This window comes from Marmota flaviventris, chromosome 16 (genome assembly GCF_047511675.1).
Source record: "Marmota flaviventris isolate mMarFla1 chromosome 16, mMarFla1.hap1, whole genome shotgun sequence".
NCBI classification, from domain to species: Eukaryota; Metazoa; Chordata; class Mammalia; order Rodentia; family Sciuridae; genus Marmota; species Marmota flaviventris.
Genome location: NC_092513.1, coordinates 59,787,132 through 59,859,220, shown reverse-complemented (window position 1 = coordinate 59,859,220; position 72,089 = coordinate 59,787,132). Strand labels below are relative to the sequence as shown.

Sequence of the window (72,089 nt, the reverse complement as noted above, 5' to 3'; positions counted from 1 at the left end):
CATACACAGAAATTGAAAGCTCATGTGTGTCCCTTCCCTGGTGCTACCCTGCCTAGTGCCCTGTGTCAATGTTTCTCTGCAGTGCTCAGGGGTTGTCTACTCATACCTTTCAAAGCTGTGTCCTGGCAACATGTCTGTTATTGCTGTTACACCTGAAGCCACATTAGAAGCAGCAGAAGGACCCTTTGTGCTCTCCTCTGGGGTTCATGAATCCCACCTTCCCTAACCATTGCCATGGGTATTTCCCAGGGCAAGATTTGTTCCTTACTGCTGCTCCAGGCTCTAGGTGTCAGGAACCTGCCAAAAGGGTCCAGCATGAAGACCTCTCACAGTGCCACCAACTTCCCTACACTGTTTGGCCACTCTGGGCTGCTTGGGCCCACAGGATGATTTGCAGGTCATGCTGCTGCTATCCTGCAACTGTACATTGTCAGTTGTGAAAAGTGCCTCCCAGATGCTTGCCCCAGGTCCTATGGACTCTTAAATTATTTCTGTGAGACCTGGACATTACCTCCATCTTCCACATGCCTGTTCTCCTGAAGAAGATGCTGTGGTCCACTGTACCTATCACTTATTCCTGCAGCTTAGACCACAAACTCAACAAACAGATGCATTTTATGGCACAATAGCAAGAAGTTGCTCCTTTCCAGCTTGAAACACCATGGTTTCAAGCCTACCCCAGAACCCTACCCAGAGAGGACTGTGCTCAGAGCCAAGGAGTAGCTGAGCAAGCAGAAGACCCTACAGATAAAGAACATCAGAGGGGGAGCCCCTGTGTCACTGGAAGAACACAATCAGCCTTTAAGCCCTTGGTGGCCCACAGTCACCTGCCTTTTTTTGTGCCCAGTCCGGGGGCTCTGCAGGGAAAACTCTGCACCCAAAGCTCCCAAGACAGACCCAAGAGTGAGCATTTCCCTCCCCAGGCCTACTGTATGAGCTCCTGTTCCAAGAGAAATGCCATCAGCAGCTCCTCCAGCTCCACTTGAGATCTCCCAGCCATGAAGAGGAGGGCTTCAGGCCCATCCAACTTGGAGCTGCCTCTGGGATGCTGATGCTCATCATTCCCAGGGATTCTCCTGAAGAAGGCCCAGTGTGAGGAAGTGGCAGAAGGCAGAATGAGGTAGCCATTATAGAGAAAGAAGTGCTCATCCATTGGGGACAGTGGTAGGCCACAGATATTGTTTCCTCTGCTGCCACATCACCAGGGGGAACCTCTGATGCTGCCATAATCTCCACTACTCACCTGTCCAGTCACCTCTGAGGACTTAGTCCAGAGAAAGGAAAAAGCTCTACATCAAATCAACAGCCTTCTGATGGTTGAGACTCAGGCCACCTGGGATAGCTGTAATATGACCTGTGAAGCCCCTATCTGGGCCCCGTGTGCATGAGGAGGGGCCAGGCCTCTGGCATTACTGGGCCTCAGCTAGACCTTTCCCCAACACCCCAGCACCTCCACTATGGCAGCCCCAACCCATATGTGGGTAGGCACTGCTCTTTACTCCCAGAGATACCCTTCCATCTCCAAACTCAGCATCCCCTTCTTCCCCAGCCTGCCAATTGCTGCTTTGGACCTTCCTCCCAGACTCTCTCTCTACACATTGGCAGGCTTGACTCCATGGCCAGCAGCTCCCTTTGGGCCCACACTCATGAGCACCATGTGCCTTCATGCCCCCCAATCTGGGGCCTCCATCTAGCTCACATTGGATCTTACTCTCCTCTCACCATGTCCCAGAGCCCAACAGTACTCACAGGGCCTTACCATTAGAGGGCTCCAGCCAGGTAGTTTGAAGGGTGTGGCAACAAACTCCACATAGGAAGCAGCCTCTCATCTCTGGAGGCATAATCCCACCAATCCCTGGGGTTCATTATGGGAAAATCTCAGAGCCTCCACCTTTGTCAGCTGTCAGTAGTTTGGGGAACTGGGAGCTCCAGGTCCTGGGCAGTTCAATTCCCCCCCATGACAGGAGGTCCCATAACCTTGGGCAGCCCAAACCACTCAGACCTTGAAATGACAAACACGAAAATCCCACTGTGGGTGCACATGCCAACATAAAGATGCATTCTGCTGACAGCCAGGCTGCCAGGCTCACCAGTGTATCTATAGCATCAGCCTCTACCTCTGTAGCTGCCACCCAGAGTCTAGAGCCTGTAGCCAGTATTTGTCCCAAGAACAGGCAACCCCAGTCAACATGGGACAACCAAAGTCCATCCTCCTCAAGGCTTCCAGTGGCAGTGACCTCAATGGCAACTGGGAAGACAGACTTATCCCCAGATCTGACATCTCCTGTGGCAGTATTGTGCATTTGCTCACAAAGTAAATGGACCCCCCAAAAGCAGAGAGCACCTTGGGTTAAGCTAGGTACAGAACAATGCCCCTAGCCAGAGCATCACCATGGCACCCAATGAACACATGACAAAGAGCAAAGAGGGGCAAGGAAACATGGGTGTTTCTACTCTGAGTGCCATCCCCCAAACCTGAACACCCAGAAACCCCTAAGCTTAACTCAGGGGAAAAGCACTACCCCCAGAAAAGCTGCTTCTAGTTGATCATCTGTCCCTGTGATATCAATAGGTTTTGGTAGTCCAGACTTGTTCCCAAACCACACATCTCACATTAGGGCCATGTGCATCTTCTCCCAAAAAAGGAGAGACCCCAAGCAGCAGACAGTCACACAGGACAAGCTTGGGACAGAACACCTCCATTGCCCCTTAGGCAAAGCACAACAATGAGGACCAAGGGACAAAAGGCAAAATGCAAACCAGGGTAAACAACCACTGGCTTCTCTACAATTGCTGCCTTCCCCAAAAGCCTGCCCATGCAGGACCCCTTAAGCTTTTTTGGAGGAACCAGCACCAGCTATAGAAAGGACACATGTACTTGTAAGTCTGCCATCAATGGAAACTGGGAGCCCTGACTTCTCCCCAGATTTGACATCTCCCATGGCAGAAATGAACATCTGCTCAAAAAGTAAAGGGACCCTTGAAAACAGAGAGAACCACAGGCACAGAATACATACAGTGCCTGTAGGCAGAGTACCACAATAGAGACCAAGGAACAAAAGTCAAAGTGTAAACCAGGGCAAGTAATGATGAGTGTTCCTACCCTGAGTGCCATCCCCCAGAGCCTGATCACAAAGAAACCCCTAAGCTCACCTCAGGGACCAGAAACCACCTCCAGAAATGCTACCTCTAGTTGTTTATGTGTCCCTGTGACATCAATGGGATCTGGAATCCCAGACTTGCTCCCAGATCTCATATCTGCTTTTGAGGTCATGTATATCTCCTCCCAAAAAGGAGGGACCCCAAGCAACAGACAGCCACATGAGGCAAACTTGGGGAAAAAAAAAACACCTCCAATGCCCTAGGCAGAGCACCCCAATGGGATCAAGGGACATGAGGAAAAGCACAAATCAGGGAAAGCAATCACTGTTTTTTCTACAGTTGCTAGCATCACCCAAAGCAGGCCCACATAGAAACTCTTAAGCTCTCCTGAGAGAATTAGCAACACAGAGAAAGACCACAATCTAGTTGTCTGTGCCTGTGCTATCAATGGGATCTGGAAGCCCAGACAAACGCCCAGATTTCATATCTGCTGCCTTTGGGCCATGTAAACCTCCTCCAAAAGAGGAGGAATGCAAAACACCAGACAGCACTAAGGGACTACCTAGGACCTCAATGCCTGCAGCCTCACTAAATAGATCACCCCCATGGTGACAACCTTACACAGGACATGGAAAAACTCTGTTGGAGCCACGGAGCCCATTTTTTAGTGCCAAAAGTCTCTCCCTTGCAGAAACCCCCAAGCTCACCTCGCGTACCATTACCACCACGAGCAAGACTGCATATAGCTACATGTGGTCCTGGCATCTTACTCCATCAGCTCTGCCTCTCATGGGTGCACAGTGAAGAGGAACTTGGCCTTCAGGGGCCCATTCTTATCTGGCCAGGACTTTCCTGGAAACAGAGCATTGGAGGCATTCCCCAGATCCTCCTCTTCCAGGTGAGGACTAACTCTTGTGGGGTCTAGGAAGAAAATGTTGCCCTAAGCAAACATTAACTTTCTCCCTTGCAGGACCTTGTGTGAGCCCTGTTTAGATGAATTCCACAGATCTTGCCCTGACCTGTGAAATTGGAGGCTCAGAGAGATGGCATCTCATTCCTACCCAATTTCTAGGCAGCTTTCCCTTCAAAGCTGGTTAAAAGAAGGCTGGTGTCACTGGTTAAGGTCTTCACAATTACAAACATTGGTCCTCAGCCTGCTCTCTCTGATTTCCTTGTGGGTTGGAGCTCTTTGGAGTTCTTTAGGCTTTAGGCCAAATGGAATTGCAGCTGGACCAAATTCTCATGACAGAGAAAAGCTCAGTTTCCAATGTAGTCAATGCCGAGTTTGACCAAATTCTAGAATAAACAATAACACCAGTGCTACCTGAACTATTCCATAATGTAGAAGTGCAAGGTACTTTACTACACTCCATCTCCAAGTGCAGTGGGACCCTGATTCAAACGCTGACCAAGATAGAATAAAAACAACTATGAGCAGAACAACATGTGTTGAATGCCATTTGCTTGATCAGAGAAAGTGAATGTTGGCAGATTTGGAGCACCAGACAGTGAGAACAAATTGAAGGTACAGAAAGGAAGTGAGATTTTGGGGAGATCTCTGTTGTCCTTATTAACTGTGGTCAATGCTGAGCCCATCAGGAAGCTCTGTGGGAAAAATGCTCAATGACTGCTCTGCCTATAGCTCTGAAGCTATGAGCAAGCAAAAGATGACCGTCTGCTAGAATATGTCATGTAGTAGGTAACTGCTAGAACATCAGACATGGCTAACTGAATGACTACCATGTAGCTCAAATTTTGTTTCAAAGTTCAGGAAAGTTAGTTGAAATGAAATGTTTCAACCTTTCCCACTTTTATAAAATCAGGACATTTCTTGTGGTCCAAAGGCATTGGGCACCAAAGGAGAGCCTCTGATAGATTACACCAAAGATGCCCAATAGGAAGATAAAATATTGGTAACTGCTTTAAACCCTGATACTCCCCAGATCCCAACAGAATTCCACTACCCTCAGCTGGGCCTCAGCTGGCCCTCAGCTGGCCCTGCCTCAACTCCATGGGGCAGCTGGGCATCCTATTGCCTCCAACAGAATGGTGTTTCTGGCATGCTCTGGCCCTTGAAGGCTTCTCATGACACTCAATTTGGACACGGTACCCACCCCAGTGTGACCGGACAGCCCCCCTAAGACAACAGCCCATGCGAGCAATCCTAAAATCAGCCACTTTTTGTCTCACAACCTGTATCCTCTCTCTTACTCTGGTCTCCAAATACAAAGCATCTGAACTTTCTTAACCATGACAAACCTGAGACATTATGGAACCCTTTTGGAGCATCTCTGCCTCCTTCTGTGCTATGTATATCTCACAAACTACTGACCAGAGCCATCTCTGCTTTAATAAGCATAATGGAGGCTCTCATCCTTCACCAGGTTGACAACCCAAATACTGCCCAATCCAGCAGGAGCTTCCCACAAGACTCAAGCCTAACCAGACTGTGCCTGCTACAGGAGCAACAGGAAAGTCCCAGGAGGAGGCTCTCCTGATGTCCTTGAATGCCACATAGGAGACCTGTACTGCACTCAACACTGTCTCCATCCTCCACAACTCCTGGTTCCACTCCTGGGCAGGGACGTTCAATGCATATTGTTCTGCTCATAGTTGTTTTTGTTCTAGCCTGGTCAGTGTTTGAATTAGGGTCACACTGCACTTGGAGATGCTGTGTAGTCAAGTACCTTGCACTTCTACATTATGGAATAGTTCGGGGAGCACTGGTGTTATTGTTTCTTCAAGAATTTGGTCAAATTCAGCATTGACTACATTGGTGACTGAACCTTTCTCTGTCATAAGTATTTGGTTCTGCTGCAATGTCCATACTTGTTACTTATAGTATTTGAAAGTTTATATCTTCTTGATTCAATTTGGGTCCCTAAATTTGCCTGTTTCTCCTAAATTTTCTGACATATTGGAATATTATTGTTCAAAATATTCTCTAATTACCCTTTGAATTTCCTTGGCATTTGTTGAATAACTCCATTTTCAAGTCTCATTTTATTGATATGGGTCTAATATCTCTATTGTTAACTCATTTAAAGTTTACCAACTTTGTTTTATGCTTGCAAAAAAGTACTCTTTTGGCCCTTGAAATTTGGTGGTGCTCCTGTGTGTTCTATTTCATTTATTTCTGCCCTGAACTTTATTATTTTGTTCCTTCTACTGATTTAGTGCTTGTTTTTTTTTTTGTTTGTTTGTTTGTTTTTTTGTTTTTCTCAGACATCATCAGGCCAGTTACTGGAAATCACTTTCTTTTACCTCCAAGGTACAAGTTCCTGCAAATTTTCCTCTTTGTAGTGCTATTTCCAGATCTCACAGGTCCTGATAAAATGCAATTTTATATCCTTCTGATTTCAGTAATTTTTAACTTGTTTGAAAGTGTGTTGCAAAACCTTCAATCATTTGTAAGGTTTCATTTCTCCCTCCCTCCCTCCCTTCCTTCCTTCCTTCCTTTCTTTCTTTCTTTCTTTCAGTGCTGGGGTCTTTTGAGGTTTTTGTAAGTTCTCCTGGTCTTGAATTCATTTTCACTATCCTGGAAAAGAAGTTAACCTTTCAATTCCAACTCCCTTCTGTAGTTAGTACTCTGCAGAAAATTCCTTAGCTTTCCCATTTTTAATGTTCAGTTTTGCAACTTGGTAAAATTCCTCTCTTTAAGCACCAATGAACCTGTACAGATGACATTGTGAGCATGAATAGTGTGCCCACTATCAGACATTTGTTTCATCCACCACATTAACTTTTTTGGAGCATGGTTGTGGCCAGGGCTGTGAAACTTGCCTGAAATCTATATTTTCCAGGGGCTGTTGAAGGACCAGTGGCATTTTCACAGAGGGCTTCCGAGTCTGAGAGGCACAAAGTCAGGCCCAGGGAATTAACCATTATGTTAAGCCAGATTGGCCAGCTATTTCTGCATCTAAAAGTGAGTTGAAGGAATCGTTGGAAACTGAGGCAAAGGGAGAATCTGGGCTGAACCTCAGTGCAGGGCAGCAGCAATGGTGGTGGGGCTTGGCAGGTGCAGGGATACTTGCTTGTTAGTTTGCTCCTACCCCCTCCCCACACACACACTTTCAGTGACTCACTTCTTCTTGCCCTCATTAAGGAGCACAGCTGCCACCCACCTCTTGTTCGAGTTCATACTTCACAGGTTCCAGCTGTCACCGGTATTAGCTTGCTATGAATGAAGGGCCACCCCGCCAGATTTTGTGCAATGTTTCTAAAATCAATCATCATATAACCCACCCAGCTGCATTAGATGCTCCACTGCCATCAGATGTCAATAGCCGCCACTCCATGTGGCTGGTAAGACCCGAGGCCATTTCTTTGGGCAATATCTCAAGTGGTAATTTATTTGAGGTGTCCCTGGAGGATCGAGGCTGGAGGGCAATGCCGCAGGCACCGAACTATGCAGAGTGATCATCTTGTCTTCACCCTCTGTCGCTCCCGGGACCACCCACCTTGGGGATGGGGGGTGAGAAGGGAGCACGATTGCCTGCAGCAGGAGGCGGGTATCCAGTTGGGCAACCTGCCCAGTGCGGCCAAACTTGGACTGCGCCACATAGAAGCCCTGGAGTGTGGTGCAGGCAGGCAGGCTTTGAGGGGAGTGCTGAGCAGGTGGTGTGTGTGTGGGTGGGGGAGGGGTCCTGGGCCCGGGAAGGGGTCTGATTGCCCATAGGCGAGATGGGCATGCCCACAACAGACTCTCACTCCACTTCTAGTGGGTGAAGATGTTGAGATCACCTTTTTTTGACAATAACATGCCCCTGGGGCTTGGTCCATTCATCTTCCTTCATACCATCACAGGTGAGCTGGTGCTTGCCCTGAATACTTGTCTGAAGAGGCCAGGATCAGAAGAGTGTCTGGTTGCTTGGGGGAACGGTAATGTCACAGTGCTGTCAGTCCTCCTGTTGGTGACATCAGGAGAGTGTCAAGGATGTCACAGAAGTCACTAATTGGGACCCATGGTGCCCAAGGCCTAGAAACACCCACTGGGGAGAGAAAGGAAGTACAATCTCCTACCAGAGCCTGGAATTTCCATGCCTAGAATCGCAGGTTGCTGGATGCCAGGCTGTTCTACTTTGAAATTTGAAGATGTAACTTGCTTTGTGGTCATTTCACAGGAGCATTATTAACCAAGTTAGGTATTTCATTGAAAAGTATCTAAACAAGAGTTGCACGATTTTGATCGGAAGATAATAAGGAGAAGTTCAATAGAAGTAACTTTCTGGTATCTAATGATACCAGATTCCTAAAAGGAATTGCAATAAAAAGGACCATCAGGATGGCTAAAAATTTCTTGAGTCTCCCCCTTCCCCCAGGACATATTGAACCTAGCAGCACATATCCACTGAGCCATATCCTCTGCCCTTTGTATATTTATATTTACAGACAGGATCAAGCTAATTTGCTTAAGGCCTCCCTAATGTGTTTAGGCTGGCTTTGAACTTGAGAGCCACCTTCCTCAGCCTCCCCACTCCTGAGATGACAGGCATGAGCCAGCACCCTTCCACCCCTGGGCCTTTCATTTTGGCCAGATATCTGCTGGTTAGTATTTTTGTTAGGGAACATTCAGGAGGAGGGAGAGTGGGTCAAAAATAAATTGCTTGTTGTTGTAAAAGCTGGGGATTCAGGTTTGAATTAACCCAACAGTGTTATTAAATAATAATGACCTGAGAATTTAATGTATTTGACGTGTCCCTGCCTCTCCTTGCACCCTAGGCCACAGTAGATCACTGAGAATTTTTTATGGTAAGAGTTCAGCCACAACCCTTTTCTTGCTTACAAAACTGGGATCAATCGCTCTCATGACACACCGGAACACTGCAGTTCTGGACAGGCAACTCAAGCTTCTGGCAGTATTGCTTTCAAATATGAAAGTAAAAATCTTTAGAAAGTGATTTGTTTTGTCTTGGGATGGTTGTACTGCAAAGCTCTCCACAGAGGTCAGAATGGAAGGGAATCCATTAAGCATTTAAAACATTCACAGAAGTATGCCAACACTACCTCTGTGCAGTTGGAAAACATTTCCTTAACTCCACGTTAACCCTGTGGCCACAATTAGTCCTTCCTTATGTGCTCACTCCTGTCAATCTCTCACTTATGTCTGTTTTTCTTGATTTCCAATTTTTTTTTATATTTTGCATAAATATATATTTATGTAAAATATATATTTTATATATTCATGCAATATTTGACCTTTTGTTACTGTTTATTTCACTTACGGAATGTTTTTAAGGTTTATCTTGTCATAGAGTGCATTAGTACTTCCTTCATATTCAGGTGTGTTATTGTTTGGATATATCACACTGGTATATTTTTTTTTTTTTTGGACTTTTGAGTTATTTCTCTCTTTTGCAGTAAACATATGTGAAAAATAATTTTTGGGGGGATAGTTCCTATTTTTGATTATTTGGGACATAACGAATGGAATATCTGGGTCATTTAATAATTTTATACTTAAGTTTTGATGGACTTCTAGGCTTTCTTACTGATTGTGCAGAAATTGATAATGTGTTTAAATGGCATATGTTGCATCCTGAAGTCTTCTGGCTGGTGTTGGTCAGGTCTTATCTGAGTGAAAGCACTTCTAGCCTTGAAATGTGCCCTAACTGTTCAGCAATGAAACCATGGATGGATTGTAGAGGAGAGTTTTGTGCAGAGTAGGATAGGGATAGAAACCAAGAATCATCCACCTATCCATTCACTAATTCATTCATTCACTAACTCATTCAGAAAATATCTACCATTCACATACCCTATGCCAGTCTGTGTGCTGGAAATAGGAAGAGGTGCATAAGATACACATGATTCCTCAAGAGGCTTATGATCTTCTGGGTGGCAAAAACAGACCTATAAAAAAAAAAAAAAAAACAATCATGGGCTATCAATATAGCTCAGTTGTTAGAGTACTTGTCTTGCATGGACAAGGCCCTGGGTTCCATTCCCAGCACCACACACACACACACACACACAAATCAGGCCCTCAGCCTGGAATCCCAGCTCATCAGGTGGCTGAGGCAGAAGGAACACACAAATAATTTCTCAAAAGGAAATAAAGGAACAGTCGGGCTGGGATTGTGGTTCAGTGGTAGAGCACTCACCTAGCGTGTGCAGGACCCTGGGTTCAAGCCTCAGCACCATGTAACAATAAATAAATAAAATAATAGTATTTTGTCCAACTACACCTGAAAAATAAATATTTAAAAAAGAGAAGTTAACATGAATCACTTGTGGAAATAGGGCTGGGTCAGGGATTCATTTCTGCTCACTTCTGTAACTCAAGCATAGAACAAAGCAGTTGTTCAACTTAGCATATTTACTCAGCAAATAATTGTCAGTTGCATGGATTAATATTTCCAGGGAGAGAACTGACCTTTTAGTTTTATGCCCTTCTATGCAGTTATAATTTGTTTAAATTATGGATGAATATGAAACAAAAAAAATGATTATGTTTTTTAAAATGTGATTGTTCCATCTTCTGATCTTCCTCACCCATCACTATGCTGAGAAGAGAAAGATTTGGGATCACATTTATATGAAGATGCAATAAGTAAGTGTTGCTTTGAAAAATCAGAGGAAAAATGCCACATCATATATATTCATATATATATATATATATATATATATACACACAACTGTATGTAGATAGATAGATAGATATGGATGTATACCTAGGGTATCCTGGCAAGTGAAATGGGAACTCCCTGCTTCCTGCTCCAGGTTCTGCTGAGGTATTCATCTTGCCCAAGGCTCTTCCAGGCCTCCCTTTCTCTCCTCATAGAAAGAGCCTTGAAGGAGAGATGAATTACTCCTGAGTCTCCTTAGCCCACACTGCACCAAGGCATCAATGGATGGACAGTGTTTCCATGATCTGCAACAGTATAGCACCCAGCCTAGGCAGGACCTCTGCCATGATGGGCAGGAGAAAAAAAAAAACATATTTATCTAAATCTTATTTGTTTTAATTTTTATGTGCTGGTTTCTTTTCTGTTCCCCATCTACCAACCAACTTCCCAATGCCTGAACCTTCACTTCAATTGGAGAAACCTCATTTCAATTCTTGCTGGGAAAATAGCTCCACTTCACTGAATCAAAGGGAAAGATGTACTGTGGGGGAATGGGGACCTTAATGGGAACTCCAGGGATGGGTGTGACAAGAGTTGGAGACTGATGGCTGGAGGCAGAGGAAACAGCCCCGTGTTGGGTCCTGGAGGCCTGAGTTCCTTTACTGCTCTATTGGGACCAGCAGAGGGAACACTGGACAACAGACTCCCCTCCTTGACCTTGTTTTTCTCTTCTGAATAATGGATAGAATAGTTGCAGCTACCTCCTAGGGTGTTGTGAGCATTTAATGAGGAAAAAATTTATAAATAAGCCTGGAAATGTGTTCAATTCTCTTGTAATGTCATTTTTTGATAGACTGGCCACAGATGGAGAACCTATTTGGGAGATGAAAGCAAAGTCCCCATGCCAGGAGACTTGGCGGCAGTTTCAAAAAATAAACTTTGTTCCTGCTTAAGTGGCTCGTGATTTTGTGTCCAGCCAGACTGTTAAGTAAATTGTTAGAGGTCCAGACTATGGTAAAAACATGTTAGGTCAAGCAAAAAAAAGGTCTCTCAAGCTAGTCAGACAGAGGAAGATTTGAAGAAAGAAAGCTTAGAGGAAAAACAACCATCAGGCGGAAAATTACAACAGGAGGCTGCTACTATCCCCGTTCTATCACCAGAGGGCGTAATTCAACCAACAGCTCCATCTACAGCTGAGCGGCCCTCAACTCCCGTAGTTGATGGACGAAATCCTGAGGCAGGACCCCAAAGATTAGCATGCCCTGTACTTGAGCAGGCAGGAGGGCAACGAATTCACGGTGCTTTAGATTTCAAAACAGTGAAGCAATTAAAAGAGGCTGTAACAACCTACGGGCCGCAAGCACCCTTCACTGTGAGCATGGTCGAATCCATTACCAACTTAGACATGACGCCAGCAGATTGGGCTAACATGTGTCGATCTGTGCTAAATGGAGGACAATATTTGTTATGGAAGGTTGCCAATGAGATATTTTGCATGGAGACAGCTAGGCAAAATGCAACAGCCGGTTACCCTCAAAGAAATCTAGAGATGTTATTAGGAAAAGGACCTTATGAGGGTCAACGGCAACAAATTGAATATGATCCTGGCGTATACGCACAAATTGCTGCAGACACAGTTAGGGCATGGAAAACTTTACAGGGGCATGGAGATTTACAAGGACAATTATCTAAGGTAATACAAGGAGCTAATGAACCTTACGCTAAATTTGTAGATAGGCTTATTCAGACAGCATCTAGAGTATTTGGAGATACAAAACAGACAATGCCATTTATAAAACAACTGGCTTATGACCAAGCAAATCGTTGCTACAGAGAGGTCATCAGACCATGGAAACATGAAGATTTAAACACATATATTAAATTATGTAGAGACATTAATGAACAAGGACAAGTCTTAACAACAGTACAACAGGCTTTAGATGCCAGGCCAAAAACATGCTATAACTGTGATCAAACAGGACATTTTAAAAGGAGTTGCCCCATAGGAGGAGGGTTTAACAAGGCTAGGTATCAAAAAAATAGAATACCGGGTATTTGCCCACGATGCCGTAGAAAAAAACATTGGGCTAATGAATGCCGTTCTCAAACCACCATAGAAGGTATTCCGTTATCAAAAAACAGACAAGGACCAAGTGTTTACCCACGATATCGTGGAGAAAGACATCAGGCTCCATTGCCAAAAAACAGACTGGAGGGCCCAATGCTCCGGGGCCCAAAACCACAAATATACGGGACAGTGGAGGAACCCAACAACACCATCAAGGTAGTGCCCAGGACGCATTATCCATTAAATCCCTCATCAGACAAACTAGAGGGAGCGCAGGGTTGGACATCTGCGCCTCTGCCAGAACAGTACTAACTCCAGAGATGGAAGTTCAGATCATTCCCACAGGAGTAAAAGGACCTCTTCCCCAAGGAACAGTAGGCTTATTATTGGGACACAATTCTTCAACACTAAAAGGGCTTATGATAAGTCCTGGGGTAATTGATCCCGATTATGAAGGTGAAATAAAAATTATAGCTAGTTCTCCAAGAGGTATATCAGTAATTTCACCAGGAGATAAAATAACACAGTTATTAATAATACCCAGCCTACATGATAAATTTTCCAGTCGTACTGTAAAAAGAGGTTCCAGGGGATTAGGCTCCACAGGTGTAGATTGGACTATGCTGTCTTTAAATCTAGATTCTCGCCCAATGCTAAAACTAAATATTCAAGGACATGACTTTAATGGGCTACTTGATACAGGTGCAGACCTTAGCATAATATCTCGTCAAGAATGGCCAAAACACTGGCCATTACAACAAGCCACTCAAACGCTTCGAGGCCTAGGAGTGGCAACTAATCCCCATAAAAGTACAATGGTATTAGATTGAAAGGATCCTGAAGGATGTGAAGGAACTATACAGCCCTATGTATTGGATCATCTTCCTATAAATTTATGGGGACGAGATGTCCTAGATCAATTAGGTTTGACATTAACAAATAACATCAATCCTAATGTGCCCACTACTAGGGCTAGACAAGGCTTTAGGAAAAAAAAAAAGATTAAGAAAACAAGAACAAGGTATGACAGCACCAATTCAAATAAATCAAAAAACAAATAGACATAGATTGGGTTTTCAGAAAGGGCCACTGAGACAATCAAAATTACTTAAAAATCAAAAAGACCAGTGTGGGTTCCTCAGTGGCCCCTGACTAAAAAAAAGATACAAATAGCCCATGACCTGGTCAAACAACAATTAGCGGAGGGACATATACAACCTTCCGTATCTCCCCATAATACTCCCATTTTTGTCATTAGAAAAAAATCTGGTAAATGGAGATTATTGCAAGATTTAAGAGCCATTAATAATGAGATGGTTATTATGGGACCTGCTCAATCAGGGATTCCCCAATTGTCTGCTTTACCAAAAACCTGGTATGTTTTAGCTATAGATATTAAAGATTGTTTTTTTTCAATTCCAATTCATCCCGAGGATAGTCCACATTTTGCATTTACTATCCCTGCACTAAATCATAAAGGTCCTGATCAGAGATATAAATGGAAAGTACTCCCTCAAGGGATGGCTAATAGTCCAACTATGTGTCAAATTTATGTTAACAAAGCAATCCAGCCACTTAGAAATCAAAATCCTGAACTACAAATATTTCACTATATAGATGATGTGTTATTGACACATAAAGATAAAAACACATTGCTAAAATGTTATGCCACACTTACAAATTTATTAAAAAATTATAATCTAGAGATAACAATAGATAAAGTACAATTAAATCTTCCAATTAATTATTTAGGGGTTTTATTATCCTCAACCATGGTCCGTCCACCCAAAATTCAAATACGAGTAGATCAACTCAAATCACTTAACGACTTTCAAAAGTTATTAGGAGACATAAATTGGATAAGGCCTTATCTAGACATACCAACAGGAGAGTTGGGACCTTTATTTGATATTCTAAAAGGTCCATCAGATCCAAATTCACCCCACATGTTGACGCCTAAAACAAGAAAGACATTAAAAATCATTAAAACATATATGGAAAATATACATTTGGATAAAATTGATATAAGTTTGCCTTTATTATTTATTGTACTGCCAACAAAAAATATTCCTACAGAAGTATTCTGACAAGAAGGTCCATTATTGTGGATACATTTATCTTATTCTCCTAATACTATTCTTACTAGGTATCCTGAGGCTGTAGGACAATTAATACTCAAAAAAATAAAAGCAGCCAAGGGAGTGTTTGGGATTTCTCCCAATAAAATTATTACTCCATATACTATAGATCAAATTGATAAGTTAGCTAATGAGTTAAATACTTGGACAATAATCATGTGTAAATCTAATGTTTCATTTGATAATCACTTACCGTCTAATCCTTTGTTGTCTTTTTGGTCTAAACATCCTGTAGTTTTTCCAAAGATGACAAAAAAAACCCCTATCATAAATACTCCAAATATATTCACTGATGGGTCAAATAATGGTACAACAACAATAGTTACCCCTGATCAAACTTTTACATTTTTAGTACCCAAACAGTCAGCTCAAAAGGTAGAGCTTAATGCAGTATTACAAGCTTTTATGATGTTTAAAAATTCTATATTTAATTTATTTTCTGATAGTCAATATGTAGTTAATGCTATAGTATCCCTTAAAGATGCTGGTAGGATTTCCCCTTCTTCTACTGTTTTCTCTTTGTTTTCTACTATACAAAGTCTATCTGGGACAAAAAAGATCCATTCTTTATAGGACATATCAGGACACATACAAGATTGCCTGGAGCCCTTAGTTTGGGCAATGAGTTAGCAGATAAAACTACACATGACATACATATTTTCTCCACAATAAAAAAAGCTATAAATTTTCATAAAAGGTTCCATGTCAATGCTAATACTTTACAAAAGCGTTTTAAAATAACTAAAAAACAAGCCCGACATATAATAAAACAATGTCAAAATTGTGTGACATTTTTACCACAAGTTAATCTTGGAGTCAATCCTAGAGGACTGATACCTAACCATATTTGACAAATAAACGTCACACACTTGCCAAAATTTAAAAAATTAAAATATTTACATGTTACAGTTGATACTTCTTCCGGATTTCTGATGGGCTCCCTTCATGCTGGAAAAAAAACTAAAGATGTTATAGCTCATTGCTTACAAAATTTTGCCACTGTGGGCGTTCCAAAACAGTTAAAAACCGATAATGGTCCTGGTTATACGTCCACCTCTTTTAAACAATTTTGCTCATCATTTGACATTACTCACATAACAAAAATTCCATACAATCCACAAGGACAAGACATAGTTGAAAGAGCTCATCAAACTATTAAAATGTACTTATTAAAACAAAAGGAGGGAATTGGAAAGGGGTATATATCCCCCAAAGATAAACTTAAAATAACCCTTTTTACTCTAAACTTTTTAAATTTGGATTCATCAGGGCTTAGTGCTGCGGAAAGACATTTGTATCCAAAAAATGTACATAAGCCTAAGGTACTTTGGAAAGATATTCTAACAGGACAATGGAAAGGTCCTGACCCAGTGATAGTCTGGAGTCGGGGCTCTGTTTGTGTTTTTCCACAGGAAGAACAGCAGCCGATTTGGATTCCAGAAAGACTAACTAAAACAGCTCCTACAGAACAAAAGGAAGATGATTCCACTCAAATCCATAACAGCTGATATCCAGATCTCCAGCTTGGCTATTCTTACATCTGTGACAGTGATTAACCAGGATGTTTTTTTCAATATCTATTTTATTATTGCTTTTTCCCACATCATAAAGTTCTATTTTATTTTTGAGCTCATACAGACCTAGGTTAATGTTTTTTCTGATCAGTTTTTTTGACTGTGGAGTTTTTGAACATTGCAATGGAGATTTCACCTAGGTAAAGCTACAAGGCCTTTACTATTGTCTCATGTGTTATATGTTACGTGTGCACACTTCTGTTTTGTGTTGTATGTCTGTATGTGCGTATGTCCATATTTCACATATGAGGGGCGCTCATGCACATGGATCCAAAAAAATTTTTTTTTTATTATTCACGTGATTTTAATAGTTTAATTTAATTTGGGTAAACAGCTGTTGAAGATTGTTCTAATATATGAACAAATAAAAGGTTAACAAATCTGTTTGTTTACTTTCACCTTTCCTTTTCATTATATTTAATAATTCTGTTCAGGATAATGTAAATTGTTCTAAATATTGTTTTCTTAGTACCTGTTAAAATGTTACATATTTTTTTTTTAGCATCATTGTCAAAATTCCTATTTTCATCCCAGTGCCGGTAAAAACAAAGATAAAACCAAACTACAACTTCTTCAAGAGTTATCACAACAAACCGTGTAAGCTGATACATCAATGATTTATAACTCAACAAGTAATGCTCAATCAATGAGTCGATTTATTTTGGAAGGATATGGACATATTGATAGATTCCTCTGCTTTGAACTACTTACAAAACTTGCCTAGACTATGTATCACTTGTATGCTTTATTTTGGGAGGATATGGACATATTGATAGATTCCTCTACTTTAAACTGCTTACAAAACTTGCCTGGACTATGTATCACTTGTATGCTTTGTGATCTATTTGTTGATGCAACGAATTATGGTAGTGCTAGCGTATCTTTGCTGATGTGTCACCAGTAATGTAATTTTTCCTAGGAGCCGTTAATTGACTTGGTGTCATGACATTTCTGTATCCTCCTCCCTTCTACTAGTGATGGTCTAATTTTGGGGGCCAACAGAGGTGAGGTAAAAAACCTCACCCCCCCACCAACACCAAGGCCAATTTTGGGGGCCAACAGAGGTGAGGCAAAGAACCTCACCCCCCCACTGGTACATAGGCCTATCCACAAGTATGGCTATATGCTGGACCGGTAGTCAGTAACGGGTATGATCCAATTACAGTGGTATCAACCTAAGACAGGAGGCTGACGCCTAAAAGTCAGTTTTCCGATGACGGGTAAAAACCATATGTTAAATTGGACAAACCTAACAGACACGGTCCCTAGCCAGATTGCTTGTTACTTAAACAGAAAGGGGGAGATGCTAAGAGCCAAGTATATGATGCATGGCATTTTTGGTCGAAAGGTGACGCCAGCTAGCCATTGAGATGATATGATTATGTTAAGATTTGCATTCATATGGATATTGGACTCCTGCTGTTCACCTAGGCCGGCTACGGGACTCCTGGAGAGTTCCCATTGGTTGGGGAAGTACAGTAGGAGGGAGTTCCGGGGGAGGAGCTCTCTCGGCGGGTCCGGGAGGAGGCCGCCTGGGTGGAAAAAATCTTCCCGGGCGGTACCGGACATTGGCGGCAGTTTCAAAAAATAAACTTTGTTCCTGCTTAAGTGGCTCGTGATTTTGTGCCCAGCCAGACTGCGGCAAGAATAGTTGCAGCTACCTCCTAGGGTGTTGTGAGCATTTAATGAGGAAAAAATTTATAAATAAGCCTGGAAATGTGTTCAATTCTCTTGTAATGTCATTTTTTGATAGACTGGCCACAGATGGAGAACCTATTTGGGAGATGAAAGCAAAGTCCCCATGCCAGGAGACTTAGGTTCCAGTAATCAACAGCCAGCTCTGTGGGGTCCAATCCATGAACTTTTGAAAGCAGAAATAATTTTGGACAAATGACCTCAAAAGTTTACATTCAAATGGAAATAGAGAAAATGAACATTGACTGGGGGTCTGGGGGTCAGGTAACATGAACATTGACCTGTGGGGGTCAGAGGTCTACAAACCAAATCTGCCAACTGTTTTCATAGGAACTCTGAGCTGAAAATAAGTCACGTACTTCTAAAGTATTGAAAAAAATAAAAGTAATATTCAGTGGATGTGAATATTATATGAAACTTAAATTTAAGTATCCTAATTAATTATTATTATTATTATTATTATTATTATTATTATTATTATTGTTGTTGTTGTTGTTGTTGTTGTTGTTGTTTTATTATCATCATCATCATTATTATTTTGCAGAGCTGGGGATGGAACACAGAGCATGCTAGGCAAGTGTTCTTCCACTGAACTATGCCCCCAACCCAATCAGAAATACATTTGCATTGGAACACTGCCACTCCCATTCTTTTACATTTTAGGTAATGCTACTTTGGCCACACTCTAGTGACAGATTTGAGTAACCATAACAGAGACCACCCGGCCTGCAAAAAGGAATATATTTACCAAAAATTTTGCTGATCTCACCTTTCTAGACTGAATTGAAAGCTCAAAGTAACTTAATAAGTTATGTTGTCATTGTGAACCCATTTAGCAAGCAAATAAGCTGAGGCTTTGCACAGCTGAGGTAGGCAACTGGTCCCAGAATCACAGGAAGATTATTCTTTTTTAAATTCTCATTAGTTGTAAATGGACACAATACCTTTATTTATTTTTGTGTGGTGCTGGGGATCGAACCCAGTTCCCCACATGGACTAGGCAAACATTCTACCACTGAGCCACAACCCCAGCCCAGAAATTATTCTTATTACTTTCATTTTCCAAATAATGAGACTGAGGCCTGCAGAGATGAAGTGAATTTTCCAGTGTTATCCAGTGAATGAAATACCACCCTGGGTACAAGAATCCCACTGTTAGGGGCTGGGCTATTTTCTTTGCTCCTGCTCCTCCTTTTGTGGAGCTTCAGGGTGAGGATTCTAGAATACCTGGAAAGAGCTGCCTCTGCTGGTTGGCTGATCCTCATCCCAAAGTCTGAATGCCCCTGCTGACTGAGAACTGGAGCAGATGCTAATGCATTAGGGGGTTGGGGTTCTGAGCCAGGCACTTGTTTCCAGGAAGGAGAGTGGAGGGGAGAAGAGGAGGAAGAGCAGGAGACTCAGGTCTGTCTCACCTCCCACACTGAATACACCCACTGTGCTGCCCATTGTTCAAAGAAGGAAGAAATGGGGTGCACACTGTGTGTTTGTTTTTGGCACCACTTATGCTGTGCCATAGTAACAATCCCCAAAGGACAATGCTAAAAAGACCCCTGCTCCATGCCCTGCCCAAGCCCTGTGAAGCATTAAACAATATTTTCCCTTAAAATAATTCTCATTAAGACCCAATCTCCATGCCCAAGGAGAGAGTATGGATGTGGGGTGGCCTCACATTGGAGCTGTGACACTGCTGACTCATAGGAAAAGCTCAGGAGATTCCAAAGAGGTATTAGGAACTGTGGAAGTGGGGTTCATAATCACTATCTGCAGTAATTAACTAGTGGCCACCAACTTACAAGGACTCACGCAGCACAGGGAAATGCTTAGGGATGCAGTCTGTGGGAACAGGAGGAAAAGCTCTGAGTGTGAACTCTGCAAAGGATCCACTGACCTTCAATTCATCAGCTTCCTCTGTTTTGTTACCTATAAATTGAGATATAGATTGGTACCTCTTAGGATTGGTGTTGCTTATTTGTAATGGTCTATAGAAATGCTTACAAATTGTTTTTTTTTAAAGAGAAATAAATTAAAGAGTAATCCTTACATATAAAGGTGAAGAACAACTGGCCTAAGCCAACATAGGCATTTGCAGGTTGGGAATTATGGCACAGAGAGTTTGAAGAACTGATACATGGCCACACAGGAAGGGGTAAGGTGGTCTAAGACAAAGGGTTGCTCTGGTGCCATTTCTACAAGATCTTGTTTTTGTTTTTTTTTTTTTTTTCCTAAAAACAAAGGTTTTCAGGGAGATTTACTCATGAGAGCTGAGCTGGTCCATGAGCAGCCTGGCTCAGGCTGGGGCATTCTTACCCCTGTTGCAAGGTGAAGACTGTAGGGACTCTTATGACACATTTAAGTGTCAGCCCTGTGTGGGGAACTGGACCATCACTGTCTTATCTCATTTCATCTTCACAGCACCCTCTGCTATATTCCTGCTCTGTGTTTTTTTTTCCTGGTCCCTTGTGCCCAGCACACAGTAGGTCCTCAGCAAATATCTGTTTGCAGAACATTCTAGAGTCCAGGAGCCCAGAGTCCAGGACAGACACTGAGGCCCAAGGGGAAAGTGTAGTCCAGAGTTGTGCAGCTGCTCTCTGGTCTGTTCAACTCTAGAGAAGATTTCAGTGAAACCCCTCAGATCAGCAGTTCAGATCCCAGGCCTAGGATACCCGGGGATTCTCCTCCCATTGGGCAAGATCTCAAGCAGACAGGGAAAGGACCTCAGAATATACAGGTTTTGACACAAAGCAGAGAAAATAAAATAAAATTTCCTCCTCTTTAGTTTGTCTGGGGAAAGAACATTCTAGAATGCACAGTTTGTGAGTCCCCTGTCTCTGGGGCCTGCTTGGATGTGTTTAAAGAGAAGCCCAAGAGACTACCTTTGGATCTTTGGGCTCCAGAACCTTGAGTACCTTCCTCTGTGTTATTCTCTTTCTTTTTCTCTGTAGAGGGGTGTGCACATGGCAGGTCCAGCAGGAATCCTGAGAACTTGTCTGCAAAGGAAATGTCTGCAGGGGAGTAAAGAATGGTAGGCGACCACTGCTAGTCAGAGGAAGAAATGGCCTTTGGAGGGAAAAACAATGTTTATGACATTCAGAGAGTAAACTCATCTGCCCTCTTTCCTCAACCCATCCCTCAGTTCACCAATTCAGACACTCACAACTCTCCTATCCTTATCCATCCATCTATCTACATACCCAAACACGATCCCCTCACCTGTCTTCCTATCCATCCCTATATCCACCCTTTCACCTCCATCCACCCATCTTCCAAGCCATATACCCACTCCTCATTCACTAATCTACCCATCCATCCATTTGTCTGTCCATGCACCCACCCATCCATTTATAAGTCTGTCTATCCATCTGTTCATCAGTTCATCCATCCATCAGTCCATCTTCCCATCCATCCTTCCATCTACCCATCCATCCACCCATCTACTCATTCACCCATTCTTCCTTCCATCCATCAGCTTATACATCCATGAAACTATCCATCCATCCTTCCATTCATCCATCTATCCTTCTATTCATCAGTCCATCCATCTGTCTGTCCATCAATTCATCCATCCATCCACTCATCCATCCATCCATCATCCTTCCTTCCATCAATCTGTCCATCATCCATCCATCTATCCACCCCATCATCAATCTAACATCCTTCCTTCCATCAATCTGTCCATCATCCATCCATCTATCCACCAAATCATCAATCTAACATCCTTCTTTCCATCAATCTGTCCATCCATGTATCATGCATCCATCCATTTATAGATAAATCTATCCTTTCATCCATCAGTTCATCTACCCATCCTTCAATCCATTCATCCACTGATCCATTCTTCCTTCCATCCATCACTCTATTCATCCATTCAACCATCCTCCCATCCATAAATCCATGCATCCAACCATCAGTCAATCTGTCCATTTACCCATTCCATTGTCCAGTCATCCTCCCCATTCAGTCATAGACCTTCTCTCCTCCCATTCATCCACCCACCATGCCATCCCCAGCCATTCTCCCAGTACAACCCAAGGATTTGCAAGATGACCACCGGCCTGGCTTTTCCATTTTACAGATGAGGGATCCTCCATCACAGGAGAAAGGTCAGAGAACTCAGCTTCTGAAGTCAGAATAGCCAGGTTCACATTCAGGGTCTCCCAATGGCTGTCTAGCCTCAGGTGGTGACAAATGCCTCTGATCTTGTCATACTCTTCATAAGAATTATTTCTATCAGTACCTATTGTGAGGAGGAAATACAGGGCTCATTACTGGGTCTGGCATAAAGTATCATTTGCTGAGCACCTACTGTATGCCAAGGGTGCTTTGCATGTGCTCCCCTAGGTCTGATTGGACTTTCCTCATTATACAGAGGAGTATATTGAGTCTATGAGAGGTCAAGTGAAGGGACAAAGTCCAGGCCCCAACCCAGAGTATTGGGACTCCAAATTCCAATTTTCTACCACATTGCCACTTTGATTCTGGTTTTTGCCCTGCTGCAAGCACACAGTGGAGCTCCAGTGCACTCCAAACCTTAGTCTCCCCATACGTACTAAGAGTGGACTGCATGGTTTCTACAGCTTCAGGCAGAAAAAGAGAAGAGAACAAAAGCCAGGGGTCACCACTGCCCTTCGTGACTCCCAATCATTTACTCATTCAACAAATATAATATGCCCTGAGCACCTACTACATGCTTGCCTGGAGCACAGCATTGTGAACACAGAGGTGACTGAGAGGAAAAAAGATTTCCATTCTCTGGGGAGGAAATTCAATAGCCAAGTCCACAAATTGATGAACAACTTATTTTCAGAGATAGGTTTGTGAGGAAACTTCTATGAAGAAGTCCTTAGCAGGTGAGAATGGTGTGCCTGGACAGGAGGTGGAAGGGGCAGCACTCCAGGTGGACATACTGCTTGGTCCCAGCACTAACCCAATCATGAGATGAGCTTCCTGCCAAGGCCTGCAGGGAACAGAGTGCCAGGCAGAGGGAACAACAAGCTCCAAGGCCTAGTGATTGAATCAGACAGCTAGGGACATGGAATTGGGGTCAGGAACCTTGCCATCCTTTGCTGGGGACATCTTCACATGGCTTCTGTCAAATTACATTGAATCCATTAATTAATTACAATGACATTTTTTCTGCTATCCAGGAGAGCCAGAGCCCACTGACTCTTTCTTATAATTCTCTTTCATTTTAACAATTTGCTTTCAAAATTATTCCCACATCCCAAGGCCTCTGTGAAACAGGTATATGTCTCCAAATTCCAATAAATAAATACGTGCTTTCAGGGATATTTATGGACCAGTCTGTGAGGGAAATGGGCTGGTTGCCTTGGAGGCCAAGCTGACGCAGCTTGTGATGTAATTAGCTGCTGAGTTATGAGGGCACTTGAAGCCTAATTACTGAGAGAACTGAGGCGCTTGCCTCATTATGGCCTAGATTTCCATGGCACTGCAAAGGCCCATTGGGTGAGCATCCCCCGTGAGGTGTGGACTGGAGGGAGGCTGCTGGGTCTCTGAGGGGACTTGGAGGTAATGACCAGAGGGTCAGTGAGCATGGGGAATGGTTGGGGTGGAGGCTGCACAGGGTGGCACTGCCTCCTCTAGGAGCATCCAATTCCTCCTTCCCTCCCTCCCTCTCTTCCTTTCTTCCTTCTTTCCTTCCTCCCTCCCTTCCTTCTTCCCTCCCTTCCTCCTTCCCTCCCTTCCTTTCTCCCTCTCTTCCTTCCTTTCTCCCTTCCTTCCTCCCTTTCTTTCTTCCATTCTTCCTTCCTTCCCCCTCTCTCCCTCTCTCTCTTTTATTTTGGTTCTGGGGATTGAACCCAGGGGTGCTTTGCCACGTCCTCACCTCCCTAGTCCTCTTTAATTTTTATCTAGAGACAGGGTCTCGGTAAGTTGCTTAGGGCCTCACTAAATTTCTGCGGCTGGCCATGAACTTGCCATCTTTCTGCCTTAGCTGCTCAAGCAGTTGTGACCCCAGGCATGCATCATGATGCCTGGTGGCTCATTTAGTATTTCTTTGGTGGACCCTGCAGCACTTTCTGAGGATCTGCGTCTGTCTTGTTCTTCTGGCTGGGGATTGTCTAATTTATAGATGTTCCTTAGCATATGATGGGGTCATGTCCCCATCAACCCATCATAAGTCAAAAATCACACATTTGGAAAATGCATGAAGTTCCAGCAGCACAGGTGCTCTATGGAGTTGCCTTCCTCCAGTCATGATCCTGGGGCTTTCTGGAAGCTGAAGCCCACCATGGCTGCCCTGCCTCATGGCATGGCATGGTACTGCATGTCACCAGCCAAGAAAAAGATCACAACTCAAAGTTATCAGTGCAGTTCCTACCCAATGCCTGTCACTTTCACACCATTATAAAGTCAAAAGATCTAATTTGGACCCTTGAAATTTAGGACCATCTGTTTACATATTTGTTCATAAGTTTCCCTTCCTATTTGTTTCACTCATCCATTCATCCATCTGTTAATTCCACAAGTAGACCTGGAACACTGAGCTGTATCAGGGTTTGACATAAAGGTTCAGGAGATGAGGCTCTCTTCATAGAGAGAGTACATGACAAATAGTTGGTACACAATATGTTTGTTGCAATAACTCAAGATTTCAATAAGACTACGTCCTGCTAATCACTCACATTTCAGGCTGTATAGGTGTAGACTGTGCACATGGATGTGAGTGGGTACATGTATATGTGCATATGCACGTGTGCTTGTGTGTGTGTGTGTGTGTTTGTGTGTGTGCATGCTATTGCATGCACCCAAAATGAAGATCTCCCATGCACCAATAAGGGAGATGCTCAGGGAAGACAATGTCCCATGCAGGCCACCACATCTGTGGCCAGAACAGCTTTCACAGCATGGAACAGTGACTGGAATTTAATAGGTGCTCAATAAATAATTTGGGGGGATGACACATGAATGTGCTTTTAAATCTACAGTGCAGGAACTTGCACATGGCTAGGACTAAATAGATGCTCAGCTAAATGTGGGGAAAAGAAGACCACAACATGTCCTGCAACAGGAAAAGCCTTACTAGGCTGGTGGGGTCAAAGTGCAGCAGCAGGGTGAAGTTGCCCATGAGGGTTCTAGTGGGTAAGGAATCTGCCTGGGGCATGTTCTAAGAGGTCCTGACTCTTGAACTTCCTGAGGGAGCATGAATAGAATTCTGACAGCTGGTTCTCATGGGGAAGGGTCCAGCAGAGAGAAACATCCCATCATTTAGGAAGAATTAATGGTGCTCAAGGTCAAGGTAGCTAGAAGGCTGAAGGGGCCCAGGACTGAGACAGGGACCCAATCCCAAGATTTCATAACCTTGAATGTCAGACTAGGAATTAAGCTTTATACCAGGGGCCCTGGAGAGATGCTGCAAGACTTCCCTATGCAAGATAAGGAAACAGTTGTATGGGAATTCCAGAGCAATCTCTTCCTAATTTTTGGAGATGCTATGGAATAGGATCAGCTGGCAGTCCAGGAAAGAGATAGCAAGGGCTGATCACAGTTAGGGATCCTGGGGACCCAGGAGCTGAGCTACCAACGAGACACATGTATGGCAAGATTATATTTAGGAAGATTAAAACTTTCCTAACTCTAAAACCACAGGACTCAAGGACAGCCCCATCCACCTGCTTACAAACTGAACTAGCCATATTTTTTTTAAAATGGCAATAGCAATGTCTGTCCTTCTCTCTTCAAGGTGGTTAGTTATCTTAATTATTTTAATTATCTTTTAAGATCCTAAATTGCTTATTTCTGCTTCTCCTGACAAAGGTGACCACAATCTGTTTTCTTGTTGTTTTTTGGTATAGGGAATTGGACCCATGAGTGCTCAAACACTGAGTCACACTCCCAGTCCTATTTTGTATTTTATTTAGAGACAGAGTCTCACTGAGTTGCTTAGTGAATCGCTGTTGCTGAGGCTGACTTTGAATTTGTGATCCTCCTCCTCAGTCTTCCTAGCCACTGGGATTAAAGGTGTGCACCACCTCATCCAGAGGGCAACCACATTCTTTTATTCATTATTGTGAAGTGAAGATCACCAGATGTATATTTTTCTGGTAAAATTTAAAGGAACTTAGATTTATACCCAAATTCTTGTGATTTTAATTGTGACAACAAGTGGAAACTAAGTCAAGTGAGAAGTTGATTGGCTATGGAGGACACATAGACAAATGCTCCAAATCTGACAAATTCTTTTCTTTTTTATTGCTTCCTTTTCTCTTCTCTGCACTCTTTTTTATTTTGGTCTAGAGATTGATCCCAGGGGTTAGTAACCACAGATACACAACCCCAGCTCTTTATAAAAATATTTTATTTAGAGACAGGGTTAGTTAGGACCTTAGTAAGTTGTAGAAGCCGGCTTTGAACTGGTGATCTTCCTGCCTCAGCCTCCTGAACCTCTGTGATTGCAGGTATGAGCCACTGTGCCTAGCTTATCTACATTCTTTGTGTGATGTAGGAAAGAACTTTTTATTCCAGGCAATCTTCACTTCACCTTGAGAGAGAATTACAGGCCTGGAAAACTGTCCCACTTACCCCAACAAGTAGAAAGGTGATTTGGTTTGATATAAATCCATTCATGGGGAACATTTTCAGGTAAAGGGGGAAAAATCAGCAGGAACATGAATCTTGGGATATTTCAAGTCAGGGGTTTTGGAATAGTTCAGGCAGTGAAACATGTTCACAGGCTGAGCTGGAGGACATGGTGTGTGGAAGGCCTGGGTACCAGGGAGTGATTTCTTGAGGAAAGTGGGCAGCCTGTGGGTAAGAGCTCAGCTTTGGCAGAGATGGCTCAAGGTTGGTGGAGGCTGAAACAAGGCCACAGTCCCATCCTGGAGCTTCTTGGGCCAAATGTGTAGTGGTGTTTGAAGACAATGTAGCTTTTAGAAAGGGCATTGTTGCCAGAGCAGCCATCTAGGGAGCTTACCTGGAAGCTGAGGCACAAGATCCAAGTCAACTTGGTTTCAAATGCTGGCTCTGCCAAGTTTTAGTTTTGTGACTCAGGCACACACCCTAAGGTTCAGTGCCTTATGGGAAGCCATTCATGAAATACATGAAGATCTTCTCTCAGCATGGAAGCCAGGGAGAGAAAGGCCTGGCATTGGGAATTTTCCATGGATCTTCCACAGCAATAGATTGACCAATCCACATGATCTTTCCTTCTGCTCTGCTAGGAAGGTTCCTCATAGTAGCTCCAGTCATGTGCGTAACTCACTAGAAACTAAACAACCCACCTTTAACCTTTTTTGGAGAATATTCTATAGAATCTATTTGATATATCCTGATATAAAGGAAGCAGGCACAGGCTCAATTTTATCCAGAAACTCTATCCACCTGATCGTTTGCCCTTCCATCCTCCACCTTTGAAATTTTCTGTGCTCTGTGTTTTTATTGCTGTTTTATTTTCCTTAGATTTTATTTATCAGCCAGCCCATCCCACCAAGGAAAACCCCATTTCCACTGCCTGAGTGGGACATGGGTGGTAATGCCTCATTTTTCTACACTCTACAATTGACATGGTAATCATAGTACTCCTCTCTTGGAGCCATTGTGAGGGACAAATAAAATGATGGCATGTATGTGATGCAATGAGATCCCTAATGTGCTGGGAAAATAAAGTAGTTTTCTACTAAAAGTCACACAGCTTCCTGAAGGGAGACAATGTCTTCATCCCAGTGCCCCTTCTGACTCTGTTTGGGGTCTAGGAATCTGCACACTCAGCCTGGGTTGCTCAAGATTTCCTGGGAAGAAGTGTGAGGGAGATGCAGATGAACAGGAAAGGTGTGTGTGTGTGTGTGTGTGTGTGTGTGTGTGTGTGTGTGTGTGTGTGTTGGTGTGGGAAGGCCCTCATGCTTACTGAAAGGCAGAGAAATTGTCTGCAATTTTCTTTGCTGAAAAGCACCTGGGGAGTTGAAAGAAGGTGGCATTAGGGCAGGACAGGTAATCTATTTTCACCTGGGTGCAGAGAGAGAAAGTACAAGCACAGCAGTGTTTGGGGATGGCTCCTTGAGTTTCCATAGGTAAGTGAGACTTTAGCCCATGTTCCCACAGCAACATTCACCCAGCCTAGGACTTCTCTGTTTCTCTATCTGTCTTTCTGCCTGTTCCCTTTCTTTCACCCCTCCCTGACCCCCTCCCCCCGAGCTATCCTTGGCTCCCTAAACCTTCCTCTCCTTGCAAACTCCTCACTGCCTCTCTTACCTTGGATCAGAAAAGACACTGCATTTGTATCTCCAGGGGAGTGGGAGGCTCCTCAGTCTGGAGATGGGAGGGAGCAGGGAGAGGGGAGTCCAGGCTGCCAGGCTGTCTGAGAAAAGGATTGGCAGGGGGCACCCTCCAGCCCATATACCCTTCCACTAAGAGCCCTGGAGGTTCCACTTGAAGACATGCTTTCTGCACCCCGACTCTGAGTGACTGGGGTGTAGGCATGTGTGTATGTGTGCATATGTATATCATTAAATGATCTTATTAAAAATAATTTTAGTGGCTTTTAGAAAAGTTAAGAAGTCACCATGTTTGGCTTGTATTCTTTCCTCCTGGACAGGGCAGCTCTTGAATTTGAAAATGTCCATCCTGGTCACCAAGAAAATATTTCTCCAGCCTTAGCCTTTTGATTTGTGGTTGTTATTATCCTCTGGTCTGTTTTCTTACTGTAGAAAGGAAAGAACATTCTACTCCACTGAAATGAATGATGCTAAAGTGGCAAGATTAATAAATTTTTGCTACTAATTTCAGTTTCAAGGTGCCCCATCCTGGAACACATTCCACCAGTGTACATATTGGGGGCCAGGCAATGACAGTAATATTTAGCTGGATTGGAAGTCATTTTTAGATTTTGAGGTAGGTCTTGAGATTCTTCCTCTTGCTGCTGGCTGGAAGTTCACTTTCAGAGAGTGGACTGGTTAAGAGACTCAATGGAGCAAAGCATGCCTATTGGCACCCAATGCTGCAGAGTCTTTGCTAGGACTGCTCTAGTAGCCCCAGAAATCAGAAGGGGTAGGTCCGGGGCTTTAATGACACTTGACAAGGCAGGAAGCTGATATGGGAGTCTACAAATATGCTAGGCATGTCCTACATGTGCCAGACTGGACAGACACACACTGACTCTGTCCTCAGGAGACAGTGGCTGAAAAATCACATGCTCTAAGTCACCCTGGGCTGGTTGGTTACAGGCATTGTCTCATTTGATTGTCACCCCTTTTCATAGAAGAAGAGCCTGAAGTCAGAGTGGGGCAAATCCTTGCCCAGGGCATGTACACATTAGCTGAGGCTCCAGTCGTTATTTACATGGCTCCAGTCATGTAAGCCTTCCCTGAGGCTGCCTCTGGAATATTCTCTGTGAGGTGGCGCCTCTGAATGGTCCTGTTGCCCTTGTTGACCTTGAATTTCTTCAGATCCTCACAATGTTTCCCTTAGTGATGCTGTCTGAGTCCATCGTCCTTGTTCTTAATAGAAACCTTGGAAGACCAGTGCATATTTTTAGCCTTTGACACCCTTGGGATAATGAGACTTATAAGTTTAGTTTCCACTAAGTAAAGTACTAGAGCAATTTATTCCCCCCCAAAAAAAATGCTTTTGAGTTTCCCAGGATATGTAGGTGAGAGGAGAGAGGTTTATCTGGCTTCTTACTCACCTGCCTCCCCAGCAAATCCTCAGCCTCCCTGGGGAGTCACAGGGTTGCCCACTGCACATGGTCAGCCCCGTGTTGGAGACATGGACCTGAATGCACCTTCTTCCTGCATCCTGGGCATGAGGCCTTTCATAAGAGACTTTAGTTGGCCAGGCCTCAATTGCCCCTCTATATATGGGGAACAAGGACCCCAGTTCTGTAGGACATGGAGCTCTCTATTGAGGGACCATGTGAAGGTTTGGAGGAGAGGGGACTTCCTTGCCGATCTGGGCTTTGGTATGACTGCACTTCACTGTTATGTGTAGGGGTCAAAGATAGCTAGGGGACATTATTAATAGACTCTGAGTTATAAATCCCATAGGACATCAACTTAACCCCTGGATGAGGCCCTGAGTCTCTCACATTCTAAAGTGGAAAATCTCCCTGAGAACACTCTACCAAACTCTCTGCTTCCTTGTCTGAAAAATGGGGACAATGCTCCAACCCATGCATCACTGGTTCCAGTCACTGGGAACTTCTGGATTGTCCTCAGATGCAGATTGTCCTGTGGCTGAGTCAGTCAAGTTGGGGTGAGTATTGCAAACTCATTTCCTGGACTTGGCATCTCTGATGTGCCAGGGAAGGTGAGGGGCTGTGTGGAGGATTGTGGCTTCTACCTTTTATGGACCCTCCCTCGGTGACTGTAAAGTCCATACTGTGTGGCACTTGGCCTACCTCCACGGTCTCAGCCATGCTGCCCTTTGGCTCCCCTGTGGAACTTTCTCAGCCTACTGGGGCCTCTACCTCTCTGAAAAGCTGATTTAATCAGTCTGGGGCAGGGAACAGCCAGCAGTATGTTTCAAAACTTTCCAGGTTGAGGTGCTCTCCACAGCCATCTGAGTTGAGAATCAATAACAGGCAGAAGAGCCAAGCACATTCCAAAGCAGCTCAGTGGCATGAATTGAAGAAATAGGGTCCCTGGAGGAAGAATCTGGGGAACAATCAGGACTGGCTTCCAGAGGCAGTGATGTTCTGCTATGCCTATATGGGAAAAACATTCCAAGCATAAGGAACAGCACGTGCAAAGTATGCGAGTAGCTGTGACTGGATCAAGTTAGGAGAGGCAGGAGGTAGGGGGAACAGGCTGGAGAACAAGTGCACTAGCCCAGGAAAAGGGAGACTACAAGGCTACAGTGTATGTAGCCATGACATTGGATGTACTCTGGTTGGATGTTAGAGGTGCTGTTATGGAGACTTCCGTGGCATCTTAGAAAGCCATGGTGTGGCCAGTGTGCTTTCACCAGAGGCTGCACCTAACCTGAACTCTAGCCCCCAGAGAAAGCTCCATCCTAGCTGAGAGCACAGGGGGGCATAAGATCTAGAAAGAAGAGGGATGTGTACCCTGCCATCTGTGTGAAGACCACTATCCACATTTGAGACTCAAATCCTACCCCACCCAAGTGTATCCAGATATTTTGTGTCTGAAGAGCAGGACAGGATCAACCCCAGGTATTCAGGGTCCATTGCCTGGTTTCTAGTTTCCCTCTTAATTTCTTCTAAATTTTTTTTCAGGTTATATTTTTCACTTCAAGACTAGTCCTCTTATCAACAGACTCTTTGCAAAAGTGGAAATATATATGGTTAACAAACATGTTGGGAGAAAGGTCAGCCTTGTGGAAATCTTAGAGAAAGAAACTAAAGCACTGTTTTTAGGTCTTTTGGGTATTGTCCAAGAAGAGGAATAGCTGGGTCAAATGGTGGTTCCATTCCCAGATTTCCAAGGAATCTCCATACTGCTTTCCAAATTGGCTGCAACAATTTGCAGTCCCACCAGCAATGTATGTGTGTACCTTTCCCCCCACATCCTCGCCAGCACTTGTTGTTGTTTTACTTCATAATGGCTGCCAGTCTTACTGGAGTGAGATGTTATCCTAGACTAGGGACACAGGCACATCAATGTTTATAGCAGAACAATTCACAATAGATAGACTGTGGAGCCAACCTAGATGCCCTTCAATCGATGAATGGATAAAAATATGTGGCATTTATACACAATGGAATATTACTCAGCACTAAAAAAATAATAAGATCATTGCATTTGCAGGGAAATGGATGGCATTAGAGCAGATTATGCTAAGTGAAGTTAGCCAATCCCCCAGCCCCCCAAAAAAAAAACAAATGCCGAATGTCTTCTCTGATATAAGGGGGCAGTGACTCATAATGGGGTAGAGCGGAAGAGCATGAGAAGAAGATTACCTGTAGATAGAGAAGAGAGGTGGGAGAGAAAGGGAGCAGAAGGGGAATTGCATGGAAGATGGAAGGAGACCCTCATCATTATACAAAATACATGTATGGTGATGTGAGGAAAAAAAACAAATTGCATCACCTTAGATTGGGTAGAGAGAAGTTATGGGAGGGGAAGGGAGGGGAAGGGGGAATGGAAGGACATTAGAATAAAATAGACATTACTATTGCTGTGTGTAAATACATGGCTGCGTGACCAATGTGATTCTGCAACCTGTAGACTCAGAAAAATGAGAAATTATACCCCATCTGATTCAAATGTATGATATGTCAAGGTCATTGTACTGTCAATTGTAACTAATTAAAATAAATTTAAAAAAAAATTTAAAAAGAAAATATTTCCAAGAATAGAGGCTGCTAGACTGGGAATTAGAAAGCCAAGGTTCCTCCAACTTACCCCAAGTTTTGGAGTAAATGGATTACTATCTGTGGGCTTTAGTTTTCACATCTATCTAGGGACTAGATTAAAAAAATCTTCAAAAACAAAAATAAATAAATAAATGAATAAACAAATAAATAAATAAACAAACTACCAGTTTAAAACTATATGAACTTTAAAAAAAGATATTAAACACTGAGCCACATCACTAGCTGTGACTCCATTGACAGCAGGACCTGTCTGTCTGGTTCATCATGGGATGCTCAGAGACTATCTCAGTGCCTGGTACAACATAGATGTTCAACTAATGTATATAGTTTTCTCTGTATCTCCCAAGGACTTTATCCCAGCCACCACCCCTCATTAAAAAAAGACTGAGAAAATTCCTTAAATAAAATGGATTAACATTTGCATATAGCCACACAATCCTCCCATAGGCCTGAAATCATCTCTAGAGGACTTTTACAATATAAAAGCTATGTAAATAGTTGTTTTCCTGTGTTGTTCAGGGAACAAGGGCAAGAAAAGAAGAATTCTGCATGTGTTCATTACACACACAGCCATTGAAGGTCTCACAACCTGGCACCCAGAGGAGAGGCCAGCCCAAGCACAGATGCTCCCAAAGAGAGTGATGGAGGCTGAGGTTTGTGAGCTTGCAGGAGCCCAGGCAGGTGGGCATGATGCACCCACATGACACTGAATTGATGTGCATTAAAGTTTTGCTATTTGGAAACTTTTGAAAAAAAAAAAAAATATATATATATATATATATATATATATATATATATATATATATATATATATATATATATTAGCTGACTCTGCAGATGTATAATCCTGGGATCCACATGACCAGTTGTCCATGAATTTTAAAGCATTGGCACTTGGGCCAGGATGTGTTGGAATTAAGTGTCCCTTGGCACCTGCGAAAGAGCTGGCCACTTGTAAAGTGCCCCAGGCTTGGCAAGCAACCAGAACAGGTTTCACAGCCTCTCCACACAGGTTGTGTCTTCTGCCATTTATGCCTAAATAAAGGAAACAAAACCTCAGTAGTAAAATTTGCCATTGAGACCCATTGAGAAAATACCTGGCACACTGTCAAAATGCAGGGTGGTAAAGAGGTAAGACAATATAACTGATAACCAAGAGAAAAAGCAGCATTAGTAATGGACACAGAGGAGCCAGACTGTGATAGAAGAAAGACTTTAACAAAACTAATCAATAGGTTCAAGACTCATAGAAGAAACAGAAGATTTTTATGAATACTAGAATTTATAAAAATCAAATAGATACTCTAGAAATGAAAAAGAATCCATTATCTGAAATTATAAAAGGTGACTTTAATAATAGATTTTACTGGATATTGAAAACAAAGGCAGATTTATGGAAAATATCTACAATGGAACATAGAGAATAGAATAGAAGTAAAAAAAAAAAATCATAAGAGACATGCAGGAAATGCCCAACATATCTAAGAGATATGTGTCTGGACTAAGAATAGGAAAGAAGAAAGATACTAAGGCAGAAACAATACTTAAGAATTTAAAGAAATACTAGCCAAGAGTGTTCAAGAACAGATGAGCAGCTTCATCCAGAAACTTCTAACAAAACTTAAGTGGGGTTCAAAAATTATTAATACTTTAAAACTTAATAGTTCTTAGAAGTATTATTTGTCAAAAAATACTTAATGTCTTAATATTCTTAGAAGTAGACCTTGTCAAAAATCAATGACAAAGAATTCTTAAAAGCAGGATGATAATTATTCAATACATTGATATTTCTCTTTGTGATCACTTGATCAAATCATTTGAAATACAATTTCAAACAGAGCTGCCACTCATTAACCTATTAGAAAATCAGAAATACAGACTTTCAAAAGACATTTCTCCTAATATAAGACATTTGTGACTTTGTTTTACCCATATGAATGTGAACCTAAAGGCAGGATCTAAGATGCAACAGTAACTCCTTAGAAAGATAAAGTAAAAATTTAAAGCAAATATGTTGTTAGATGAAAAAAATAAATGTTATGCACAATCTGAGGTGAAGGCAGAGGCTGAGTCTCCTGAGATAGTGGAGAGTTGGAGCTTTAGAGTATTTTATCTCTTATTTATTTTGCAATGCACCACTATAATTTATACATTTTAAATTTTCATCAGAAGAATACTTCCTTAAATTGTGTATGGATAAAGGTGTACTTTTAAGGAAAACAGTTCTATGTAGCTAGGTTTAGATCTGAAATTATATTTTCAAAATTTCAAATCTAAACTCTCTCAAGGCCATTGGCTAAATCTTCTAAACATTATCCAGCCTTATAGCTGAAATGTCTTACTCCTTTCTAGTCCTTAAATTTTGGCATCCATATTTTATAAACCTGAAGTATATTATTTTTTTCAGGAAATTGAGGGATCTGCTATAAATAAACTATAACCACTGTTATGAGACACATGTCTTCATCATGATATCCTAAAAGTAAAGTTGGCAAGGTCAAAATGAGTTGGTTGACAGTAGCAGGGACCAAATTTGTCTCCCTTGAACTTTAGAGGCTTCATCTTTCCCTGAATTCTAAGTAACCAGACATAATATACAAACTTCAGAGCCCTTGACCTGACTCTGAAAATGCAGAGAGCTCTCTGCCCCCACCTACCTCATGACAAAACCCAGCACATTTTAAAATTTATTCTATCTTTAACAAACTTTTCAATTTCTGAATCTCTTTTAAGATATTTTCCATGTCCATGGAAAGGTCCTCAATTCATAAACTCTTGATTCTCTTTCAAAAAATGTTTGTGGAAGTGAGAAGCACTATTTCCCATTATAGAAATGGGAAGAGTCAGGCAAAAAACAATTGAAAATCTGCCTATGTATCTTACTACTTACATGACTTTAGGTAATTACTTAATTTTCTTGAGCCTCAATTTCTAAATTTGTAATAAAAGTATAAGACCTCTAAACCTGTGTGCCATGGTGAGGATTAACTAAGACAGTACTTATAAAGCTTTTAATATGTAATTTATTTGGGATAAGTGAGCATTTGTATTCTTTTAAAATGGATTTTTAATCCTAATTTTTTATATATGACAGCAGAATGCATTACAATTCATATTACACACATAGTACACAATTTTTCATCATTCATTAGTTCTTTTAGTGTACCTTCTTTTGTGTTTGCATTCTAAGTACCTCATTCTTCATATGCCAGTTTCTGTATTTTAGCTCACACCTCATTGCTGCATTCCTGGGCTCTCATAGCTTAACCTGGGTTCAATGAGCTCTTTGGATTATTTAATGGATTCAGTGCCAGGTTTCAGTGGGTCTTGTTTGTAAATACATGTCTGTTTTAACTGCTGAGTTATGGGAAGGCCAATGGTTCAAGACAGGACTGTCATTGAGAGATACTTATTTTACTCACAGACTAATGAGGGAAAGGGCCACTAAGGAGTCTCCTAGGGTGAGGTGTGCATACAAAGGAAGAAGGGAAACTGTGGCCAAACTCCTTTATGTGGCTTCTATGAGAAAGAATAGATGAAGCAGAAGAAGCTGATTTAGGACAAGTTTTATTAATGCCAGTGGGCTCTAGGGCACAAGGGCTGTCCCTAGTAATTTGATACCTGAACCTGGGATAAAAAGGAAAAATGTAGCCTGTGGGGAGCCACTCTAAATGATTCACTTCTTCCATCCTGGAGCAGAGAGGCTTTGATCATCACTACATCTCGTAATAACCTGGACATTGTCCCAGGAACTTTGAGGGCGTGTCTTCAGACATGGTCCCCTGTGTCGAATTACATTCACCTCTCCTTTGTAACCCTCCCACTTCTGACCATTTTTGGATGAAAATTTTTAAGAACAAAGGTACCCCCAATAAAAGCCCACTTCTGAATTTGCTCACTCTCTCTTTCCAGACTCTTGTGACTTTCTCTTTCCTGAGGCTGAGAATGGAGAAGCTTGTTTAAAGGTAAAGTGTGTCTGTTTTATTTGGTGTCCCTGGAAATTCACACAAGCAACCCTAAGTTCAGCTGACTATGCAGATCAGGGGCAACAGTAGCCCACAGTGTGAGAGCCCAGAAAGGGAGGAGGTTGATTATGGGTTAAATTGTATGCTCAGGTAGGAGAACAAAACATCTTCTGGCCAGGACCTCAAAAGTGGGTCAAGACAATGTTTTAGAAACTCTATTATATGTATCCATGAGAGAGACAGGGGTCTTATGACATGATACAGGTCGCTCCTGTGTGAATGTAGGTTGCTGAGACATGGAACTCTGAGGATGTTGTGTTGCTGTTCCCTGGGTCCTCTGGCTGACCCTTCACTTGGGAGGATATTGGTCCACAGTCATAATTACGATGTGCCACATAGTCATGTAATATTCATTTCATGGGCTAGAGAAAGTATCAGCAGTGTGAAGAAAGGATACAGGTAGATCTCTACCTCAGAGAGCATATAAATTTTTCTCTGGATATTACATTGCTGGAACACTTAAAGGAGAATGAGAGGTTGGAGGCACAATTTGTAAAATTCCCAGGCAAAAGTACTTGCTCATGAGGATGGAAATGTGTTGATATTATGGTGTCATTCCTGAATATCAGGCAGCAAGCTGTGGTCTGTGTAGCTCCCCAGCAAGAGGATCAAAAAAATCGCATTGGTGAGTGGACTCTTAATCACACTGCAAGGAGCCATATGTGGTGACCTTTCCAAAGTAGCATGTAATTACCTTCATGGTTTGGCTCAGACACTCCAAAAGAGGCCTATAAAAGTGAGTGATAGCAGGGGAAATTCAAACATCTGAGTCTTTTTATTTTAGTCCTCCAGGGTCTACCTATGTATTAGGTACAATGGTCAATGAAATGGTTTAATTTTCATTTTTTTCCAAATCAGAAGAAAAATGCAACTGTCATAATAATGAATATAATAATAATAATAATAATAATAATAATAATAATAATAAAATTAATAATAATAATATCAGGCCTGAGTTATATTTTTCTTTTTGTTGATGCAGTGATAAAGTATAATCTGTAATATTATTTACTGAAGAAAAATGTCCACATGGCAAAATTACCTATTAAGTTAGAGAGAATAATGTATTCCCAAAAGCTGTTTGTGTGCTAGTTCTGGAATCTGTGACTCTGGTAAAAGGGACTTTTCACAGCAAGTTAAGAATATTAAGGTAGGATGAAAGTAGAGAATTATCCAGGGTGGTTCAATGTGATCACAAGAGTTCTTATAAGACAGAAACATGTCAGACAGAAAAGAGGTGATGACAGATGCAAAGGTTGTAGTGACTTGCTTTGAAGGTGGAAGATCTGATCATAAGCCATGAAAAGCAGGTGGAAAGGATGGCAGAAGTGGCAGAACCTCCTAGGCTGCTCTGCTCCAAACAGAGCCTCATTGCTGTGGGGACCAAAGCAACAGGGTCTTGAAAGACCATCCCACACACATGGCCAGAGGCTAGGATGGCCTCATTCTTCCACTGTATGTACACCTCCACCCTGCTGATGCTTTGGCTCCTTTTCTCCAGGTGCTGAGTAGTCATGCAAGTGTTCTTGAATTCTGATCTTTAAGCTTGCACGCAGTGAAGGAGCTGAGAGGAGTGGAAGTTTCAAGTTCACTCACTGCCATGATATACTTATTGTTCAAAATCAATCTTTAATATATTAAGAAGTGTATGGGCTCTGCATTAAATTAAAAAAAAATATGAAGGTTATAAGATTTAACGAAGTAAAAACTGCTATAAGTTTGGTTTTCAAAGAAAACATTTTGGTTCTTTTTGACTTTTGACACTGTTTATCTGTATTATTTTCATGATCAGACTTTACATATTTCAATTGAATAGAGACACAGTTTCTTCAGTAAAAAAAAATACCTTTTATCAATAAATCAAAGTTGCAATGTTTTGTTCCCAATGCTTAATCCAAACTTTAGCTACAGAAAAATAATACAATATTTTAAATTAGTAATTGTGATATTTGGCACAAGCTTTTAGAAATTTTAACTAACAAAATTCTATTCTGAAATCTTAGGCTATCATTTTAATGAATATTTAAGTGGAATCACCATGGTGGATGGGCATGCCTATACTTAATAAACTATTTATTTAATTCCTTCAATTTTATTAAACAGATTTAAAATTGACCTTAAGTAATAGCTGGTAAAATAAGGGATAAACATAAACTGGATTAATTTCCCCTTTGTTCTTTTTCTTTTACCCTTCAAGGAGATTTTACTTATTTCCTCATGGGAAAACATTATAGATAAGACTTTTTTTCTTGGATAGAGATCCATCCAAACCATGAACTGGGGACTATAGACCTAAAAAGTATTCATTCAGAGTCTTCATATTTTTCAAATAATTATAACTATTTAAATTATTTCTTCTGATCAATATTATCTTCTAAACCAATACTGTTTCTTATATATATTAGTTATTTTTTAGTGACACTAAATGACTTAATATATTCCAGTTTGTAGGATGAAGCATGGATTTTAATAATTAAGTGTTGGTTTAAATTGATCCTTTTAAATATAGTATGCACACATTTTTAAAAAGAGTTTTGCATTATTGACTTGACATGATCATATTTTTTGGAAAGGTGAGCATTGAGCCTGATGAAGATAAAGGTTTAGAAATGGACATCGATAAACACATAAATATACATGTACACATTTTGAAAATAATTTCTTTGTTTCTCAAATATTATGTTTTTGTCCTGGAAATAATTCCTATAGGCATTAAATTTTAGAATTTAGATTCATTGTGTTAGGAAAATACTTTAGTTAATTTTTTGTTGCTTTATTTCTAGTCACCTCATTTTAATATATATAGATTATAAGAAAAAAGTACATGAAACTCTGTATCTTGCCTTATACGGACTTTCTGTGCACAAATACCATGAATGGTAGCCTGTAGAGATTGTTAAAACATATCCAAGAAAAGCACAATATGTATGCACTTGAATTTCAGACATCCATCCATTTTCTATAAAACATACAGAATTAATCTATGAGCAACAAAAGTCAGCCTTTGAAATTCAATTCTATATACAGATGTTTTAAAGACAGTAAGTTTTAAGAATATAACCGGAATTTAGAATACTAAGTGGTTTGGATAAATGTTCCCAAAAGGTCTGTATGTTAATGGCTCAGTCCCCAGGGCAGTACTTTTGGGAAGCAAGATGGACCTTTAGGGGGAGGAGCTTTGTGAGAAGTCATTAGGTGTCTGGGGCATGTCATTGCAGGGGATGGTGGGACTACAGTCCCTTCATCTTCCTCTTTTTCTTTTGTTTCTTGACCAAGATGTGAGCAACTTTGCTCCAGCATGAGCTCCCATTATTGCCATTGGTCACCCACACCAGAAAGGCAATGCATACAATTGATCATGGACAGGAGACTGAAATTGTAAGCCAAAACAAAATGGTTTTCTTCACAATTCAATTATCTCAAGTATTTTGTTAATCTGATGGAAAAATAACACAAATATCTAAATGTACTTTCTATATTGTTAGGTGGTTAAATACCTTTGGCATAAATTATAATAAAGGCTAAGATATAAAAAGTGCCCTTTGAGATAATGAAGATTGCCTCCCCCTGGTGACATTACTGCCAAAGGCTATTTCTTTAAAAGTCCAAATAATTGGTTGGTGCTCAAAACTCAGAGTCTAAAACCGTGCACAGGACATGCTTCAAATTTAGGTCAAATATCTTAGGATCTTAGACTTGGTACTAATTACAGAGTTGGGGAATTCATCTTTTTTATTGCCTTCAGTGAAGTTGGCTGCTTGATGAAGGATGCTGTACACTTTAGCCTTTCTGTGCATGTGAATTGGGGAAAGGGAGGTCTTTTAACTTTTTGTGTGTTTATGTGTGATGCTAGGAATCTAACCAAGACCTCATATATGCTAGGAAAATGCTGTGCCACTGAGCTATGACCCCAGTCCTTGGAACTGCTTGTAGTAAAAAACAAATGCTTAAAACTTTACTCCAAATTCACATTTTATACTCTTTCTATGTCACAACTACTGATATTAGATAATATTGGTCTGATATTCTAACAGTCATCTAGAAGGGAAACATTTTTATGCCTCCTGGCCCTAGCTTCTAGAATTCCCCTGAACCTTCACTAAACTCTGTTAAAGACTGATGTTTATTCCAGACTTTATATTTTAAACCATTATTGTCTTTCTAGTAAAAAATCAGATGTGAGGATCTCAGAATACACATTATGCATTACAGCAAAATAAAGCTATTAAATGCTAATCATTCAAGTTAACAGCACAGAACCAGGCCTTTTGAGTTTTTTATCAGATTGAGATATGATTCACATACTACAAAATTCATCCATTTAGAGAGCAGAATGCAATAGTTTTTTATACACCACCAATACCAAAGTCACATTTAGAACTTGAATCCTCATGCCCTTTAGCGCTCAAGCTCACACCGTGTCTCCTAAGTCATTACTAATATTTGATTTTTAAATTTCTGAAACTTGCATGAATAGTTTGATATAAATCTTCAACATCCTTGGCTAATACTTTATAAGTAAAGATTATTTTTGAGTAATTGTGCATTTACAGAAATACTGAATGCAAAGAATAGAATTGCCTTATGCCTCTTTCAAAACCTCCAGGTTCCCCTACTTACACTAGTGTGGGGCATTTGTTGTAATTGATTAGCCAGTATTTATACATTCCTAATAAACCAAGCTTGCAGTAGGGTTCACTCTTTTGTCCTATGAGTTTGACAAAAGGATAATGACATGTATTCCTCATTTAAGTATCATATGGTATTGTTTCATCACCTTAAAATCCTGTTCCCCAGCTATTCATCACTCCTCCTGCCCCTGAGACCTTTCTGCTCAGGGCTGTTTTTATTGTATCCACAATTTTATCTTTTCCTGAATGAAGGACAACTAGAATTACACAGTATATATGGTTTTAAATTGGTTTCATTTACTTTACAATTTTCATTTAAGGTTGTTCCATGTCTTTTTGTTAACTGTTTATTTTTTGACATTTAATATTGGATGATATTCTGTTACATGGATGCACTATGGTTTGTTTATACATAAATCTACTGAATGACATTTTGGTTTCTCCCAATTCTTAGTAATTATGAAGAAATTTGGTATAAACATACATGTGCCATATTTTCTGTGGAAATATGTTGTGAACTTATTTAGATAAAATGAAAAACTATAATTGTTGGATTATATTTTAAGTGTCTAAGTAAAAATAATTCAAAAATATTCATTCCAGATTCAATTAATATATCAAATTTTTTACCATTGAGGGGGTGCATCTTCAAAAAATTACCTGTTTCTCTGACACATACCTCACTTACCTGGAATATACTCTCACATTCAGTTCTGTCGAATATCTGTGCTAGACTCCTGACATTGAATTAAAACTGCTGTCATGTTATTATTGTTATCTTTTGGTTCTGAAATGTCTACTATGACCAAAGTCACAGTCTTTTCATTTATATACTCTTTTAATTTTCATTTAAATTCTTATGAGGGAAAAACAATGGAAAAAGCTGTAAGCTTTTGAAACAGTGACTCTTATATTCACATCGTGCAACTGTGTTGGGAGGGTGTACTAAGCCAGAGCCATGCTGTGTTGTCTCTTAGGTGTTGCAGTGAAAGCAGCAAAGCATTTGTGTGCATGTTATCTCACAGTTTCATTTACTTTTTCCAAGAAAATACAAACACTTCTGCATCACAACTAAACTTACAGCATGTGAGGTCTTTAGGTAAAAGGGCACACATCTTTTTCTATTATTCCATGCCCTGTTAAAATGTATTCATATATGTATATCCTCAGGGGATTGGTTCCAGAACCCCCAACTCTGAAAATACCAGAAGCTTAAAGTCTATTCAAGTAGTGTAGAATGTGCATATAGCCTATACATCCTCCCATATATTTTATCATCATCTCTAGATTGCATAAAATACTTAAGACATTGTGAATATTATGTGAATGGTTGTTGTATTATTTAGAGAATAAAGACAAAATAATCTCTATCTGTTCAGTAAAGATGCAATTTTTAAAAATATATATTTTTTTGATTTACCATAGGTAGAATACAGAACATAAGATCTGTGGCTATGGAGGACCAACTGTGATTAACTGAGAGTCTTTCTGGGGTCCTGGATGATGAAATTCACTCTTGGACTGAACATGGAGAGCATTTCTAAGCAAAGAAAAAATAATGCCAAAGGAGATATAATAAAGGATACTTGTAAACTGGGTACTTTATGTGGTTGGTTTACTTCAATTTTACTTCATAACAATACAAGTAAAAGTTTTGTCTATAGTTAAAAATTCTAAGATTCAAAAAGCAGATTATGAATATGTCAGTATGTTATTAACATACAAACGTCGATAGCAATGCTATTTATATATATATATATATATATATATATATATATATATATATATATATATATATATATATATATATATATATATTACATATACATGTAACATATACAATAGCAGAACAGTGAGAATGCATTATCTTGTTCATGGACTCTCCCAAGCTCCATGTCCTCCTGCAGGTTTGCAATTGCAAGGGAAGAAGAAATCACTAAGCTCATCACTGACAATTGCTCCGTCATGTGCAAAACTGGCTTTGCTGGCATTTACACCCCCAGGACTCTGTTCCCTTCCATCATCGGGTGTCCCCACCACCAGGGTATGATGGTGGACAGGCCCAGAGCAAACTCAGCATCATGACCCTGAAGTACCTCATGGAGCACAGCATTGTCACCAACTGGGATGATATGGAGAACATCTGGCACCACACCTTCAACTATGAGCTGTGTATGGCCCATGAGGAGCACCTAGTGTTTCAACAGCACCATTGACCAAGGCCCCCCTGAACCTCAAGGCCAACAGAGAGAAGATGATTCAGATCATGTTAGAGACCTTCAACACACTGGCATATATGTGGCCATCCAGTTCATGCTGTCCCTGTATGCCTCTGGGTGCACCATTGGCATTGTTATGGACTCTGGTAATTGGGTCACCCCATTGTGCCCGTCTGTGAGGGCTATGCTCTTCTCCATACCATCCTGTGTCTGGACCTGGCTGGCCAGGACCTTACAGACTACCTCATGAAGATTCTGACAGACTATAGCTATAGCTTCACTACCACAGCAGAACGGGAGATCATGTGTTACATTAAGGAAAAGCTGTGCTATGTCGCCCTGGACTTCAAGCAGGAGTTGGCCACTGCTTCATCCTCTTCCTCCCTGTGAAGAGTTATGAGCTGCCCCAAAGGCAGATGATCAGCATTGGTAATGAGTGTCCAGAGTACCTCTTCCAGCCCTCTTTACTGGGTACAGAATCCTCTGGCATCCACAAGACCTCCTTCAACTCCATCATGAAGTGTGATATTAATATCTGCAATGACCACTATGCCAACACTATGCTGTATGGTGGCACACCATATATCCAGGCATCACTGACAGGATGCAGAAGATCACTGCCTGGCATCCAGCACCATTAAGATCAAGATTATTGTTCCCCCTGAGCACAAGTACTCTGTGGGGATTGGCAACTCCATCCTGGCCTCACTGTCTACCTTCCAGCAGATGTGGATGAGAAAGCAGGAGTACACTGAGTCAGGCCCCTCCATTTTCCACTGCAAATGCTTCTAGATGGACTGAGTAGGTTCTGGGCACCCACTTCATGTGCAGATTCTTTGTTATTGTTGTTGTTATTTTTCACATTTATTTAACACAAATAAAGCCAAACATTTTCCTTTTTTTCTCATAAAAACAAAGAGTTTCAACTGGCTAAAACTGAATTCAAATAATTTATATATGATGAGAACAAATCTAAATTATTTCCATTTGGAAAATACAAGAAACCAGCTTATTCATTTCTATCCATTCAAGTTGGAGGCCCCATTATTTTGACAATACTCTATTATGTAGTATAAAACACAGAAGAAGAAACATCTCCTTATTAGAAGTCCGGACAATGCAAAAGTACATAGCATTTAACATAAAGAATATTTCCAAAAGAAAAATAATATGTAAGCTGTAATAAAATTACATTTGTTTGGGGTAAAGCAATGAGGTTTACAGTGTAAGAACACTGAGCAGTTGTAGGTAATTCTAACCTATTGCTATCAGTAGCCTCCTCAATAATTAAGAGCAATTTTTACAACAGAACAGTTTGTTTTCTTGGAAGTGACACTAATTAACAGCAATGAAAGGAAAATCACTGGCTGCTTCAAGCTCTATTAAAATAAATCAGTTATTGCACAGTAAATACCTCATAGAGGTCAGTGTTGTAAGAAGCTAGTCTGAAGAAGTATGTTATTTATAAATTGGTTATGTCTGGAAGTCTTCAAGTTTTATAATTAATTCTACATAGGGAATCAATTGGAAAAATATTGACATACAAGTAAATATTAGGCTTTTCCAAATTGCTACGGTATTGAGAGATTAAAAAATAATCAGCAAAGTGCCTAGTTTCTATGTATATTTTTTGAAAAGATATGTGTAGGGAAAGTACACATTCCACATTGTATATAATAGCCCATCTGAGCAGAGAGTATCTTCTTAAGTACAGATAACACCTCCACCAGTGTATATAATTGGTAACTCAAATAATCATAACTACAGGATCCATGCCAACCTAAAAATTCCACTTAATGACTATCTTGCTTAGGATTAGATATTGTACTTGAAGATACTGCTGCTAAGTCAACTTACAATTTCCCTTCTGAATTCCCCAATAATTGACTCCTTCATCTCCCAGATGATTTGCTACACATTTCTGTGCATTTACTCAGGCATTAGAGGGAGTTTTTCAGACCCTTCTTCCACTTTAGAGTTAGGTCCTACAATTCATGAGGTTTCTTCTTAGGCTGCTCCAACTTCTTCAGAACTCTCCAACTCTGGAGGTATCTGCACGGAGGTATCCACCCAAATAAGGCAAAGGATTGTGCTACAGCAAACACAGGTGCATAGCCCAATACCAGAGCTGCACTTCCTTGCCAAGAGAAGGTGAGGCCCAACTGCCTCGCACTGTGTGTGATGCCAATTCTACACCCCCATTACTTTAGGCTGTGGGGGCATGCTCAGCTCTGTTTAGGGCAGCCCCCCCCCAACATCTGATGTTGAGTAGGAGAAAACTGATTCTGAACTTTCTCCAGGAGAGAGTTCATATCCCATTTCCTCCAAGTTCCAGGCCCAATTCAGACTTCAACTATGACTGTTCTCATATAAGTTCAGTGATTGGTTCCATTACATAAAGCAGAGAAGGAAATGACAAGTTATCAATGCTTCTACTGCCACACATTTCCACAAGTGCTGAGGAGTGGAAAGGAAAAGATACCTGCACTGCCTGAAATTGTCGATCTAGGTCCAACAAGCAGTCCTGAAAGTTCCATTCAGACTGAAAAATCTCAACTCTGCAGCTGATCAACTTCATATCTTTCCTCCTCAGTCATGTGGTGAAAAACCTTGGTTTAATGATGCAGCAATGCTAACTCTAAATCCATCATTTGTATTCTAAACAAATTCAGGCTTTGCCTCATTACTTGAAGCTCCTGAAAAGTATTTTCATAAAGAAGTAGAACAGACGATTCTAAGTACTACATGGAAGAGCAGCAAAATCAGGTCCTCTCATCATAGGGTACCATGAAAGATTTTGCAGTGAGTTTCTAATATCGTGCAACAATCTTTGAAACTGAATTTCTATGATAGAAGGAGGATTCACAGAGCACACTCAGTAAGGGTAGGCAGCATATCTGTGTGAGTAAGGACACCTGATAGGGGAGGCAAAGGTGGTACCTGAGATGTTGGAAACACTATGTGTGCTCAGAGTTCTCATGTGCTCACACAGGGGCCTTTCCTGTCCCTGAGAGTGGACAGACTGAGTGGAGAGGTGGACTGAGACATCTGTGCTGGAATGAACTGTGAACAGGCAGGAGTCCTTCCATGATGGCATACCTCCAAACTGGTCACCTCACTCTGGGTGGGTTCTTCTTTCTTCACAGATGATGGAGAGATGAACATTGTAGATTTAACCAAAGACTGTCATGCTCAGTCAGGCCTTTATCCCCTTCCTGTTCCTTTTCAGGTGTGTATTTATTAGGTGAAAGAAGGTGGTCTCTTTCCCTGGAGACAACTGGGCATTGACAGAGGACACAACCCTTACTGGGCTCAATAAAGTTGTTGGTAAAGACTGAGATCTTCTTAGAGGATAGCCAGCTTTTGCAAGCAAGTATCTTTGTTCTTAAAAGATCTTTTGATTTTATCAGGCTATGCCCTACTCTGATTAGCAGGGTACAAACCTTCATTGGAGCTCTTTGCAAAGCTGTATTAAATCTGTCCACAAAAGGAGGAGGCTCCACTGTATTTTCAGAGCTTGTATCACTGCATTTTGCTTCAATGGAAGCCAGTAGTTTCAGAATACGGTGTGTGTTGAACTTTGCAAATTCACATTCACTTCTTTATCCACATCACTTTCACCACTTGTTTCCCTCATGAGCTCTACTGTCTGAGCTGAAGACAAATACTCTTCTGTTTTGGAACTTTCAGCAATGTGACCCTCTGGACTACAGATGGACTGCATATTTCCTGTATTCTCAACAGTCCCACATTCAGCAACTGTTTCTGCCTTGGCTCTTCCTTTCTGAAGACGGGTAAGAGACTCCTCCTCTGACTCATGGAAATAAGGTTGGTCTTGCACTATTGGTGTAACAAGGTCCTCACCAAATGATGTGACTGTTGTCTCATGGTCATAACTATCAGCACTATCCCCCATGGCTTGCAGGGACCCATGGACCTTAGGATAATTACGGGAGAGACTGTCAGTGGAATTTTGGCAAAACCACTGCTATCAGAACACTGGCTCACAAGTACATAACAGATGATCTCTTTTGGACTTGGTGAAACCTAGCTCATAAGTGGGTGGAATATGAAAAGCTTCTCCCTCTATACTCTGACTATCTTACATTTCAAAGGAGTCCTTCTGCTATGTCATTATATTGCTATGGATAAGATCATCAATGGTGTACAAGGCTCATTTTCAAGTGCATTTTCCAGCTCACCGTGGCTGGACATGTTGAAATCACCATCTGAATCAGATTCTACAATAGACTCCTCTCCTCAGGCAATATACCCTCATGACTTTGTATCTCTTTATTCTGTTCAGTCTCAGTTTTTTGGTTAAAATTTCTATTTGCTTCATCAGAAAATCTGTCAGTGTCAGCATTCTCCAAAACCCCTATGGAAACACCCAAGACTTCTTTAACTGTAGCTAACATAGAAGATGAGACTTTCTTTTTTATAAATTTTTGAGATTTTTTATCATTTTTATTGCTTATAATTTTTTATTATTGAAGATTGATTTCTTCAATCATTGAAATATTTGGAATTTTTCCTTTTTCAACTGCTGGGGAAGGACTGACACCTTCTGCTTTCTCTGTTTTACGAATAATTTAGTTTTGATAGTGTTTTCATTAAATGATTTGCATTGTTACTTAAACTTAAAGGTGAGGCAAGTCTGTCTCCTTGATAGAGGTCACTGAGGACATACTTCCAATTCTTTTTGAAGGGGAGTCTCAGAACCTTGAGAGAATAAAGAAGAAAAAATATAAAGTAGAAAACACATTTGCCATAATAATAAGCATGTCAATTTGACAAAAGTGGCTTGTTAAAGCATGATTTGGATTCTCTACTTCCATTGGTTGCATTTGAGCACTCATAATACTTTAATATTAAGGCTGACATTGTGGCTCAGTGGTATAGTGATCCCCTGGCATGCATGAGGAACTGGGTTTCATCCTCAGCACCACTAAAAAAACAAAATAAAGGTATTTTGTCCACCTATCACTAAAAACTAAATGTTCAAAATACATTAATATCTATTCCTGTGGCAAATTATGAAGAATTTAAAAATATGGAAGGAATTTTAGAAGCAATGTCTGGTACATCTCATCCAAATTCAAGATTATAAAGAATTTCTTCCAGATCTTCCTCACAAAGTTCCAATAATTCTGAAATTCTCAAGACTGACCCAATGCTCTTGCCATACCCAGAAGAATCCACATTTCTCTCTTCTGATGAAACTGGAGTCTTCTCTTATAAAAATATATTCTCTTATAAAAATATAAGTGACTGTCTTTCTGCCCTAGATTTGAGTGCCAAAAACTGCTACCTGCAGTATAAAATTATAAATTCAACCATATAAAATGAAGCACTCCTGTCATTCAGACATATTAAAGAAAGTGATCACCCACCAGACACTGGAAGGAGATATAATAACACATGTAACAATGCTAAAGAACTATTCAGTATTTGTAGAGAACATGTAGAAATGTATAAGAAAAATCATACCCCAATAGAAACATAAACAACCATTTCTTAGAAGAGGAAAGATCTATGACCTATAAAAATAAATGGAGATACTTGGCATCTTATTAGTATTCAGGGAAATTAAAATAAAAGAAAAATTAAATACTAATTACACATGTTGATTAGCTGAACTTAGACCCTAGCTGTTTTATGTTTTAGAGCAAAACAATGAAATAATCTCCATTCTCTATTTAGAGCCAAGATTGGTATTTGTTTAGCTGGTAAAGTTGGATTTTTTACTTACCTGAAAAATGGGCTTTCTGGGAGATCAGGGAAGATTTTCTTAGTGTGGCCAAGCATAACTGGAGAGAATAGGGCAAAGAGGTTGGCTTGGGCTGTTCATAATGCTTAGGGCTGGAATACTGGCAAAGATTCTCAGTTATGGATCAAAGGTCCCACTACCATCAAAGGAGGGAGCACTGAGATTTTGTGAGCTTGCCTAGCTATGGAGCACAAGATGAAGGAAAACTGAGGCTTAAAAGTTTTCAGCACTCATATATTGAAATAATGGAGCCCCATCTTTATTATAATACTCCCTTAGGTTTGACACATGATCAAAATGTGCCAGGTTCTACTTAATGTGATTTTGATCTTATTTGAGTGAGGTGTTATGATGCTCTAAGAAGTCTGAAAATGTTAAAAGAGGTTGCAGTTCATTGAACACCAAATTTAAGAACTTAATATTGCTGGACACAGTGGTGCATGCATGTAATCCCAGTGGTTCTGGAGGCTGAGGCAGGAGGATCACAAGTTCAAAGCCAGCCTCATCAAGTTAGAGAAGCCCTACACAACTTAGTGACACCCTGTCTCTAAGTAAAATATAAAAAGCTCACTTTATTTAATCCATCTCAGTGAAACTAGAGATTCTCAAGAGTTCTTTATCCCATGGGAGGATCCTTGAAGAGGGAATTGGGTTATTAACTAGGCCAGATGGCCAGACTATTTTCAAAGGACAACAAATTTATAAAGTGTATAGATATGTCTGGTTTTTGGTCAGTGTATATAGAACTAAAGTTCCTGAAGTTTTGGCCAAATTTATTGACCTGTTATCAATGACATTTTGATTAAGGGTTGAAAAACAGAAGTTCTCCACTGAGCTCTATTGCATGCAATAGACGAGATACAATTTATTAAGAATGCAACCTCCAGCTGCTGCTCATTCAGTTTGTCTCAAAGGATGAACTCTGAAGGTACCCAAGAATATTGAGGGAGGGGTGACACCCTCTAGCATGTGGCATATGGCAAGGGATTGAACACAGAATGGAATTCCCTCTTATAGAGGGAATATCCCAGGGCCCAAGTTGGGCTGCATCCTGTAGCAAGAGGCTTGGTGACTGTGCCACAATTGTATGTTCCTCCTTCTGTGATCCTATGCATAATGGGTAGCAGGGTCAGGAGGATCACACACACATCAAGCACTGAGAGATTTACTGGTTCCACCAGAATCCAGAAAGTGGCAGTAGTTGCTGCTCTGATAGTATATAACACAGGGCTGAGAAGAGAGGCTTTTCACATTAGTAGCTCACAGATAATTCACCACCATCAGGATGGTCCAAATAATACAGAGTATATGAAAGGAGGTTTCCAGAGCCCCTTCATTGAAGGACTCTAGGAGCACTAGCCAGAGCACCATTATATGGTAGCTGAGACTATTGTTGGAGAAAGCCTCACTCAAAATAGGCTTAGTTTAAGTAACAGCACATATAAGCTTAAGCAAAACTTGTAAATAAGCAATGGAAGCCCGGTAACCTAAACAAAATCCTAAGTGATGTTACTGCTTTATCACAGTGTCAGGAAAGGAGCAACCATTGGTTTACCAAATAATTTTAAGGAATTTAGCCAAGCAGTTGGGGCTTGGTGCTGTGTGAAACTAGGATCTACCCTTTTTTCATGAGCTAATTATTGAATGTTTATTTTCATGTCTTAAGTGAGTGTGTCAAATGAATCCCTGCAATGAGACAGTCATGATGATGTAATGGCAGAGCTCTTTGAGAAACCTCAGTGCAGAGAGGTATCACACTGGGAAAGGCCTGGCTGGCAGGAGAAGCGAGGTGACTAGAAACCAGGAATAAACCTAAGCTAACAGGTTTTGAGAGACACTGGGGGGGGGGGGGAGAGGAGTGAGTGGCCTCACACGGATTGTTTCCTATAGCTGGAGGGCAAAATCTTGGCCCAGAAGGCACAGCAATACCTACTGGATGCGAAGAAAATAGAAGCCTAACAGTGCCCCTTCTTTTCTTTCTTTTTTAAATTTTCAAATTTTTTAAATTTTTTAATTTTAATTTTTTAAATTATTTTTTAATTGTAATTTTTATTTTACTGCATTTTATTATTATTATTATTATTATTATTATTATTATTATTATTATTATTATTTTATCATTTCTTTTTCTTTTCTATTCTTTCCTCTTTCTTTCCTCTGTCCCTCTCTCTTTCTTGGTTTGCTTCCTTACCTTTTCCCCATCTTTCCTCTTAAGCATGACCACCCAGATTACATACAACTTACTAAAGGCAAATAGATAAATACTACGAATCAGTCTATAGTCCGCCTAAGCCCTTAACTACCCCCAAGTACTCCTGTCTATTCTCTTGTTAATATCCACCTGCATTTGAGCAACCCCCCAAAGAAGCTAACACATACTAACCTCCATACCATCAAATCGCCTGACCTCAACATAAAATCCTAAGTTCAAACCTCAATTCTCTATATGCCATCAAAATTTGTAGGCCTTTAATTAAACTAATGAATTTACCTTAAATCAAAATTAAATCCAACATCTCTAAACATTGTCTCCCAACACAAAGGAGAGATATTGGAACTATAAAAACCAAAACAAATTTAAAGGAGAAAACAGAAGCACAGCAGTCAAACAGAGTTGGAAAGTAACGTGAGCACCATGAAAAAACAAGGGAAAAAAAGATTAAAAAAATGCAGGACAACTTAAATTCACAGGAGAACCTAGAGGCATCAGAAAAATGGACAGAGAAAGATCTCAAGGCATACCTAACTCAGATGGAATGGAATCTTAGAGAAGACTTTCGACAGCAAGTCCAAACAATGAAAGTATACTTTGAAAACGAATTTCATAAGCAAATTCAAATGGCAAAGAATGAGCTCTACCAGGAGATAGAGATTAAAAAAAAAATCAAACAGTAATCCTAGAAATGCAGGAAACCATAAACCAAATTAAAAACTCAAATGAGAATATTACAAATAGACTAGATCAAATAGAATTCAGAACATCAGATAATGAAGACAAAGATTATCAACTTGAAAAGAATATAGTCAACACAGTAAGGATCCTAAGAAATCACAAGCAATCCATCCAAGAAATATGGGATGTCATAAAAAAAAAACAAACTTGAGAGTCATTGGGATAGAAGAAGGTGTAGAGGTTCAAACCAAAGGAATGAACAATCTATTGAATGAAATAATCTTAGAAAACTTCCCAGATATGAAAGATGGAATGGATTGCCAAATCCTGGAAGCCTACAGGACCCCAAACATACAAAACCATAATAGGCCAACTCCAAGACACATAATTATGAAGATATCGAACATAAAGAACAAGGAGAGAATATTAAAAGCTACGAGAGAAAGGAGGCAAATTACAATCGGGGGTAAACCAATAAGGTTAACAACTGATTTTTCATCACAGATGTTAAAAGTGAGAAGATCCTGGAAAAAACATATTTCAAATGCTGAAAAATAATGGATTCCAACCAAGAATACTGTATCCAGCAAAATTAAGCTTCAGATTTGACAATGAAATTAAAATATTTCAGGTAAACAAAAGTTAAAAGAATTCACAGCCAGAAAACCAGCACTGCAAGGCATTTTGAGCAAAACACTACAAGAAGAGGAATGAAAAACAGCACCCAAAACAAACAGTGGGAGGTAACTCAGTAAAAGAAAGAAAAAAAATAACCAAAAAGGAAAAACTAGCCATATTAAAATAAATAAATAAATAAATAAGCATGAATGGAAGTACAAACCATATGTCAATAGTAACCTTAAACGTTAATGGCTTAAATTCACCAATCAAGAGACATAGGCTAGTAACCTGGATTAAAAAAACAAATCCAACAATATGCTGCCTTCAGGAGACTCATATGATAGGAAAAGACATACACAGGCTGAAGGTGAAAGGTTGGGAAAAATCATACCACTCACATAGTCCTCAGAAGCAAGCAGGAGTGGCCATACTCATATCGAATAAAATCAAATTTAAACCTAAGTTAATCAAAAGGGATAAAGAAGGACACTATATACTGTTAAAAGGAATCATCCACCAACAAGACATTACAATTATCAATATGTATGCACCAAACAATGGTGCTGCAACTTTCATAAAACAAACTCTCCTCAAGTTCAAGAGTCAAATAGACCACAACACAAAAATTATGGGTGACTTCAACACACTGCTCTCTCCATTGGACAGATCCTCCAGACAAAAGCTGAATAAAGAAATTATAGAACTCAATAACACAATCAATAACCTAGAATTAACCGACATATATAGATTATATCAACCATCTTCAAGTGGATTCACATTCTTTTCAGCAGCACATTGATCTTTCTCAAAGTTAGACCATATATTATGCCATAGGGCAACTCTTAGTAAATATAAAGTTTGTGGAGATAATGCCATACATCTTATCGGATCATAACGAAATGAAACTGGAAATCAATGATAAAAGAAGGAAGGAAAAATCCTGCATCACCTGGAAAATGAACAATATGTTACTAAATGATCAATGGGTTACAGAAGACATAAAGGAGAAAATCAAAAAATTCTTAGAGATAAATGAAAATACAGACACAACATATCGGAATCTATGGGACACAATGAAAGCAGTTTTAAGAGGGAAATTCATTGCCTGGAGTTCATTCCTCCAAAAAAGAAAAAAAAACAACAAATAAATGAACTCACACTTCATCTCAAAACCCTAGAAAAGGAAGAGCAAAACAACAGCAAAAGTAGTAGAAGGCAAGAAATAATTAAAATCAGAGTGGAAATCAACGAAATTGAAACAAACAAACAAAAAAAAAACATTGAAAAAATTGATAAAACTAAAAGTTGGTTCTTCAAAAAAATAAATAAGATCGACAGACCCTTAGCCATGCTAATGAAGAGAAGAAGAGAGAGAACTCAAATTACTAACATACGGGATGAAAAAGGCAATATCACAACAGACACTACAGAAATACAGAAGATAATTAGGAATTATTTTGAAACACTATATTCCAATAAAATAGAAGATAGTGAAGACATGGATAAATTTCTTAAGTCATATGATTTTCCAGATTGAGTCAGGAAGATACACACAATTTAAACACACCAATAACAAAGGAGGAAATAGAAAAAGCCATCAAAAGACTACCAACCAAGAAAAGTCCTGGACCAGATGGATATACAGCGGAGTTTTACAAAACCTTCAAAGAAAAATTAATACCAATACTTTTCAAGTTATTTCAAAAAATAGAAAAAGAAAGAGCTCTTCCAAATTTATTCTATGAGGCCAACATCACCCTGATCCCGAAACCACACAAAGACACTTCAAAGAAAGAAAACTACAGACCAATATCGCTAATGAATTTAGATGCAAAAATCCTCAATAAAATCCTGGAGAATCCAATACAAAAGCATATCAAAAAAATTGTGCACCATGATCAAGTAGGATGCATCCTTGGGATTCAAGGCTGGTTCAATATACAGATATCAATAAATGTTATTCACCACATCAATAGACTTAAAGATAAGAACCACATGATCATCTCGATAGATGCAGAAAAAGCATTCGACAAAGTACAGCATCCCTTTATGTTCAAAACACCAGAAAAACTAGGGATAACAGGAACTTAACTCAATATTGTAAAAGCTATATATGCTAAGCCTCAGGCTAGCATCCTCCTGAATGGAGAAAAACTGAAGTCATTCCCTCTAAAAACTGGAACAAGACAGGGATGCCCTCTCTCACCACTTCTATTCAATTTAGTTCTCGAAATACTAGTCAGAGCAATTAGACAGACAAAAGAAATTAAAGGCATAAAAATAGGAAAAGAAGAACTTAAATTATCACTATTTGCAGATGATATGATACTATATCTAACAGACCCAAAAGAGTCAACAAAGAAACTACTAGAGCTAATAAATGAATTCAGCAAAGTGGCAGGATATAAAATCAACACTCATAAATCAAATGCATTCCTGTATATCAGTGACAAATCTTCTGAAATGGAATTGAGGACAACCACCCCATTCACAATATCCTCAAAAAAATAAAATACTTGGGAATCAACCTAACAAAAGAGGTGAAAGGTTTATATAATGAAAACTACAGAATACTAAAGAGAGAAATAGAAGAAGACCTTAGAAGGTGGAAAACTATACCCTGTTCATGGATAGGAAGAACTAACATCATCAAAATGGCGATATTACCCAAAGTTCTTTATAGGTTTAATGCAATGCCAATCAAAATCCCAATGGCATTTCTTGTAGAAATAGATAAAGCATTAATGAAATTCATATGGAAAAACAAAGACCCAGAATAGCAAAAGCAATTCTAAGCAGGAAGTGTGAATCAGGCGGTATAGCGATACCAGATTTCAAACTATTTTACAGAGCAATAGTAAGAAAAATAGCATGGTACTTGTACCAAAACAGGCGGGTGGACCAATGGTATAGAATAAAGGACACAGAGACCAATCCACAAAACTATAACTTTCTTATATTTGATAAAGGGGCTAAAGGCATGCAATGGAGGAAGGATAGCATCTTCAACAAATGGTGCTGGGAAAACTGGAAATCCATATGCAACAAAATGAAACTGAATCCCTTTCTCTCGCCATGCACAAAAGTTAACTCAAAATGGATCAAAGAACTTGATATCAAATCAGAGACTCTGCGACTGTTAGAAGAAAAAGTTGGCTCCGATCTACATATTGTGGGGTCAGGCTCCAAATTCCTTAATCGGACACCCATAGCACAAGAGTTAATAAATAGAATCAACAAATGGGACTTACTCAAACTAAAAAGTTTTTTTTTTCTCAGCAAGAGAAACAATAAGAGAGGTAAATAGGGAGCCTACATCATGGGAACACATTTTTACTCCTCACACTTCAGATAGAGCCCTAATATCCAGAGTATACAAAGAACTCAAAAAATTAGACAATAAGATAACAAATAACCCAATCAACAAATGGGCCAAGGACCTGAACAGATACTTCTCAGAGGAGGATATACAATCAATCAACAAGTACATGAAAAAATGCTCATCATCTCTAGCAGTCAGAGAAATGCAAATCAAAACCACCCTAAGATACCATCTCACTCCAGTAAGACTGGCGGCCATTATGAAGTCAAACAAAAACGTGCTGGTGAGGATGTGGGGAAAGGGGTACTCTTGTACATTGCTGGTGGGACTGCAAATTGGTTCAGACAATTTGGAAAGCAGTATGGATATTCTTGGGAAAGCTGGGAATGGATCCACCATTTGACTTAGCTATTGCCCTTCTCAGACTATTCCCTGAAGACCTTAAAAGTGCGTACTACAGGGATACTGCCAAATCGATGTTCATAGCAGCACAATTCACAGTTGCTAGACTGTGGAACCAACCCAGATGCCCTTTAATAGATGAATGGATAAAAAAAAAATGTGGCATTTATACACCATGGAGCATTACGCAGCACTAAAAAATGACAAAATCATGGAATTTGCAGGGAAATGGATGGCACTAGGGCAGATTATGCTTAGTGAAGCTAGCCAATCCCTAAAAAACAAATACCAAATGTCTTCTTTGATATAATGAGAGCAACTAAGAACAGAGCAGGGAGGAAGTACAGGAAGAAAAGATTAACATTAAACAGAGACATGAGGTGGGAGGGAAAGAGAGAAAAGGGAAATTGCATGGTAATGGAGGGAGACCCTCATTGTTATACAAAATTACATATAACAGGTTGTGAGGGGAAATGGAAAAAAACAAGGGAGAGAATTAAATTACAGCAGATGGGATAGAGAGAGAAGATGGGAGGGGAGGGGGAATAGTAGAGGATAGGAAAGGTAGCAGAATACAACAATTACTAATATGGAATTATGTAAAAATGTGGATGTGTAACCGATGTGATTCTGCAATCTGTATATGGGGTAAAAATGGGAGTTCATAACCCACTTGAATCTAAAGTATGAAATATGATATGTCAAGAGCATTGTATTGTTTTGAACAACCAATAAAAAAAGGTCTTGCCTGACAAACATGGTGTGTGATAACAATTCACTGAGGGACCCCGAGGTTAGCAGATATGTTGTGTCCCTGTAAACACAATGGAAAAAGATAGCTGAGGGGATGTTGAGATAAGATGGAATAGAATGTATTCACCAAACCTAAAGCAGCAAAATAATTATTATTTTGTTTGATGAGAGTAATTTTCCTAATTTTGTGTACAAGAGAGTTAATGGGTAGAGCTATGGCATTAAGGCTCCAATAGCCTTTCCAAGTTTAGTAACAGGACATATTGGACACTGGGGATCACCCTTGAAGACTATATTTTATTTACATTACACAATATCAACTGTTTTAACTGGGACAACTGGACAATGATGTGCATTTTCTCAGGTTGATTTATATATGCCAAAATCATAACCATAATTTAATTCTGATTTATTACTCATATGGTCAATGTGTTCATTACATACTTTAGGAAAAAATGTATGCTGACTATGGGTAATTGGGTAAGGCAATGATTAATTCTAATTATTAAAATGCAAGATACTTATTCTCTATTTTATGCTTCAGTAATTTTCTCTGAGATAATAGGTGCTACCTTTTTTTTTTAATTTAGTGTGATTCCCTATATATAGCTATTCTACTCAAGTCTCAGTTATTGGCTAAAAGCATGAATGTTTCCAATTGGTGCATTTCAACAGATGGTGCAGTTATTCAGAGCCTGTGTTTCAGAGGCTCAAAAGTCAATCAGTTCCCTTTCTTATTTAATTAGTTATTTGTAACTGGATAAAATACCTTTCTTTAATTTATTTATTTTTATGTGATGCTGAGGATTAAACCCAGGGCCTCACACATGCTAGGCAAGTGCTGTACACTTAGCCACCACCCCAGCCCCTCCGTTTCTTTTCTTTTCTTCTTTCTTTCTTTTTTTTTTTTTTTTGGTGCAATAATTCTTTTAATAAAAATTAGATTTCCAATAGTGTTTAATTGTAGGTTACTATTTTCATTTTTAATTTCTTCCTTTTGTATTCAGGTTTCTCTCCCTCTCCCTCTTTCTTCCTCTTCCACATTTCCTTCTTATGATTCAGGAGCATTGGCAATATTCACATTTACAAGTATCTTCCTCCATGACACCTCACCTCATAGCTAGTGACCTCCTGCATGATCAGGGTTGAATTAACCTCAGGCCATATCATAGGATGCCATGAATGTTTTTTCTTATGATATTGAGGATCAAGAACTTTTTCTTGTCACAAATACAGGACTTTGGAAGAGTACTATTGAGCAACCTGCTTTTAGGACTGCTCGAATCAAGACATTCAAAGTAATGTGCAAATATGTCCAACTGAGACAAGACCTAGGACCTTTGTAAGGAGGGCCCCCTGCCCTAAATGTCAAATATGAACTCTGCCTTAGAAGAGTTAAATCTATAGTGGAGGATCAGTGGAACTTGTCAGATGCAGGAGGAAATGGTGCAACTTGTAGGGAGGCTCTAACTAAAGCAGCAATACAGTACAGAGAGTTCATGGCCATCTATAGCCCAAAAGACAGGTGTTGCAGTCTCCAGAGACAGAGTGCACTTCCACTCAGAATTTGGTCTGGACATGAAAACTGGTGATGCCACCTACTTACAAGAGGGTGAGGAAGTAGGCTTTCTGGAGAGAGCAAGGAAGGTTTCAAGCTAGTGCAAATTGCATTAAGGGAAGGATAAGGAGAATTAGGGTTTACATGGTGTCTTGGGCTGGGGTTGGGTGCTAAAAGCCATAGCCAAGTAGTATGATGCATGGCATTTTGGGTTGATAGGTGAAGCCAGCAAGCTATTGAGATGATATGATTATGTTAAGATCTGCATTCTTATGGATATTAGACCCCTGCTGTCTACCTTGGCCTGCTAAGGGACCCCTGGAGAGTTCCCATTGGTTGGGGAAGTGCAGTAAGAGGGAATTCTGGAGGAGGGACTTCCTGTTGGGGTCCGGGAGAACGCCGCATATGTCAGTCGGCAGTTTTTTCCTGGGAGCGTACGGGGCATTGGCGGCAGTTTCAAAAATAAAGTTTGTTCCTGCTTGAGTGGCTCGTGATTTTGTGCCCAGCCAGACTGCAGCAATTGGTGGCCCGTGCGGGGGACGCCTGAAGCTTGGAGGTGAGTAAAATTGCTCACCCCTGAGGGAAGGCGAGAGAATGGGTGACCATTTCAAAAAACAATGTGTTCTTGTTTTGATTTATTTTGTTTTTGTTTCAAGCTGCCTATCCTTAGAACTTTCTCAGGCAAACTGGGAAAAATGGTTGGCTCAAGGTTTGAAGTTGTTCAGCCCTGAGAAAGAGAAAATTGATACAATGATTTTTTGTTCCATTTTTGTTTCATTCTGTTTCGGTTTTGTTTTACATTATCTTATTGGGTTGCGTTACCTTTATAGTAGATTAGAAATTAGAAAAAAAAAAAAAAAAAAAAAAAAAAAAAAAACAAAAGACTGTTATGTAATTGTTAGAGGTCCAGACTATGGTAGAAAACATGTTAGGTCAAGCAAAAGAGAAGGTCTCTCGAGCTAGTCAGACAGAGGAAAATTTAAAGGAAGAAAACTTAAAAAACAAACAACCATCAGGGGGGAGCTACAACAGGAGGCTGCTACAAACTCTGTTCTATCACCAGAGGGCGTAATTCAACCAACAGCTCCATCTACAGCTGAGTGGCCCTCAACACCCGTAATTGATGGACGGAATCCTGAGGCAGGACCTCAAAGATTAGCCTATACTTGAGCAGGCAGGAGGGCAACAAATTCACCGTGCTTTAGATTTCAAAACAGTGAAGCAATTAAAAGAGGCTGTAACAACCTATGGTCCGCAAGCACCCTTCACTGTGAGCATGGTCGAATCCATTACCAACTTGGACATGACGCCATCAGATTGGGCTAAGATGTGTCAATCTGTGCTAAATAGAGGACAATATTTGTTATGGAAGGTTGACAATGAGGAATTTTGCACGGAGACAGCTAGGCGAAATGCAGCTGCCGGTTACCCTCAAAGAAATCTAGATATGTTGTTAGGAAAAGAACCTTATGAGGGTCAACGGCAACAAATTGAATGTGATTCTGGTGTATACACACAAATTGCTGTAGATGCAGTTAGGACATGGAAAACTTTACAGGGGCATGGAGATTTACAAGGACAATTATCTAAGGTAATACAAGGAAATAATGAACCTTACGCTGAATTTGTAGATAGGCTTATTCAAACAGCTTCCAGAATTTTTGGAGATACAGAAAAAGCAATGCCATTTATAAAACAACTGGCTTATGACCAAGCAAATTGTTGCTGCAGAGAGGTCATTATACCATGGAGACATGAAGATTTAAACACATATATTAAATTATGTAGAGACATTAATGAACAAGGGCAAGTCTTGGCAACTGCAGTACAACATGCTTTAGATGCCAGGCCAAAAACATGCTACAATTGTGAACAAACAGGACATTTTAAAAGGAGCTGCCCCATAGGAGGAGAGTTTAACAAAGCTAGATATCAAAGGAATAGAATACCAGGTATTTGCCCACGATGCCAAGGAGGGAGACATTGGGCTAATGAATGCCATTCTCAAACCACCATAGAGGGTATTTCATTATCAAAAAATGGACAAGGACAAAGTGTTTACCCACGATATCATGGAGAAAGGCATCAGGCTCCATTGCCAAAAAACGGACTGGGGGGCCCAATGCTCCGGGGCCCACAACCACAAATCTATGGGGCAATGGAGGAACCCAGCAACACCATCAGTGTAGTGCCCAGAACACATTATCCATTAAATCCCTCATCAGACAAACTAGAGGGAGCGCAGGGTTGGATATCTGCGCCTCCGCCAGAGCAGTACTAACTCCAGAGTTGGGAGTTCAAATCATTCCCACAGGAGTAAAATGACCTCTTCCCCAAGGAACAGTAGGCTTATTATTGGGACGCAGCTCTTCTACTCTAAAAGGACTTAAGATAAGTTCTGGGGTAATTGATCCTGATTATGAAGGTGAAATAAAAATTATAGCTAGTTCTCCAAGAGGTATATCAGTAATTTCACCAGGAGATAGAATAGCACAGTTATTAATAATACCCAGCCTGCATAATAAATTTTCCAGTCGTACTATAGAAAGAGGTTCCAGGGGATTAGGCTCCACAGGTGTGCATTGGGCTATGCTGTCTTTAAATTTAGATTCTCACCCAATGCTAAAACTAAATATTCAAGGACATGAATTTAATGGGCTACTGGACATAGGAGCTGACCTTAACATCATATCTCGTCAAGAATGGCCAAAACATTAGCCATTACAACAAGCCACTCAAACTCTTCAAGGCCTAGGAGTGGCAACTAATCCCCATAGAAGTGCAATGGTATTAGATTGAAAGGATCCTGAAGGATGTGAAGGACTATACAGCCATATGTATTGGATCATCTTCCTATAAATTTATGGGGACGAGATGTCCTAGATCAATTGGGTTTGACATTAACAAATATCATCAATCCTAACGTGCCTACTACTAGGGCTAAACAAGGCTTTAGGAAAGAAAAAAGATTAAGAGAACAACAACAAGGTATAACAGCACCAATTCACATAGATCAAGAAATAAATATACATGGATAGGGTTTTCAGAAAGGGCCACTGAGACAATCAAAATTACTTGGAAATCAAAAAGACCAGTGTGGATTCCTAAGTGGCCCCTGACTAAAGAAAAGATACAAGTAGCCCATGACCTGGTCAAACAACAATTAGCGGAGGGACATATACAACCTTCCATATCTCCCCATAATACTCCCATTTTTGTCATTAAAAAGAAATCTGGTAAATGGAGATTATTACAAGATGTAAGAGCCATTAATAATGAGATGGTTATTATGGGACCTGCTCAATCAGGGATTCCCCAATTGTCTGTTTTGCCAAAAACCTGGTATGTTTTAGCTATAGATATTAAAGATTGTTTTTTTTCCAATTCCAATTCATCCTGAGGATAGTCCAATCCTGCGGCAGTTGGGATTAACTTTTTCATCTGTGCCTTGAATTTCCTACCTGCACCAAGGGATGGAGAAGGCTGGTTTCCTCATGGACTCATCCAGATGTGGGTCAGAAAGGGAAGAGTAAGAGGTGGGGCTTGAAACCATAAACATGGAAAAGCAGTCAAACAGGAGAAAATGGAGTCAGACTCCACCCTTCACTGTCACAAATGCTTGCTATACACAAAGCAAATGGAGGAGCCATATGAAATAGCACTGGTGATAGTGAAAAGAGCATGCATCCAAGTGTCACAAATGAGAAATGGATATTAAAGTGTAGAATATTCTCTCAGTAGAATATAACACAGCTGTGGCAACAAATATACTACAGATCTTTCTAAGAAAGTGAACAAATCCTAATAAATATTAATCCTAATATTGCTGAGTAAAAAATGATCCAGATGACATTCATTATTATAATTTTTGTCATTCAAGAACAAATGAAACAATGTTTTACATACACAAATTTGTTATGAGGAAAAATACATTGGTTAATTCATGAATTCTAGAGTAACTTAACAGTCTTTCATTAATTATGTTATTTTGTATTATGATATTAGTATAATATATGTATTTTAAATATAATGATAAACAATGTTAATATTTCTGTTATAATATTATTTGTACTATAATGCTTTAGTTCAGCTTTTTTTGGTGCTGGATATGAAACTCAGGGGTTCCCTCATGCCAGGCAAGGGCTCTACTACTGAGCTAACCCCCAATTATATTTTAAATAAATATTAAAATCTAGTAAAATATTACATTGGCCAATACATCCCTCAAAATAAAATAGATAAGAATCATATCAGGTAAAAACTGTACCACTAACCACTAGGAGTAGTGTGGTCAACACAAAATATCTGCTCAATCAAAGGGAAATCTAAATAGTTCTAATATGGTTAATAAAAGTCTAATTAAGCTAAAGATTTCTAATAAAAAGAAAACAGGTTTTTATAGGTTCAGTTACTGATTTTAAGTACCAGAGGCAAGACCAAAAATAGTCTGCAGTGCCAACCTGGCCATCTGTACTGGTCCCCAGCCTCAGGGCCCTGTTTTCTGTACAGTCCTACCAGGTCATTTACCAGAAACATCTGCATGATATTAATGTTTATATTTATGGAAAGAATAGACAGCTTAAAACCCTTCAATATCATTGTCTTCCCTGTCATGGTCCTGCTTGATGGTGAGAAGTTGGATTTTTCCATGTCCCATAGTGGAGCAAATGCTTGGGTCAGAATCCCTAAAGCCACACAATGGAGACAAGGGGGCAGCTCTTCCTGTCTTGGTACTCACCCATGCAAACCAGCGGAGAGAGAAAAAAAAACAGAGGTGCAATTAACAATAAAATACCCACAGCCTGACTTTAATTTATATTCTCAGAGCCTAATTTATCACACAAAGAGAAAAGGATGACGTAATGCCAGCTATATACAAAGGTGAGAAGAGAGTTTGAAGCCTCCTGAGAATGGAATTGTTTTTCAATGTCTGGTTTTATAGATGTTTATTTATCCAATAAAAATAATGCCATGAGAACACCTTTTGTTTTTGTAATTATAACTCTGCCTTCTCCCATTGTGGAAAGTTTTTTTCTACTGGATGAATATGTTGTAAATATTTTTAGATACTAAAGTGGAACACAAGCTTAGAGTAAATAACATGTCCTTTTCTTTTGTTCTATTAATTTGTTAATAGGAAAGAAAATTTTTCTCTGATAATATTTGGACTAAAAATAAATAGTGAATTTAATATACAATAATACTGATTATGTAACTATTGTGTTTTATATTTGTACAATCACCTGAAAAGCCACAATGACACTTAAAACTCTCCTATTGACTTATTTCAACAGATGTTGATTTACATTCGGGAGTATGCTTACTGTATTCATAATATGCCATGTATAATCAAACACCAGGATTACACTGACTTTGTCAGAAGAATTTATGGTAACTTCAAATCTTGCTTCTTTGTTCCACATTTTCCCCTCCTCTCATCTGTTCTGGTGGCCCAGCTTTGTGATACCTTGCCTGGACTGTCTAATGTGGGAGAAGCCAGCAGCTAGCATTAAACAGCAATTCTGGAGCCTTAGTGGGGAGGTGGGGTGCAGAGACTAGGGCAGGTAATTCTCCTGGTGGTGAAAGGTTCAGCAGTGTCCAAGAAGGAACAGGATGTCTGCATGTGGGGATGGACCCACTGAAACTGACCACAGCAGGTTCCTTGCATGTTGTTTGAACCTGGCCTGAGTCAGGTGGAGGGAGGTACTAGGATGGATGGTGACATCTTCTGCAATCTGGCCTAGAAGAACTCGCATCAAAAATTAGCAGATTCATACAAAATATAACAAAATGTTGTCAAATTTCCTGCACCTTTAAGTCTCAGAATAGAGATCAACATCTGTATTACAGCCCATAATAGTTTAAATTATGAGTTCCAGCATTATTTCTACACTACCTGTGTGTGCTTCAATTTTCTCACATGTAAGTTTCCTTCTGCTTCATCTCAGTCATCACTGCCATCATCATAGCCTCATAGAATTATGATCACCAGATTTGGAGCCATACTTAAAATCTTCTTTTTAAATATTTGGATTTTCAACTACACATTCTATCCTTCCCATGCATGGATTCCTACTCCAACTAGTCCACCTGTGGGGAAGCTGGATCTAAGACTTTGTAACTGTTCTTTAGCAATTCTCCCACCCCCCCCCCCTTCCTTCAAGTTAGACATCATCATGCAAAGTACAATTTCTTTCTTTAATGTGCCATAAACTTCTGATCTTTTCTCCCTCCAGATATTTGCCTCCCCAGACTCAACCCTACCTGACACCATAACCCATGGTGCTGTGGAAATAAAGACCAACATGGTGAAAATTCATATGGGACTTGATACAGCATGGGAGTCAGTCACCAGAACTTGCATTTGAGGGAGACTCAAGGGCAGCCAGAGGTGTGAAAGAGTTTCATTGTGTAATTAAGGGAAGGCTCTGCTGAACCTTGATGAAGACTGCTAGCTAAGGGAAGCTGTAGATATTTAACTAGAATCTTCTCTGTTTGGTTACGGGTACATATTTGGCCTTCTCTAGTTGGTCTTACATTGGAAGTAGGGGCAAAATGTAGGGAAATTGAAGTCCTGGCCATTTGAAGCCAACTGTTACAGAAGTGACTACTTGGCCTCATGATTTGTTGCTAGAGTTAAAATCTGACATAAAAAAAGTCTGACCTCTCCAAATCTGACCTTCAGCAGGCTGCTTCCCAGCGTTGGTTATCTTAAGAGGGGGCTATTGGCTAGGCAGGTGGCTGCAGGCTGTGGGTGAGAGTTATGTTTTAACAACTGGTCTGGTCATTGTCTGCCTATGTATTAATTCAATGTTTCCATGATTCTCCATTCCTCTGGTTTCCTTCACCAGCTGCTCTGACAAGGGTATTCCTGACTATCTTTTCTCTGAATGCTGAAATATCCTGTGGGTAATTCCTAGGTCTTGGACTTCCTTCATTTGCCTCTGAATGCACCATTTACTTGATCTCCACCAACCCTGTAGCTTTCAGTAAAGTTTAATATCTTAGTGCCCCACAATCTTGTACATGCAAACAATGCCCAATTTTAGTTCCACAGCTTCGGCTTTGCCTAGAGCTCCAGAGTTGTATATGCACCTTCTGGTCGTCTATCAGGTAATTTTCAAACCTTCCCTCTAATGTACTTCTTTCAGTATTTAAATCTCAGAGAACCTATGACCCTTGGTATTTTCATTAGTTATGAAACATCAGTGATTTTGGAAGTAATGTGGAAGTTGCAAGGGAATGCCCCATGCCCTGCACATGTCCCTGAAAAGCCAGTGAGCCTTAACAAATCCATTCTGCCTCTATGGTCCACCTGCTGCTCCCTGATCAGAGCATAGCTTGGTTCTAGGGCCACATTTCTCATGAGCTTTGCAGGTGGAGAAGAAGGTCACTCAGGATTAGACGAGAGCTGGGAATGGAGATAAAGTTGGTTCCACATCAAGAAAATCATATTTTATTCTATATCTTTAAGTAGGCACACATGTGAAAATGCTTATTTTAGTCAAAACTAAGGTGATGCCATTTTTGAAGGAATCTGATTTAAATAAATACAGTCTCAGTCTATTCTAAAAATATTTTTCTATAAAAATAAGCCTCTAGAATGAGATTATCTCTAAGTAATGGTTGTTTCTGAACATAGAAGAGAAACATGCACACAGCTCATAAGGAGGCTGATTCCTCTCTGGGGTTCGTTTCCTTACTCTGATTTTGACTTTTCAAATTCAAGTTGGTAACTGAAAGCACAGTTCAAATTTCATATGTCTTTCTAGATCTTTATGTCATCACTGCATCGTTTCCTAATTGTACCCCAAATGTCACCTAGTTTGTATCTAGAACACTTATGAAACACACATACTTTATGTCAGTTGCTTCCACTGGACTGGATTCAGGATTGTTATCTTATTCATCTGTGGACCTGGCACATTTGTGTCTAAACATTTAATTAGAATCCATTCCTTAAAATAGAATCATAAATAGTCCTTGCTAATCTAAAATTTATTTTCACAAGTCTACAATTACTAGATGAGTCTGAGACACAAAATTATTTAGAAGTAAAAATTTTAAAAGTACCTTTATGTTATCCATCTCTTTGCTCATAATAGTGGAGTAGATCCTTGACAACAGGTTAAGTGATTTATTCATTATTTTTGATAATGGAATGATGCCAAAATCCAGCAAACAGAGCAACTGCAGTGCAAACTGATTGCAAATGAAACAGTCCTTTCAAAGAAGAAGGATTAGACCTCTTAGTGAAGGAGGGGCTAATGCAGGGGAGGAGGAAAAGCAATGATGGGGCAGTAGTAGCCCTGCACAGGCAGCCTCCTGGGAGACAAGGACTGGACAGCGGTGGTCATTCTACCCACAGCAGTGGAAACAGCCTGGGCTGGGGGTGAATGTTCAGCATTCTGAAACAGAGATCCATACGTTCTGAGTTTCCAGGACAGTTCTTCTCAATTTCAGCTGGGTGTCCTGTTATCAGAGGGACAAAGAAAGTTGGGCTTGCCTCTGGAAGGTTATATCCTGAAAATGTAATGCTATAAAGCAAACACAAGCCTCTATATTTTTATATATTTTTATATTTTTAACACAGAAGCTCAGCATAGATACCAGAGTTTGCTCTTATGAAAGCAGTGAAGTTAGAGAAAAGACAGAAGCTCCGCTGACTGAAAAAATGCACCAGTTTTCTGGAGTGCATTTCAGGTGGCCCTAACTTCCCATAAATAATATGGTCTATTGACTGCTCACATTTGTTTTTTTCAAGGTATAGTTTTCTAAAATTAAACTCATGACTTCATGCCATGAGTTTGTTTTAACTATAAGCAGGATTTAGCTTCTTAGTGGAGTTAAATTGGATTATTTCACCATATCACCTCCCTGTATACCAAAGAGGACAGTTTCCTGGACATGGTGCTGATTTTATTCCCCAAGGCATTTGGCTAATTCAGTGAGCTTCCTTGTCTTCCCTGACTGCAATGATTCTGTAAACTTTGTCTTCAGTGGACATGGTGTTTTTCCTGGGTGTTGGACTTGCTTTTGCACAGCAGCTTCACCTTCACCATCAGAGCATCTGGGGCTGAGAGAGGCTGTGACATTCCTTAAGGCATTTCACAGTATGCTTGAAGGAATTACTGCTTCCTTCACAGACACCTTAATGTGTGTCATTTTAACATGCTAAAGAAATGACTCGCTCTAGATAAAAATATTCTGAGTGAGTTCTAGGTCCCTGGACAGCATGGGAAAGAGTAACAGAAGGTGCTTTGAACTGCAGTCTTGCCCTTCACGCTTCTTAGCTGGGCTGCTTTCAACTGTGCCTACAACACAAAGAATGAACAGAATTAGTTATGTGATCCATTTCTGTGTGGCTTATGAATTCAATGTCTTTTTTAAAGCAAAGAAGACAACTAGGAATGTTTCATTGAAAAAGTACCCTTTAACAAGATTACTTTGGGAATTGAAACTCAGGAAAAAAAGTGGTACTCATCAGCTTGATAGATAATAGACTTGAGAGGTGGGAACTTGAGGCTAAAGGGAAAATTCTATAAACAGGATCTCCTATGCTTACCCCCACATGCTTTCTGTTAAAAACCAATTTGTCTGTAGTTATTTCTGGCTTAAGTCAGTAGGATATGTTAAAGTCTGGGGAAAACAACCTGTTACCTGCTGGAGAAATGTAAGCCCAAAGAGAAGTTTCTCCTTGACAAAAAGTGAACATAAGTTACCCTGGGAAATGTGATTACAACCTTTACATATGCCAGATTCCAGAGTCAGAGAGATATGATAAGTATAACCAGTCAAAGTGGATCAAAGTGACCAGATTTACCTTGAATTGATTAGGATATTAAATCTCCCTTTCATGAGGTAAGACCACGCAGAGTGGGGACTTGAAAAATCTGATGCCATCAAGAAGTGAACCTAGCAGGATTCTCTGCAAACTTTCCTGGGAACCCCAATAACAGTGGATGGTAAGAGGTATATACTGTCTCTGTCCTCTCTGAGAAGACCCTCTCTCTCCCTTGAGAGTGTCCCCTTCTTTCCTTTTCCTTTTTCTTAGCCCTTCTAAAAAACTCATGCCTTCTACTCTCAGTGACACATCTGAAATCTTTTATATGATCATAAGAACCAGGAACCTAGGATAGGAACCTGGCTGCATTAGTTCCATAGTGGAACCTTGGTCTGTAACAACCTAGTATTTTTACTTTTTTTTAAATTTCCATGGTTCTGGTATCTAATTTAGGGTCTCCTGCAAGCTGAGAAGGCTCTCTACCACTGAGCCACACCACAGCCCTACATTTTTTAACATGAATTTTACTTCTAATAGAATTGTTGAGTTGTAATTGACAGGGAATATACTACATATTTTACAAGTGTATAATTTGATAAGTTTTAAATAAATAGAATTATGTGGTTAGCCAAATCAAGGAAAATGCCAGTATCCCTGCTGTTTGGATGTGGCTCTCCTGCCCACATAAGAAAAAAGCAATCAATGTAAAAAGGAAAAATTAATTCTATGCAGTTGATAAAATTGGGTAAAGCAACTAGATTGTTTCTCTGCTGTTTCCACAGAAGCTGTTACAATTTATAGAAACTAAAGGCTGATGATTCATGTGTAGGCTGAGCAGGGCTATATTTAGCCAACCCCTTGGTGCCTGGCCAGAATAGGGCTTAGGTAGTTTTTCTAGTCTTCATTCTCAGCAAGAGCAAGTTTTCAGGAAGTTGCTATTAAATTTAAATAGGCTCTGGTTCAGAACCATAGAGTATGCATTATTATTTTGCTCAGGTTTCTTTCATCCTGCATCATTATTTTGTGATTTATCCATTTCTTGCACTTAACTCTAATGAATGTTTTTTTTTTTTTTTTTTTTTTTTTTTTTTTTTTAATTGGGGAGTTACTTTAATTCACAGTTGTTTACAATTTTGCTTATTTCCAGTTCAGGTTTATTGCCAATAAACTCTTACAACCATCACTCCTTTAAACATTGGTTGTTCTAGTAGGTTTGTAGTTGTATCCATTGTGAATTTTGTTTGCCTTTTACTCCTGACTATGAGACCAAGCACCCTTTCATGCTAATTTGCATTTTCATTTATTTTCATCTGTGAAGTGTTTATTCAAATTCCTTGCAGTTTTTTTAAATGTTAGGTTGTTTGATTCCTATTATTGGATTCTGAGAGTTCTTCATACATAATTTTATTATTGTCAAGAATTTTCTCCAGTCTATGGCTACTGTTTTTATTCTCTTAATCATAAATGCTTCTGCCAAAGAGCAGAATCACTAATTTTGGTAAATTCCAGTTTATGGAATTACTTTTTTTATGTTTTATGATCTTGGAGACTTATATAAGAAATATTTACTTAATTCAAGATCACCAAAACAATTTTCATGTTTCTTCTAGAAATAATATTGTTTTAGGTTTAATATTTAAACTTATGATTTATTTTGAGCCAATTTCTCTAAGAAGTTTGAAGTATGAGTCAAATTTTGAATTATTGTTTGTTTGTTTGGTTGGTTGGTTGACTTTTTGCCTTTTTTTTTTTCAATACAAACCACATTGTTCCAGTACTCCTAATAGTATTTTTAGCACAATTTATTTTCTGAATGCATTATGCTGAAATGCATTTACCTTTTAATAAGCTTCAAAATCAAAGAGTATAATCTTCCAATATATTTTTCCTCAGTAGTTTTAAGTGTTCTCAATCTTTTTTTTCTATGTGATTTATAGAATCAGCTTGAAAATTCTGTACCAGTCTGCTGTGTTTTGATTGAGATTGACTGAACATATAGCGTAAACAGAAGACAGCTGACATCTTAAAAATATTGAATGTTTAACCATCATGGTTTATTTTTATATTTATTTATATCTTTAATTTCCCTCAGTCATGTGTTGCAATTTTCAATGCACAGACCTTGCATGTGTTTTGTAAAAGTTAGCCCTACACATTTTATATTTTTGATGCTTTCTTGAATAACATCATTTTTATTCCTATTTACAAATGTTCACTACTACCATATTGCAAAATTTATTGTTATATGTATATTGTTCTTGAATCTTGTAACATTGCTAAATGCACTTATTACTTCTAGAAGTTTTTAAAAGACTTAATCTGCAGCCCTACAGTTAGTTGTAGCTTAGTGGTAGAATGCTTGCCTAGCACATTTGAGGCACTGTGTTTGATTCTCAACACCATATAAAAATAAATAAATAAAACAAAGATATAAAAATACAATAACAAAAAAAGATTCAATCTGATTTTTTATATAAATGATCATGTCTTCTGTAAATAAAATAAATTTATTTTCTTTCTTTCCCATTTGTATGCTTTGTAGTGTTTTCTTCCCCTGTTCACTTAGTGCATTGACAGACCCTTTAGTAGCAAACTGAATAGAAATAGAATGTATATGGCCCCTTTTTTTTCCTGAGGATATGGTTAAGTATTCAGTCTTTTGCCACAAAGTACTATGTTTTTGATTATATTTTTAATAGATACTCTGTGTCAGGTTGAGGAACTTTCCTTCAATTCCTAGTTTGCTAAAACTTTTAAACAGAAATGGATATGAATTATAAGAAAATATTTTTTTCATTTATTGAGGTGATTTTATGAACATATGTATATTACATATATGTATAATTCGAGATTATTAATATGGGAAATTATATTGATAAGTTTCAGAATGTTAAATCAACATTATATCTCTATGTAAATCTTTGTGATAATAATTAAACTTTTCATATATTCTTGAATTTTCTTTGCAAGTTTTGCTTAGAATTTTTGCATTCACAGTCAGTAGGGGACTGGGGTTGTGGCTCAGTGGTAGACTGTTTGCCTGGCATATGTGAGGCACTGGGTATTATTCTTATCACCACATATAAATAATTAAATAAAATAAATGTTCATTGACAACTACAACTAAAAAATAAATATTTTTTTTAAAAAAGATCATGGAATGCAAGACTCATTAGGGAATCTCATTTTGTTCTATTCTTCTCTTGTAATGCCCTTTCCTGATTTTGTTCAAAATGATAGTGATATTGGGTCATTAAATGAGTAGAAAAACAGTCCCTCTTCTTCAGCTTTCTTTAGAATTGTGTGTAGAATTGCATTTCATTTCCTCTAATAATTGGGATTTAATATTGCTGCAACTTGGAATTGTCTTCCTATTGGTTAGAATGGTTTTTAACTACAATTTCTTTTATATATACATGAATATTGATGAATCTATTTCTTCTTGAGTGAGCTTTTGTTGAATCTATTTCTTCTTGAGTGAGCTTTTGTTGTTTATAACTTTTAAAGAATTTATTCATTTTGTCATAGTTGTCAAGTGTAATGGCATAAAGTAAGTCATAATATTTTCTGGTTCTTCTTTTTTAACTTTTTTTTTTAGGGGAGCAGGAGTTGGGTGCTGGGTATTGAACCCAAAGGTGCTTAATCACTGAATCACATCCCTATCCCTTTTCATTTTTTTAGT

At 39.7% G+C, this 72,089-nt stretch overlaps 2 pseudogenes; one reads left to right on the top strand and one right to left on the bottom strand.

The window, feature by feature from the left end:
- The first annotated feature begins 42,978 nt into the window (after positions 1-42,978).
- On the top strand, positions 42,979-44,096 carry LOC114084130 (actin, cytoplasmic 3-like; annotated as a pseudogene).
- A 1,001-nt stretch (positions 44,097-45,097) lies between these two features.
- On the bottom strand, positions 45,098-51,292 carry LOC114084133 (protein ITPRID2 pseudogene; annotated as a pseudogene).
- Between the last annotated feature and the right edge of the window lie 20,797 nt (positions 51,293-72,089).